Below are 72,089 nucleotides of genomic sequence, written 5' to 3'. Positions count from 1 at the left end.
TAGGGATAAAGCCACTTATTCTATTTTGCCTTAATGCATAATCATATGTCTCCTTTTACCGCGTGGTTGACATATTTCTCTTTAGGCCTCCGTATGGATAAAGCCCCACTTCTAAAGTTTTTACATCATTAATACTCCGTCTGGCTAAAGCCTTACTCAGGAGGTTTTTTACATCATAAATCATGCACATTACAGGCACATTATTATTATTATTATTATTATTATTATTATTATTATTACTGGTAAAGTTACAATGCAAAAATACATCTCCATGCTTACCCGTCTTTTTAATCAAAACGCAAAACACATTTCATGCTTACCCGGCCGTCCGGCCGTCTGAGAGTGAAGAAAGGATACAAAGGATATTTATAAAGAGGTATTTTTAATTAGAAAAAGCTAGTTACAAGAAGAGACTGAAGTGGAAAGTGTCCATTTCAGTTAAAATATGCACAGAACAAAACATCTCATCTGGTTCGGCTTGTGCCCCGTGTCTGGCAGCAGGATCTCCATCTCTCTAAAAAGTCTGATCTGGCACGGCTTGTGCCCGCAAGCAACATCTTCCTATCTCTCCAGCTCAGTGTAAAAATCTGCCTGTGATCTCGCCAGTTGGCCCTTATAAAGGGCCCCAGATCTCTTCTGCTTATTGGTCCAAATACAGCGCTGTCACCGTGATGTCATTTCCCCAGCCAGTCAATGCACGGCTCGTGGGGACTGGCTCTCCTCCCATTTTACTCCACTAGGCCGTAACTCGAAAAAGTAATTGTAACGTTTTCGCTGGAACAGACTCCCTTTGTTCTCTGCTGTGGAAAGTCCCTTCACTTTTCATCTCATTCAGACCCCACAAAGGGTTAACCAGTTTAATGCGTCTGCCGGCCGGAGAGCTCCAGGAAGAGGCCCTGTCTGTCAAGGTCTTATGGAGGGAGGGAGACAGATGCATCTGTACAGACCAAATAGTATTGAAGTGAAAGCAACTCACACCTCCAGCATGAGTACATAGTACATAGTACATAGCCCAATAAATACTACAGATATATACAGATACACTTACATGTATAATACAGTACATATATATATAGCATACAGTGTACACATATATATGCACACACTTGTACCTATCCTTGTCTACTCTACGCAGAGTGTGACAACCTGCTGTGGAAAGCACCCTGCTCAGAGATTGCATTCCGAAGGGGCCCCCCCCCCCCCCTTCGTTCTCACTCGCCCCAACTCAAGGGGATGCAGACGAGGGAGACTGCTGGCTATATTCTATGCAGACAGGACAGGGTTAAACTGTGCCGACTTGCTCTCAGCTCAGGCCTGCTCTTCACTCCGACTGCATATTAACTGTAACATAGTTTTATAAGTGTATAAAGAGTATACAGGTCATACATAGCTCCAATCATATATAATAAACATAAGAATATTATACAAAGTGTCACTCGTTGACTTGTGGCACTTTAACATGTGTTTACACATAACGTGTTTCTATTCCATTGTCCAGGAAGAATCTACAGACATTCCCCATAATCATATATAAGATCAGGATGTCATACCACCCAGTGTTACTTAGTTGGCTGTGACACTTTACACCCCCTCTGTCATCCTGGTCGGTCATTTTCCATTGTCTTAATAGCGTCTGTACTGGGGGACGAGATGGCGATTGTGGGGTCACGTGGCTGTGACACTTTACACCCCCTCTGTCATCCTGGTCGGTCATTTTCCATTGTCTTAATAGCGTCTGTACTGGGGGACGAGATGGCGATTGTGGGGTCACGTGGCTGTGACTCTCCACACCCCCTCTGCCATCTTGGTACCTTGTTACCCTGGTAGCCGGCGGGAAGACTTGCATCTGTTGTTCCCTGGCTGGACGGCTCGACAGGATAGGGGTCACGTTGTTGCTTGGTATCCGGCGGGAAGACTTGCATCTGTTGTTCCCGGCCGATGCACCCAGGTTGTTGTCGTCTTCATCATCTTGGTCATCTTGGTCATCTTGGTCATCTTGGGGTCACCCCCTCTGACCTCTTGGATCTCTCCCATAGTTTGAGGTAGGTTGATTTGTCACTTCTCGGGCGACCCCCACGGGTCCCCGAGAATTGTAGCAGCAGTCCTCTATTGACGTGTGGTTGGCCTGGTCTTGTGACCCTGTCCGTAGGCCTCGCAGGACATCACAGATACAGTCCACAGAGGACTCATTTCTTTTCTCTCTTTCAGGTCCATTCAGGGCTCTCGTCGCCCTGTAACCTGGGTCCAGGCCGATGTCTCTCTGTCCGGTCTAGGAGGTCTAGGAGGTCTGGGAGGTCTGGGAGGTCTGGGAGGTCTGGGAGGTCTAGATGAGGACCTTGAGGATGCTCTGGAGCTTGACCTATCCCGGTCTTCCTCCAGTTCCGATTTCTGACCTGAGTCAGTATATTCCTTCTTGCCATCCGCTGCGTCGTTCGCTGACTCCGGGGGACAGCCCCCCCCCCCCCCCGTCTAAGAGTGTGGCGCTGGTTCAGGTTTTGTCCCTTTACCAGCGCACCTTTACCAGCGCACATTGTTCACAGACCTTTCGGACTGTTGTTTCCGTCCACTTCCTTCTTGCACAGGGGGTCTACCCTGTGTTGTGCTTGTCTCGGTCCAGACTGGGTAGTTAGTTACTGTTTATGTCTGGTATTAGCTCCGGCTAGTTAGCCAGCTTGTAGATTCAGGCTATGTAGCCTCTTATAGACTCAGCTCCTGCTGATAACACCAGCCTGTATTATTACGCCGGTTCCACTTCCGTCACAGTAGCAGGACTTATGCAGGACTTATTCTGATTTTAAGTAAACATTAGGTTATTTCTAGTTCAGGTGACCTGGTACCTATTTTTCTACTTAGGTTTCGACTGTAAGTAAACATTACGTAACTTTTTAGTCATGAGTGATCTTTCACTGCAATCACAAAAATATACTTTAAGTGTGATTCTTTCTTTGAGTAGAACCTTCTACGTTTTTGACTGTAAGAAAACATTACGTAACTTTTTAGTCATGAGTGATCTTTCACTGCAATCACAAAAATATACTTTAAGTGTGATTCTTTCTTTGAGTAGAACCTTCTACATTTTTGACTGTAAGAAAACATTACGTAACTTTTTAGTCATGAGTGATCTTTCACTGCAATCACAAAAATATACTTTAAGTGTGATTCTTTCTTTGAGTAGAACCTTCTACGTTTTTGACTGTAAGAAAACATTACGTAACTTTTTAGTTATGAGTGATCTTTCACTGCAATCACAAAAATATACTTTAAGTGTGATTCTTTCTTTGAGTAGAACCTTCTACGTTTTTGACTGTAAGAAAACATTACGTAACTTTTTAGTCATGAGTGATCTTTCACTGCAATCACAAAAATATACTTTAAGTGTGATTCTTTCTTTGAGTAGAACCTTCTACGTTTGGTTTTTTCAAATCTGTAATTGATTCTACTCCAGAGGCACCTGACAGCAGTCATTTCGGTTCATATTCTTTCGGCTTTTGATACCTATTTAAATAGTATAAAGCCCAACTCACTTGAACTCATGTTCTTAGCCCCGGAACCTCCAATCCGTTTTGACAGACCTATAAACCAGTGACTTGGCCGCCCAAGCACCACAGCGTCCTGTATGCTGAGGCTTCCAAGTCTCCACAAATCTGATAGGCCCGTCGGATACAGAGACCCTGATGCTCGCTCTGTCCCCCCGCGTCAAGGTGCTAAGCTTGATGAGAGTTTGCAGAGTCTCAATTTGTTACCCATAGGCGCTGGTGAGTGTACATCTCATGCAGCTGATATGGTTGGTAGGGTGCTAACCTACCAAATGGTTGCTGTCAGGAAATCCCTTCTGAATGAAATAGATTACAAATTCACTTTACTTTACTCTGGGTTTAGAGCAAGGACGGACATCTTTACATATTATACTTAAAATATATACAAAATGCATGTAGTATTCTATGTCATGTTTCTTCCTAAATGACAATAACACTACATATTCTTCCTCTTGACAGATGAGCGGTATGTCAAGTGCAGTTTGCACTTGCTTGAGTGTCATGTGTCAGGGCCCCAGAAGGTAATTTCTCCCTTTGTTGCCATTATCTCTGCTTGCTGCTCGGGGGTTGGTTTCTCCACCATCTTATCCCCTGGATCTTGACCGGGGGTCCTTACTTCTCTTTCCATCATTTGGGCCATTGAAGCCCCTTTGGTGAGCTAGCGTCTCCTTGTGCTAGCTTCTCTTGAGCTATTACTCAATATGTTGAGTAATCAGAACTGTGTTCAGTTTCAGAGGTATTTAGCTCCCCATCTTGTTCAGGCTCAGACTCAGTTTCACCTGAGGGTGTCATCTGTGGCCCCGGGTTCTGATCCTTGATCTGAATGTCGCCATCCTCCTCTTCTGAGCCATAGAAAATGGAACAGTGCTCATAATTTATGTTTTTGGCCTTTAGGTACTCGTCTAGAGAGTTGAACGCCTCTATGTCAGTGGAGGGAGATACTCGTTTTGAGGTGGAGCCTGGCGCCTCATAAAGAGGAAGAATGACTACATCGTCTTCTTGGTTTTTTCCATTTCCACACTCGTCTTTGATAGTGCGTCGCAGTGTTCTTGAGCGAGACACATCACCCCTTACTGCCCCCGTTAAGCAGGTTGGCACCTTGCATGGCTGCCTCCGCCGTCTGTGTCTCTTAAGCCCTTGCAGGTTCCGGAAGCTCATGTAACACTGGTCACAGTAGTATGGTTTCTCTCGTGTGTGTACCATGTGGTGTAGTGTAAGGTTACGCTTCGCCTTGAAGCTCTTTCCACACTGGTCACAGCAGTAAGGTTTCTCTTCTGTGTGTACTGTGTGGTGAATTTTAAGCTCTCCCTTCGTCTTGAAGGCCTTCTCACACTGGACGCAACCGTAAGGTTTATTTTCTGTGTGTACCACGTGGTGACGTCTAAGGTGATCCTTCGTCTTGAAGCTCCTTCCACACTGGTCACAGCAGTAAGGTTTCTCCTCTGTGTGTACCGTGTGGTGTTGTTTAAGTTCTGCCTTCGTCTTGAAGGTCTTCCCACACTGGTCACAGCAGTAAGGTTTCTCTTCTGTGTGTACCACGTGGTGTCGTTCAAGATCTGCCTTTCTCTTGAAGCTAATGTCACACTGGTTACAGCAGTAAGGCCTCTCTCCTGTGTGTACCACGTGGTGACTTTTAAGATCCCCCTTCGTTTTGAAGGTCTTTCCACACTGGGCACAGCAGTAAGGTTTCTCTTCTGTGTGTACCATGTGGTGTATTTTAAGATGTGTCTTCGTCTTGAAGCTCATGTCACACTGGTCACAACAGTAAGGTCTCTCTCCTGTGTGTACCATGTGGTGACGTTTAAGATCCGTCTTCGTCTTGAAGCTCATGTCACACTGGGCACAACAGTAAGGTTTCTCTCCTGTGTGTAACATGTGGTGTATTTGTAGGTTTTCCTTTCTCTTGAAGCTCTTCCCACACTGGCCACAGCAGTAAGGTTTCCCTTCTGTGTGTATTAGGTGGTGATGTTTAAGGTGAGTCTTCGTCTTGAAGCTCCTTTCACACTGGCCACAGCTGTAGGGTCTCTCTCGTGTGTGTACCGTACAGTGATTTTTAAGCTCTCCCTTCGTCTTGAAGGCCTTTCCACACTGGGCACAACAGTAAGGTTTCTCTTCTGTGTGTACCAAGTGGTGTCGTTTAAGCTCTCCCTTCGTCTTGAAGGTCTTCTTACACTGGGCACAACAGTAAGGTTTCTCTCCTGTGCCAATTACTGCTTGCTGTACAGCCGGCAGCTCTGGATATTGTGATTTGCTTGGTTCTGTGAATTCCTCACTTCCCGCAAACGTTTCAGGGGACTCAGGGCGTTCCTCCCGTTCTCCTGGGTAGTCCAGACCCAGGTCGGGTATAAACACTCCCAATCCCTCCTCCGAGGGTAATTCCTCCTCTATGATGTGGGAATGATTGTGAGACATCGTGTTAGCACTGGTTTGTTAGCCGATGGTGAGCTAGTTAGCTTGCAGTTCTGTGAACGGTCTTTTTGACTGCGCTTCACATCCAGTCTCTCCTCCTTACAAACAGTGTCTCTGGGCTAGGGAGCCATCGCTTTTCTGTGAACGGTCGTTTTGACTTCGCTTCACATCCAGTCTCCCCTCCTTACAAACAGTGTCTCTGGGCTAGGGAGCCCTCGCTTTTCTGTGAACGGTCGTTTTGACTTCGCTTCACATCCAGTCTCCCCTCCTTACAAACAGTGTCTCTGGGCTAGGGAGCCCTCGCTTTTTTGTGAACGGTCGTTTTGACTTCGCTTCACATCTAGTCTCCCCTCCTTACAAACAGTGTCTCTGGGCTAGGGAGCCCTCGCTTTTCTGTGAACGGTCGTTTTGACTTCGCTTCACATCTAGTCTCCCCTCCTTACAAACAGTGTCTCTGGGCTAGGGAGCCCTCGCTTTTCTGTGAACGGTCGTTTTGACTTCGCTTCACATCTAGTCTCCCCTCCTTACAAACAGTGTCTCTGGGCTAGGGAGCCCTCGCTTTTCTGTGAACGGTCGTTTTGACTTCGCTTCACATCCAGTCTCCCCTCCTTACAAACAGTGTCTCTGGGCTAGGGAGCCCTCGCTTTTCTGTGAACGGTCGTTTTGACTTCGCTTCACATCCAGTCTCCCCTCCTTACAAACAGTGTCTCTGGGCTAGGGAGCCCTCGCTTTTCTGTGAACGGTCGTTTTGACTTCGCTTCACATCTAGTCTCCCCTCCTTACAAACGGTGTCTCTGGGCTAGGGAGCCCTCGCTTTTCTGTGAACGGTCGTTTTGACTTCGCTTCACATCTAGTCTCCCCTCCTTACAAACAGTGTCTCTGGGCTAGGGAGCCCTCGCTTTTCTGTGAACGGTCGTTTTGACTTCGCTTCACATCCAGTCTCCCCTCCTTACAAACAGTGTCTCTGGGCTAGGGAGCCCTCGCTTTTCTGTGAACGGTCATTTTGACTTCGCTTCACATCCAGTCTCCCCTCCTTACAAACAGTGTCTCTGGGCTAGGGAGCCCTCGCTTTTCTGTGAACGGTCGTTTTGACTTCGCTTCACATCTAGTCTCCCCTCCTTACAAACAGTGTCTCTGGGCTAGGGAGCCCTCGCTTTTCTGTGAACGGTCGTTTTGACTTCGCTTCACATCCAGTCTCCCCTCCTTACAAACAGTGTCTCTGGGCTAGGGAGCCCTCGTCTTGGGTAGGGCCAGTTCGCTTCCTGTGGGCAAAGCACGAAATTATGCTGCACTTGTAACTCCCCCCAGAGCTCTATAAACATTATGTTACCCTTTAGTTGTGAGTAAGCGTTGCTTTAATCACCAAGATAGAGCTTTCTATTCATTTGTGATATCCCCGAGTACAGCCTTCCACTCGAGTCGCCAGTAGAGCTTTCTACTTTAATTTTTGCCAAATCTGTAATTTAATTTTACTCCAGAGGCTTTTGACAGTAGTCCTGTCTTCTTCGGCCGTTTAGCACCTATTTTGGTTAGTATAAATGCACATCGCCAGGGACGCCATGTTGAATGCCCACGCTAGGTCTTAGGTCAGATCGATAACTTCATAACTCATTGGTCTGCTCATCTTGACATCAAACAGCGTCCTGCGAAGTGGTTGACATGCAGAACCAAACGAGTCTACAAAATGTTGTTGTTACCACTGACCGACAAGAGATAGCGAATGCACCGTTCCGACCCCCGTCAGTCATCGACCTTAGGTCGAGTGATTGAAGTTGCGGAATCTTTTATTTTATTTGCACTGGGAAGGACTCTCTTTATTCAGATGAGGTCCATTTCCCTTATCCGTTACACGTATTATCACTGTATGGCTTTACTTGATAATCCCATGATACAGTACACGTATTATCACTATATGGCTTTACTTGATAATCCCATTATAGCTAGGGATAAAGCCACTTACACATATTATCACTGTATGGCTTTAAGATAAGATAAGATAAGATAAGATATTCCTTTATTGATCCCCTTGGGGAAATTCAGGCATCATAGCAGCATGGGGGGGAGGGGGGGAGGGGTACAGGTAGTAAAACAACACAGTATACAGGTAGTAAAAGACAACACAGGCAGTGTAAACAATTTGATCAATATGGTCAATATAATTTACTATCTGACTAGCTGAGGAATATTCACATTATTCACAGTGTCACATGAGGTGCAGTATGCAAGAGGTAGTGTTATAATAATTTACTATCTACTGAGTATACATTAATCAAAGTACCAGGGTAGTCTACTTTGTCCCCCTTGGGTTCCTATAAGTCCCAGGTCAATGTCTGGTAGCAGTCGCTGTCGCTGCCCCCTGTTGTGGGGCCTGGAGGCTGCTAGTCGCTGCCCACTGTTGTGGAGCCTGATGGCCGCTGGTATGAAGGACTGTCCGAGGCGGTTAGTTGATAATCCCATGATACAGTACACGTATTATCACTATATTGCTTTACTTGATAATCCCATTATAGCTAGGGATAAAGCCACTTACACATATTATCACTGTATGGCTTTACTTGATAATCCCATGATACAGTACACGTATTATCACTATATGGCATTACTTGATATATATTTCTCTCTTTAGGCCTGAGCTAGGGATAAAGCCACTTATTCTATTTTGCCTTAATGCATAATCATATGTCTCCTTTTACCGCGTGGTTGACATATTTCTCTTTAGGCCTCCGTATGGATAAAGCCCCACTTCTAAAGTTTTTACATCATTAATACTCCGTCTGGCTAAAGCCTTACTCAGGAGGTTTTTTACATCATAAATCATGCACATTACAGGCACATTATTATTATTATTATTATTATTATTACTGGTAAAGTTACAATGCAAAAATACATCTCCATGCTTACCCGTCTTTTTAATCAAAACGCAAAGGGTGAAGTTACAAGGCAAAACACATTTCATGCTTACCCGGCCGTCCGGCCGTCTGAGAGTGAAGAAAGGATACAAAGGATATTTATAAAGAGGTATTTTTAATTAGAAAAAGCTAGTTACAAGAAGAGACTGAAGTGGAAAGTGTCCATTTCAGTTAAAATATGCACAGAACAAAACATCTCATCTGGTTCGGCTTGTGCCCCGTGTCTGGCAGCAGGATCTCCATCTCTCTAAAAAGTCTGATCTGGCACGGCTTGTGCCCGCAAGCAACATCTTCCTATCTCTCCAGCTCAGTGTAAAAATCTGCCTGTGATCTCGCCAGTTGGCCCTTATAAAGGGCCCCAGATCTCTTCTGCTTATTGGTCCAAATACAGCGCTGTCACCGTGATGTCATTTCCCCAGCCAGTCAATGCACGGCTCGTGGGGACTGGCTCTCCTCCCATTTTACTCCACTAGGCCGTAACTCGAAAAAGTAATTGTAACGTTTTCGCTGGAACAGACTCCCTTTGTTCTCTGCTGTGGAAAGTCCCTTCACTTTTCATCTCATTCAGACCCCACAAAGGGTTAACCAGTTTAATGCGTCTGCCGGCCGGAGAGCTCCAGGAAGAGGCCCTGTCTGTCAAGGTCTTATGGAGGGAGGGAGACAGATGCATCTGTACAGACCAAATAGTATTGAAGTGAAAGCAACTCACACCTCCAGCATGAGTACATAGTACATAGTACATAGCCCAATAAATACTACAGATATATACAGATACACTTACATGTATAATACAGTACATATATATATAGCATACAGTGTACACATATATATGCACACACTTGTACCTATCCTTGTCTACTCTACGCAGAGTGTGACAACCTGCTGTGGAAAGCACCCTGCTCAGAGATTGCATTCCGAAGGGCCCCCCCCCCCCCCCCCCCTTCGTTCTCACTCGCCCCAACTCAAGGGGATGCAGACGAGGGAGACTGCTGGCTATATTCTATGCAGACAGGACAGGGTTAAACTGTGCCGACTTGCTCTCAGCTCAGGCCTGCTCTTCACTCCGACTGCATATTAACTGTAACATAGTTTTATAAGTGTATAAAGAGTATACAGGTCATATACATAGCTCCAATCATATATAATAAACATAAGAATATTATACAAAGTGTCACTCGTTGACTTGTGGCACTTTAACATGTGTTTACACATAACGTGTTTCTATTCCATTGTCCAGGAAGAATCTACAGACATTCCCCATAATCATATATAAGATCAGGATGTCATACCACCCAGTGTTACTTAGTTGGCTGTGACACTTTACAATAGATCACTCTGATTAGAAAAGAAAACCCACAACTAAAGTGTACATAAATAGCCACTATTTTTAATATATACAATAAATATACATGGATTTACAGTTACACAAATGGATGTACGATATAAAATACAAACAGTGCTGGAATAGCGAACAATATCATGTGTTGTTGTGATACATCTAGGTAATTTAACATTATATTCTTGTAGCCAAATGAATGCTGTGACGAGGCTTAAAATTGATTTTGTCCCAACCCCAGACCCATAGTTCACAAATCGAATTAAAATGTTATCGCTGGATGCACATCCTCTACATTGTCAATCTCCTGACCCGTTAGTCATAGTCACAACATTTGCTGTGATTATTGATGACCCTTGTCTTGTGCTGCTGGGATGAAATGCTCGTTTGGTCGCAGCTTTCGTTACACAGTAGCAGGAGTTGGTTGGGCTTGACGTGCCGAGACAGCTTGTACACAACCCGAAACCTGTCTGGCCTCACGTGGTATGAGGCTGCAATCCATTACCTGGAAGACAATAGGCCAGGGGAGGGGACTAACAAACCAACTCCAAAACACCAGAAGCCAGAAATGGTGGAAGGTTGGGCTTGGGGCCAGCGACCCCATCCTGTAAAAAACTCATTGCTACAAAAACGTCAACAAAGAAAAACCAAGAATCTCCGGCTCTGAGAGAGGATGGACCTCAGGTAGGAAGTATGACGCAGTGTAGTGAAAGCCGGAAACATCCGGAAGCTACCCTGCCGACCACCATTCTCTCAAGCAGGGCCATTACCACCATCGGAACATGGAATGTAAGGACCATGTATGAAGCCGGAAAGACTGCGCAGGTGGCTGCCGAGATGAGGAATTACAATCTTGCCATACTCAGAATCAGTGAATCAAGGTGGATCGGATCCGGCCAGAAGAGGCTCGCCACAGGCGAGATGACACTGTACTCAGGCCATGAAGAGGACAATGCACACCATACCCAGGGAGTGGCCTTGATGCTGTCCAAGGCTGCCCAGAGAGCACTTATTGGATGGGAAGCACATGGTCCTAGGATCATTGCAGCTTCCTTTAGAACTATGAAGGCAAAAATAAACATGAACATTATCCAGTGCTATGCCCCTACAAATGACAGCAATGAAGAGAGAAAAGAAGAATACTACAGCAGACTACAGGACATCATTCAGAAATACCCAGAAAGAGACATCAACATCATAATGGGAGACTTCAATGCCAAGGTAGGAAGTGACAACAGAGGCTACGAGGAGACAATGGGAAAGCAAGGTATAGGAGAGATGAACGACAACGGGGAGAGATTCGCAAACCTATGCGCCACTAACAACCTGGTCATCGGCGGAAGCATTTTCCCCCACAAAAGGATACACAAAGCTACTTGGATCTCACCGGACCTCAACACCGAAAACCAGATAGACCATGTGTGCATCACTAAGAAGTTCAGGAGGTCCCTTCAAGATGTTTGTGTTAGGAGAGGAGCTGATGTTGCCTCAGACCACCACCTCCTGGTTGCCCGGCTGAAGCTGAAATTAAAGAAAAACTGGACAGGAGAGAAGAATCGGAGACAAACATTCAACACAGCACTTCTGAGAGACCCAACCAAGTTAGAAGAATACAAACTCACACTTAGGAACAAGTTTCAAGCCCTGCAAGAGTTGATTGAAGAAGAGGAGGAAAACATCGACAAGAAGTGGAAGTCTGTGAAGGAAGCAGTAAGTACAACGTGCAAAGAAGTACTGGGCCCGAAGAAACACAACCACAAGAAGTGGATATCAGCAGAGTCATTGAGGAAGATAGAGGAGAGGAAAGGGAAGAAGGCACTAATCAACAACAGTCGAACAAGAGCCGAAAAGGTCAAAGCACAAAACCAGTACACAGAAGCCACAAAAAGGGTTAAGAAAAGCATCAAGGCAGACAAGAAGGACTATATAGAGAGTCTTGCGGCAGAGGCTGAAGAAGCAGCTAGACATGGAAATTTGAAAGACTTATATAACACCACCAAGAAGCTGTCAGGAAAGTTTAGTAAACCAGAAAGACCAGTTAAGGACAAAGATGGACAGCCAATCATCGGAGAGGAAAGACAAAAGGAAAGATGGGTAGAACATTTTGAGGAACTGCTAAACAGACCAGCACCACAGGACCCACCAGACATCCACCAAGCTGACAGGGATCTGCTGATAGACTGCAGCGTGCCAACAAAAGAAGAGATCCGCAAAGCCATCAAGAAGCTGAGGAACGGCAAGACTGCAGGACCCAACGGTATTCCGGCAGAAGCACTGAAGGCCGATATAGAGACGATGGAAGAGATGCTCCATCCTCTCTTCAAGAAGATATGGGAAGAAGAACACATCCCATCAGAATGGAAGGAGGGCTACCTCGTCAAAATACCGAAGAAAGGAGATCTGAGCCAATGTGCAAACTACAGAGGGATCACATTACTCTCCATCCCAGGAAAAGTATTCAACAGGATTTTACTGGACCGGATGAAGGACGCAGTCGACCCACAGCTACGAGACCACCAGGCGGGCTTCCGCAAAAACAGATCCTGCACAGACCAGATTGCAACACTGCGGATAATACTGGAGCAGTCATTAGAGTGGAATTCACCCCTATTCATTAATTTCATTGACTATGAAAAGGCTTTCGACAGCGTAAATAGAGAGACCCTCTGGAAGCTACTCAGACACTACGGAGTGCCAGAGAAGTACAGAAATATCATCAGGAACTCCTATGAGGGGATGACCTGCAGGGTAATTCATGGCGGTCAACCCACCGACGCCTTCCAGATAAAAACTGGAGTGAGACAGGGCTGTTTGTTGTCACCATTTCTGTTCCTGCTGGCAATAGACTGGGTCATGAAGCAATCCACGGCAGAGAAACGAAATGGCATACAATGGACATTATGGACGCAGTTAGAAGACCTCGACTTTGCAGATGACCTGGCCCTTCTCTCTCACACCCAGCAGCAGATGCAGGAAAAGACCAGTACCATCGCTGACAACTCTACTCGGCTTGGGCTTAACATCCACAGAGGGAAGAGCAAGGTCATGAGAATCAATTCTGACAACACATCACCCATCATTCTGGAAGGAGAAGCGTTGGAAGAGGTAGACAACTTCACCTACCTGGGCAGCATGGTTAACAAGCAAGGTGGAACAGATGCTGATGTGAGAGCCAGGATTGGCAAGGCCAGAGGAGCCTTTCTCCAACTAAAAAACATCTGGAGCTCAAGAGACATTTCCATCACAACCAAGATCAGGATATTTAACACCAACGTGAAGTCAGTCCTACTCTATGGCGCTGAGACCTGGAGGACCACTGTCACAACAACCAATAAATTACAAGTTTTCCTAAACACCTGTCTGCGCCGAATCCTCCAGATTCGCTGGCCTAACACCATCAGCAATAAAGACCTGTGGCAACGAACACAACAACAGCCAGCAGAGAAAGAGATTCTCCAACGGCGTTGGAGATGGATTGGCCATACACTCCGTAAACCATCCCTGAGCATCACAAGACAATCTCTCAGGTGGAACCCCCAAGGGAAAAGAAAGCGAGGCCGACCACGAAACACCTGGCGCAGAGACTTGGAAGACGATGCCAAGAAGATGGGACACACCTGGGGCCAGCTTGAGAGGTTGGCTCAGGATCGGGATGCTTGGAGAACCCTTGTTGACGGCCTATGCCCCAAACGGGTAAAAGGCGTAAGTAAGTAAGTAAGTTGGAAGGAGAAACATGTTGATTTTGGTTACCCTGTAACCTTTCTTCTAGTACCTCCATTATGGATTAATAGCCTGGTCCGTTGACATTTGCAATATCAGCAACTGTTGTTTCCGTCATCTACCCAGTAAAATGTGAAAGTAACAGTAAAGTGGAGAGATTGTTATGCCTTGGATGCAGTCTGCACTCTACTGACTGCATTACTAATTTAAAGCCTTATTATGGAATGAAACTCTTCAAACACTATTAGCCTCACAAGTCGGCCATGATAGCAAGGACTTCAGCCTCCTGTCAGGGCTGCACTTAAATAAATGTTCTTGTATCTTGTACTTTACTTGAGTATTTTCATTATAGGGAACTTTGTACTTTCACTCCATACATTTAAAAGTAAATATTGTACATTTTACTCAACTACATTTATCTGAGCCTCCCCCCAAAAAAGATTTAGCATACAACATTCTGGAACGTGTGTGATGATGTCATGGCAGAACATTCTAGAACCTTAGGTCTGCCCGATCATTTTGGAACGTTGATGATGTCATAGTAGAACCTTCTAGAACCTCTAACATTCCTATTTAAGCATTCTGTTTAGCTTTCTAGTAATGTATTGTATCTTGTAGTTGTGCTGATGAATATTAAAGGAGTTACCTTCGACTTGAACGACTTCAGGACATCGCCTCAGACTCCCGTCTCTCAGCACTACAGTACATTCAATATCAAATAGTTCTCTACTTTTACTTAAGTAGTAGCTACAGTACCTCTACAGTACCAGCTACTGTACCATCTACAGTAGTAGCTACAGTACCAGCTACAGTAGTTTGCTGTGCTGTTTTACTGCTAGGTATATTAAACAGTAGGCTACATAGATTATTGAATTGATCATAAGTGAATCCAGTGGCATATTTGAAATAGGCTGGTACACGGCTGTGCTGCAAGACCTCTGGTGTTAATCTATTTGGTACTTGATTAAGTCTCAGAACAGCATTTATACTCGTCAGTGATTCGATTTGTGCTTGTTGATTTCTCAATCGTTCATCTCGCTCCTCTTGTCCACCTTCTTCCATTGGGCTTGGGGGAGGCTGCTCCACAGGCCGGCGCTCCCCATCTGGACAAAAGACAGTTAGCAAACGTTAAGTTAGCTAAAAACACCAGCTAACTAGTGAGGAAGAAAAGTCAGACAGCAAATGAATGACCGCAAAGTTGATGTTGATAACACTGTAGCTAGCTAGCTAGGATAACACCAGCTAGCTAGCTTGCAGCTAACGTTAGCTAACTAATAGTTTGGTCTACGTTTCTAATACATGCCGTCAAATATTATGTCTATGAATTGACCTTACCTTTGAGCAAACATAAGTGTCCTTGGTAATGGTCTTCACATTCAGTTGTGTATGTGGTCGACGACACAACAGAATCCACCGCTTGCATTTGTCGAGTTGTCTTTTGGGCTTCGGAAAAGGTATGAAATATACTCCTCCATCCAGTCTTTCAGGGTACCTGGTGTCCGAATTACAGGTACCCCACGCACAGCGTTTCACCATCAGATATTAGGTAGATAATAACATATAAACTGAACTCTTCACAGTGGTTTCGATCACAGACGTTTTGGTTTGATGCAGCCCACAAATGGCTTTTCTGGTGTTGACCGAGTTTTCTGCAGCGAGGATTTTTGCTGTGATATGATTGGACAAATTCTATTTTGGGGTGTGGTTTAGCGACAGGTCTATTGAACACTTTCTGCGCCAAAAACATCGTACAACGGGTTTCAAGTTCATGCAAATTCTGGCAGATCAGGCGTACAACGTTATTTTGATCATATTTCATATTTTCGCCATGGTATTCATATTTCACTCACGGAGCCTTGTCTGATGCTGTGGGACTCAGCACAACTCTGCAACGCTTCAATACTGCCACCTGGTGGATGATCGGCGAGTTGCCAAACCGGATATGCCGGTTGGATGTCGGTGCGTCTCCTAAATCCGTCCGGCCACTCGCATATCATCCCAGGACTCTAGCCACACACCGTGGATATGGATCGCTGCCATAACTCAATAATCGACATGATTTGGGCGTGTATTAGTATTATACAAACCGGAAATGGATCGCCTCGATCCCCATCAAATAACTGGGATCTGTATCATCGCCCAACGTTAAGAGGAGGCTGCCGTGACTTTCAGCGTGAGTGTTTATTATTATCGATGCAAACTGCTCTGATCTATATATCACCCATACTACATAAATCATTTAACGACGATCACCGAATTATAAACGACCCCCCCCCCCCCCCCTCCGTTCACCCGCGCATGATCAGTCATAACGTTTAGGACCATGTACAGTTGAAATTTTTAATATAGCGTGGATCGGTATCAAACGGCAATATATGCATTTATGCCTATATCTCACGTTCTAGGAATTACTGCAGAAAACGATAAAAACATATTTATACTCTAGACGGTATTTTCGTATGAATGTGTGAATGAAAAAGTAAAACGTTCCTATATCCTGAACGATAGATAATCGATGTTGAATGGGCCATAGTAATGTCAATTTAGCAATACAATTAAAAAAGTTATAGCCCTGCAAAGAAGGTAAACATCTCCATAGACTTAGACTGGTGGCAGTGATCAAACATTGATGGATATAAGCGTGGCAGTTAATGTGTTAAGGGGATGCAGACCAGAGAAAGACATTTGTCTTGTTTACATCAGGGTCCCCCATTTTCAATTCATATCGACATTTATGACATACACAACATACATGACATTTATGGCATAGGGACATACAGGTATTTACTACTGATACATTTGTGACATAAACGGTATTCAAATATACAGTACTGTTACCCATAGATCCTGACAGAGTATATACGTATGATGGGGAGGGGACTGTACATTAGGAGGGGGTGGGTGGGTGGGAGGGAGAGAAATATACATACGGTGGGGTGGAGACTGTACATTTGGAGGGGGTGGGTGGGTGGGAGAGAAATATACATACGGCGGGGAGAGAATATATGTAACGGATGGTATCGTGAAGCGCAGTCAAGAAGGGCTGGGGTGAGTAGCGGTGCTATGGGTTAAACTCACTCTCACATCCTCAAAAGACGCATAGACTGAGCGCTTAGGAAGGATATCCTTTCTTGGCGCAGCGGTTTGTGATGTCGGCCCCGGTGCGGGAGACCGGGGTTCAACTCCCACTCGAGGCATTGAAGTTTAAGGTGACGTTGTCACAACCGTTACAATGGTGCCGTGACCCGGATGCCTTGGGTGGAGTGGAGTGAGTTTGAGAGGGTGAGTGTAACGGATGGTATCGTGAAGCGCAGTCAAGAAGGGCTGGGGTGAGTAGCGGTGCTATGGGTTAAACTCACTCTCACATCCTCAAAAGACGCATAGACTGAGCGCTTAGGAAGGATATCCTTTCTTGGCGCAGCGGTTTGTGATGTCGGCCCCGGTGTGGGAGACCGGGGTTCAACTCCCACTCGAGGCATCGAAGTTTAAGGTGACGTTGTCACAACCGTTACATATATACATGCGGTGGGGAGGAGACTGTCTATTAGGAGGTGGTGGGGGGTTTGGGCATTTACGGTGGCCAGTTTAGAATTGCAGCCTCCCGTAGGTGCTCTTTAAGAGCGGTTTTGAATGTGGGTAGGGATTCACATTCCTTTACAGCTTTGGGTAGGGCGTTCCACATTGATGTGGCATAATTGCGAAACGTGTTTAGTCCCTTGTTTGAGCCGAATCTGGGTTTAACATGATTTGTTGAGCTTCCTCTGGTGTAGTGGTTGTGGTATTCACTGACCTTTGGGAAGTATTTTGACATGTACATGGGTACCTTAGTCGTATAGTGTATCTTGTAGACCAGGCCCATTGCAAGTTGCTGTACTCTGTCGTCTACTCTAAGCCATCCTAGGTTGTCAAAGTGGGCAGAGGTGAGGTGGGTTCTGGGGGTAAGGTCAAGTAGTAGTCTGACCAGTTTGTTTTGTGATGTTTGTAATCTTGTTTTTAGCACCTTTGAGGTGCTTTGGTACCATGAGGTGCAAGCATAGTCGTAGTACCCTTGAATGAGTGCTCCTGCCAGAGTCTTCAGGGTATTCTTGTTTACCAGAGAGGAGATCTGGTACAAGAATCTAGTTTGTTGGTTGACTTTTTTTTATTACATTGGATGCCATTTTGTCACAGGAAAGATTTGCCTCTAGGATGGAACCCAGGTAGGTAATTTCATCTTTCCTTGTGACAATATTGTCACCCACTGTAACTGAGAAGCCGTCGGTCTTGCTGAGTTTGTTATTTGAACCGAAGAGAATGGACTCTGTTTTGCCCATGTGTAATGATAGTTTGTTATCAGCGAGCCATATGCAGATTTTGCCTAGTTCCGAGCTGAGGGCTTTTTCAACCTGCAACTTGTTCTTGTCAGAGACCAGCAGGGCTCAGTCGTCCGCAAACAGGAACAAGTTGCAGTCACAGGCTGACGACATGTCATTTGCATAAATTAGGAACAGTAGCGGTCCTAGTATGCTTCCTTGTGGAACACCACAGCTCACTGTGAGGGGGGGGATAGAGTACCGTTTACCTCTACCATCTGTTCTCACCCCTCCAGGTAGGATTGCATCCAGCTCACTGATAAACTATCAAAATCAAATCAAATCAAATTGATTTATAAGGCCCGACAACACACGTTAATGTCCCCATGGGCCGTACAAGTCTTCTTTAAACAAGTCAAGAAGAAAACATAACAATAAGTCAAGAACAGAACAAGAACACCATAAGGTCCAACAAATTTTAAATAAATGCAAATAAATGAAAGAATGCAAGCACTCCCAGACATACCCCACGCGAAGGTAAGGAAAAACTCACTAAAACCTAACAATAGGGAAAAATGCTCCACAGGCAGTGTGGAGGAGAGAAACCTTAGAAGGGCCATTCAAGGGGGGATCTCCCTTCTTAGATGTCGGTGATAGTAGTGTTGCAGACTAACAGTTGGTAAGCATGCACTCAAGTGTGTAGTGAAACACAGATGAGTTCATGCAATAGCAACTGAACATTTTGAAAAATTAAAGATAGAGCTGATAGCGATAACAACTGAACATTTTGAAAGATTGAAGATAGAGCTGATAGCGAATCTATTTGAGGCACAGGGGCGGCGCAAAAAGGTCGCGTCCTCCCCGTCTTAATCACGGGACATTCAACACTCCGGTCATTGCTCAGGGACAGCCGGAGACAGGGAGATAGGGGGCGGCGCAGAGAGGGTCGCAAACTCCCCGACATCATCGCGGGACGTCTGGCACTCCGGTCACCACTACGAGACCTCCGGAAACCAATTGCTTTTAGCTTGTCAATCAGAATGGAGTGATTGACAGTGTCGAAGGCCTATTGTAGGTCCAGCATGACCATGCCGCAGTATTTTCCCGCGTCCACCTCTTGTTTGATGTGGTCGTTCAAATAGAGGAGGCATGTGTCAGTGGAGTGGGACGTTCTGAAGCCAGATTGGAATTTGTAGATTAGATTTTTTTCCGCCAGGTACTTTTCGACCTGTTCGTAGACTATTTTCTCCATGACTTTCGAGATGGAGGTAAGAATAGAAACAGGGCGGTAGTTGCCTGGGTCTAATTTGTTGCCCTTTTTGTGCAGAGGGGTCACTCTCGCAATTTTGAAGTCCTTGGGGGCGTGTCCCTGTTTTATAGAGAGGTTTATTATGTGTGTGATGACTGGGGTGATGGCGGCTGCTGAGTCTCTGAGGAATTTGGAGGGAATGTTGTCATGGCCAGTGGCCTTGTTAGGTTGGAGGGCGCTCAATTTTTTGAGTACCTCATCGGTTGTTACCATTTCAAGTTTGAAGTCGTCTTTGTGGGTTTTTGTAGTATGCTACTATGTGTTCAACCCCATAATGCCCTGAGTGGGAAGGTCGTTTTTTTACCAGTGTTGTGGCTATGTTTGTGAAGAAGATGTTTTAAGTAATTGGCTACATCCAGCTTGTCTGTGATGAGTGTGTTGTCCGTCTTTATGTTTATGTTTGAGAATCTGGTTTTAAGTTTTTTCCTGCAGCCTAGTTGATTATTGAGTAATTTCCAAAGTTCACGTGGTTTGTTAACCCTAACCTTAACCCTAACCCTAACCTGCAACACGGAACACAGAAATGCAAATGCTGTCGAGTCCTCACTGCTTGTAAAAATAAACAGCACAAACTGACTAATGCACAGTCAAACAGAGTACAAGCCCGAATTATATGATGAATTGAAAATGGGGGACCCTGATGTAAACAAGACGAAAGTCTTTCTCTGGTCTGCATCCCCTTAACAATTGTATGTAGTTTCAAGTTTCAAGTTTCTTTAATAGTTGTCATACAGAAGTACAGAATACTTTTATACAAAATGCTTCTTACTGTTACGCTCCAGAGACTGTGCTAGACAAGATAAGTATCAAATAACATAGTATAGCATGTAAATTAGAAGTAGAAAATGAGGTCACAGTGTTCAGTATAGACATATGTACAATGTTCGATGCAGAATAGACGTAACTGAGTTACCATATAATATACAATACTATGCAGTGTACTAATATACAATACTATATAGTGCAAAGCAGAAATGGGATGAGGTACACTGCTGTACTGTACCCATTCTGCAATCTGTTAATAAACTTTTCAATCAATCAATCAATCAATCAATCAATCAATCAATCAATCAATCAATCAATCAATCAATCAATCAATCAATCAATGCACAGTCAAACCGAGTACAAGCCCCGAAGTACCGCCTCAAACCGAGTACAAACCCCGAAGCCCCGCCCAGACGTTGGGCTTGCGGCTCTGCAGATATCCCCTATTGTTCCAGTGTCTCTTTACTTTTGGGGCTCGTCCTTTACACCGTGCAGAGGGGGATGGAGTAACGAGAGACAGCATGGATCCCGTTGAAGAGAAATCGAGCAAGGAGGTCGATATATATCGTGACACATGGGTTCGTTTTCTAGGTATGTAACGCAACGTTGGGTTAATATGACATTTCTGAAGGTTAGGACGTTGTTGTCTTTCAATGACAATCAAATAGATTGAAACATGTCATGAACTGGTAAGAACAGGCAGGTGGGGCTATACTACTTGCTAGCTAGTTAGCGTAGCTTACTAGCAGGTAGGTATTATTAAAGATCAATAGATAGCCTGTTTAACTTTTTGGAGGACATTGTTTTATAATATTAGTTACTCACACTTGGTATTTACAGTTAGTGGTAGAGTTATGTGTTAGCTCACAGTCTTGACTCTTTGCCCTTAGCATAGGTATTGCCCAGGAGAAGTTTCATGGTAGTGTAGCGGCTACATGTTAGAACGCCCATGGTTTACATATTGTTGCCAATCGATCATTTAATTTGAATCTGGTCAGATAAACTGCAGCACCCAGAATGAGACAATCCCAGATTACATAATTTTAATCAGACTCAGTTTACCTACTGATTGGTGACTTGTTTCAACCAAGCTAGTATTTATTTGCCATTGACCATTTGCTTGTATGCAATGTGTGGTGCATGAATTGCATAAACAAACACAACAAGGCGAGGATCAGTCAATGGGAGGATCAGTTGGATTAAGTCATATCATCTGTTGTCTTTCCAAATGTCTGCTCAGCTGTAAGCTGCTGGAAACCAAAGGACCTCATTGCATAACCATTAAGAGTGGATTTAATGGGATTTATTTGGCATTCAACGATAAAGGTACACGTCAAACATTGAAATACATGATAAAATGCACAATAAATCAATGTTTGGATAATCCATTAAACTGGCATATTTAGCTTTACATTAGAAATAAAAAACAAAACGATGTAGCAAGAAACAAAAAATACAAACTTAAGTTCATACTCAGTTTTATGAATAAATATATGTTTTGACTATTGGATATTGTAATGGAATACTGCAATTGATGAAAATAGCCTATATTGGATTAGATCATTGCTGGACATTTTTCAAATCTTGATATATAATTCACATTACACAATGTAGGTGAGCATTTCAAATAGCAAAACAATAGATTTTTAAGATTATTCAATGTTTAAAGGTGTAATATTTTATGCAAGTAGCCAACTATTTTCTCTTCTAAAAGCACAAGTAGAAGGAGACGGAAATATAATTCCTCTTCGTGTTGTTCTTTTAACGTAGTACTCCAGCAACTCTCTGCAGGGAGAGTTGGAGGCCCAGGGGTCACTTTCAAATATCCTGTAGCTAAATAAAACTGCAGAGCCGAACCAGGTGCAGACCAGAGCCATTTTGTCTCACTTGTTGTAGCCCCCCCCCCCCCTAATGATGGTACGATTATCATGGTTTCACAGTTTTCACAAGTATTATTACAAAAATAAAGATTATATGTATATCATCAAAATATCATTGCATTTTTTGATGCGGTCGCACCACAATAATAGCTGCGGATAGCTTGAACACAGACACAACATGTGCAATTCACATGTCCATTTCCTTTCCTTCTCAACCCTTCACTCATTCTTGGTCTCTGTCCTTGCCATAGGATTACACAGAAGGTCCTTGCACTCTCCCCATCTCTCATTCACTCTCTTTCTCAACACTTAAGTCCCAGCACAGCAACCTCCACAGACCAGACTCTAGCCTACTGTACCAAGTCCCAGCAACCTCCACAGACCAGGCTCTAGCCTACTGTACCAAGTCCCAGCAACCTCCACAGACCAGGCTCTAGCCTACTGTACCAAGTCCCAGCAACCTCCACAGACCAGGCTCCCTACTGTACCAAGTCCCAGCAACCTCCACAGACCAGGCTCCCTACTGTACCAAGTCCCAGCAACCTCCACAGACCAGGCTCTAGCCTACTGTACCAACTAAGTCCCAGCAACCTCCACAGACCAGACTCTAGCCTACTGTACCAAGTCCCAGCAACCTCCACAGACCAGACTCTAGCCTACTGTACCAAGTCCCAGCAACCTCCACAGACCAGGCTCTAGCCTACTGTACCAAGTCCCAGCAACCTCCAAGACCAGACTCTAGCCTACTGTACCAAGTCCCAGCAACTTCCACAGACCAGGCTCTAGCCTACTGTACCAAGTCCCAGCAGCCTCCACAGACCAGGCTCTAGCCTACTGTACCAATTCCCAGCAACCTCCACAGACCAGACTCTAGCCTACTGTACCAAGTCCCAGCAACCTCCACAGACCAGACTCTAGCCTACTGTAGTACCAAGTCCCAGCAACCTCCACAGACCAGGCTCTAGCCTACTGTACCAAGTCCCAGCACAGCAACCTCCACAGACCAGGCTCTAGCCTACTGTACCAAGTCCCAGAAGCCTCCACAGACCAGGCTCTAGCCTACTGTATAGGGATGTCCCGATCGCCTTTTTTTGCCCCCGATCCGATCCCGATCATGTGATTTTAAATATCTACCGATTCCGATCGTTCCCGATCCGATCTTTCACATTAGTAATCAATTTTGACGCATTTGTGTCAGAAACTGGCGGAGCAAGAAGCCCCTCTGTTGCCTATAGTCCGGGGCGCGAGCGCGGCGGCTCTTGTTATTTACATTCATATGTGCTTCATATGAGAAATATTAAAAGTTTCAATATATGTTTGCACATTAGTATACATTCAGTGTTCGACTTACGTAATGATTAGCTCCATTCTGGTCTGAAACGCCGACGATAATCCTCAGTCACACAGCAAATAATTGCCGTTATCTGAAAAGTTAGTCTGAAAACTCCGCCTCCTGCTGCTTCATGAGTTTTTCCTCCACGCGAAATGTCCTCCTTGCAAACATTGCAATTGCTGTTGGACTGGCTTGACTTTCTATTTTAAAATGCTTAGTTACAAACCTCTAGCAGCTGCTCAAGTCAGTGGATAACGTTTCGGGGAGCAACGTGTTGTTGTGATGTGAGCGTCTAAAATTAAAGGGAAAGTGTTTGTTGCAACGGTGTAAATTAAAGGGGATGTGTTTGTTGTGGACAATTATTCTGCTCTGTGTGACAATAAATACATTAATGATATATTATATGTAATTTAAAACCAAAACTAAGGCCTCCGTATGAGTTTAAGACGTGAACATGGTCATGTTTGTTGAAAAAAAAAAAAAAAAAAAAAAAAATCTTTTTTTGACTGCCGATTTTTATTAAAAAAGATTCCCGATCCCGATCCTCTGAAAAGCACGTGATCGGCGCCGATCACGTGATCGGATCGGGACATCCCTACTACTGTACCAAGTCCCAGCAGCCTCCACAGACCAGGCTCTAGCCTACTGTACCAAGTCCCAGCAGCCTCCACAGATCAGGCTCTAGCCTACTGTACAAAGTCCCAGCAACCTCAACATATCAGGCTCTAGCCTACTGTACCAAGTCCCAGCAACCTCAACATATCAGGCTCTAGCCTACTGTACCAAGTCCCAGCAACCTCTACAGAAGACCAGACTCTAGCCTACTGTACCAAGTCCCAGCAGCCTCCACAGACCAGGCTCTAGCCTACTGTACCAAGTCCCAGCAGCCCATATCAAGATAGCACCCACAGTACCCCAATTCTCTTCTCAAACCACTAGGATATTGCAACTGACTACCAGATTCTATTTAGATTCACCTGGTTTGATTTCGATATAGTCAGTCAGACTTGATTAATCATGCTCACGCTGGTTTTCGGGGGGCCAGCACCTGCCATTGTTGTCAAAAGATGTCGTTTGGTGAACCTGGCGCAAGGCAAACTGTAGACCTCTGCAGGACAGGATGTGCACTCGAAATAACGTTCAGCGAAGATTTTCACACATTGATCTCAGGTTTTAAGAATCGATTTGATTTAAATGAAACAATTCAACATCTATTCCATCTTGTGAAGAAGGGCTCATTGCATGGGTGGAAATGATGAATTCAATCAAAAGTGTAAAATGCAAGTCTCCTTCAAAACAATCCAAGGCACAATGTAGGGTTTGTGTGAAAGTAAAATGCCTTTATTTACATGGCAATGTGTATTTAAAATAGGGGTGGAATGGTTCATGAAAATCACGGTTCGGTTCATATCATGGTTTTGGGGTCACAGGTTTTCTGTTCAGTGGGGAGAAATAATTATTTGTATTTAATAAAGCTTTGCCTTCAATGCCTTAGCTGAAAGTATAAGGAACACATACTTGTCTGTCTATTATCAAACATTTGTTAATTCTAGGTTGCTGTCATAGGGGGTCATGTCTGAACTTGAAGAACTTCATTCTGGTGTAATGAAAAGGTTGTGGGCAGTCTGGTAACGTTGCTCTAGTCTAGAGTCTATCCCTTTGGAGCCTATAGTGGACGTGTTGGGTAATTCTTTGGCAATTCGGCTTTGTGTCTGTTCCAAGTTTGGAAATTACTTGTTGCTGAAGTGACTATGAGAGGAAATATAAACGTTATGTTAATAAACTTGGGCTGCATATAGTTTGCTATAAATAACAACATTAAAGATAGAATTTTGCATTTTTCTCTGTCAGAAATTCAGAATCTATGCAGAGGTTGTTTTGTGTAAATACTTTGCTGCTTTTGGCCTCCTGGTATAGTCAAACTAGAAACATGTGGTCTGGACTAAAAACAATCGCAGACTACAAAGGGAAAATGAACAGTTCCGTAGAGGTGTCTGCTTCCCTCCCAGAGGAGTTTAACACATTCTATGCATGGTTTTGGGGACAACACCCACTGCTGTGTAAAACCTTAAGATGCACATACTCTTTTACACAAGACACTTTCTGTAGAAATTGACTATTCTATTCTATCTTACCTCATTTTGATATTTTATTTTATTTTATTTATTTAAGTATTTATTTACTACTTATTGTTATTGGACACACACACACCCTGCACCTTATCATGCACATACACTACATGCAAGACACAATTTTATCGTACCTCTTTTTATATTTTATTTGATGTTACAGTACTTACTACTACCACCTATTGTTACCATTAGTTTCTTAATTGTGCACTGTTGAGTCTGAGCTCGAAACACAAGACTTTCATTACCTGCAATGCCCCCTGTAGTGTTGTATTTGACAAATACAGAACTTGAACTTGCTGGTAACAGACTGGGGTAGGGATGCCCCGATCACGTTTTTTGCCACCGATACCGATCACCGATCGTCGTGATCCATATCGGCCGATACCGATCCGATACCGATTGTTTTTGATTAAAAAGAAATTAAAAATTATTTTATAATTTTTTTTTATAAAATATATATATTATATAATTAGACTTGTACTTGTATTATCTGCGACTGCGAGACATCGCCACCACGCAACAAGTCAAAATGCTCACTATCTGCAAACAGCTCCACTGTCTGTGTGTACTCTAGTAGCCCAGCTCAAAAGGATTCTCCGGCGCTGCAGCGGGACCCCATTGGTAACGTTAAGTGCTTTGGTCGTTTCACATTCAGCAAGCCCTCAGCTCGAATACGCATTAAATCAATGTTATAAGACATTGATATCAAGAGCTATCTGTAGCTACTGCTAGCCGGCTAGATGACGTTAAGACAGAACTTTAGTTCAATGGGACATTTCGTTTTGAACAGTAAACGAACGTCAGCTAACGCAAGCTAACTGAGGTATGAACATGAACTACTAGACTTTCTGGATCATTTGTTGATATCAGGAGCTATCGGTAGCTAGCCGGCTAAATACCGTTAGACAATGCCTACTAAACGTGAATAGTTGACTGGGTAATTTTGTTTAAACAGTAACGATAGCTAGGTAGCTAACGTTAGCGCAGGTCGAATGCAGTGCACTACAGACTCGAGCAGAGGAGCCGCACCTCTTTGTTTACAAACTCTACACGGGGGCGGGCGGGGCTAGGGAGGAGGAGCAGCGGCAGTTTGCAGGTCGTGTGTGTCTGAGACAGACAGCGAGTGAGAGCTTCGCTTGATCGGTTTCCGCTATCGGCGAATATGACTAATTATCGGAATTCACAGATTGCATATTTATACTGAGTATCGGCCGATAACGATCGGTGGCCGATCGATCGGGGCATCCCTAGACTGGGGCAATGCGAACTGGCCCATAATGTTAAATGTATTGATGCTCGCATACACTTCACATAGCGCAATCCTCACACTCAGTCGCTGTTTAATCCATCTCTATCATAGACAAAAGTAAATCTGTAATGCGCCCAAACAGCAGACTTAAACTATGCTCAAGAATATGATGTGATATAGCTCGTCTTGTCTACTCAACGTTACCAGTAGCCTAATAGCCATTTGTGAGACTACCTGACTGACACAGCTGCACTCACCACCTCACCTGGACAAACTAAAAGGTCCCGCTCGGTTTTGGATTTAAATGCAGCGAGTAGGGGTGGACGGTATGGTCTAAAATGTATATCACGGTATAATTTGAAGCATAGACGGTAACGGTATATATCACGGTATCATCGTTTTTGATAAAAATTATTTTTATTTTATATAATTTTTTTTTTTTTATAAAATATATATATTATATAATTAGACTTGTACTTGTATTATCTGCGAGACATCGCCACCACGCAACAAGCTCCACTGTCTGTGTGTACTCTAGTAGCCTCCAGCTACGGCCAGGATTCCCCGGAGCTGCACCTGGACCTATACTCGAGTAGCCTCGAGCAGAGCTACGGCCAGGATTCTCCGGCGCTGCACCTGGACCCTATTATAACGTTAGCAAGCCCTCAGCTCGAATACGCATCGAATCAGTGTTATAAGACATTGATATCAGGAGCTATCCGGCTAAGCCGGATATATAACGTTAATACAACGCCTCAGTGAATTATTTAGTTCAATGGGACATTTCGTTTTGAACGGTGAACTAACTTGCGTTAACGTGAGCTAACGGCTAACAGGTAGCACACACACGTCTCTCTCTACTAGACTTTGTGGAGCGTTTGTTGATGTCAGGAGCTATCGGTAGCTGGCCGACTAGATACCGTTTGGTTAGACAATGCCTCATCATGTATTAAACTAAAAGTGAATAGTTGACTGGGTCATTTTGTAACGGTAGCTAAGCTAACGTTAGCTCAGGGAGACGCCGCCGACAGCTGAGCTCCCGTGTCCCGTCCCACTAGACTACTAGATCCGTGTTTACATGCGTGCGGTAGGGGCTGGCACGCCCACTGCGCGAAGCCTCCTAAATAACTTTTTCCAGTTCGCACATATCTATTATCTATGACTAATTCTATCTATTTTTAGGGGCAAATGCGAGTGAAATAGTCGCGTTGTGGTTACATGACGTCATTGGTATTTTAGAGCTGCACTACCGGTTTAGACGGTATAGTCAAAATCCATACCGTAGAGCAAATTCATACCGTTTATACCGTTTATACCGTCCACCCCTAGCAGCGAGCATGATTTACTAATGTTAACTGAACTTGGTATTCTTTATTCTTAGTGTTGACAGTAAATGGAAATAGTCGGAAGGCCAGTTAAAAAGGTACTTGACTCCATACACACCCCAGGAGTGTATTACAGCGCAGACACACCGGCCGCTCGCAAAGGGCCAAAGGCAGGCGGGCGGGCGGGCAGCCGACCAGCGCTTCACTTTCGCTCACTTTCGCTCCCATGTTAACGGACGTAGCTGTGCCCACCGGCCGCAAGCGGGCACGCGGTTCTCTGCATTTAAATCCAAAACCTGGACCTTTTAGTTTGTCCAGGTGAGGTGGTGAGTGCAGCTGTGTCAGTCAGTTAGTCTCACAAATGGCTATTAGATTCTAACCCTAACTAACCTTATACTTACTGTCAATCTGACTGTCATGCACTTGTCCTAATATACTAACCTAAACTGTAGCACTCAGCTGATAGAGTTGTGCCCTTCCTGATGACTTGTTGTACAGAACTTGTAAGTCGCTTTGGATAAAAGCGTCAGCTAAATGTAAGTGTCCTTGAGCAAGACACTTAACCCCTAAGTTCTAACTGATCCCGATGAGCAGGTTGGCACCTTGCATGGTTGCCTTCGCCGTCTGTGTGAATGTGAGGAACAAATTGTAAAGCGCTTTGGATAAAATGCAGCCATTTACCCAGGGAACAAAATAACTGGGCGCCCATCGCCAAATGCGTGTAGATTTACCGTCTGGCGTCTAACTAATAGTCTGCCCGCCAGCTGGCGGGTGTAGTTCATATCGATACTCTTATTTTGAAAATCCTGTGCGGGTCTCATTGCCGCTCCAAGCGCAGCTCCAGTCATAATATCTGGGCTCCGGCAGCTAGCAACGTTCTTTCATATGATACTCTTATTTTGAAAAACCCTTAGCAACTCCGCGAGTCATATGATATCCGCCCACTCAGTGTTGTTTCTTAAACAGAGCAGCGTTAACACAGCAGTGCGCCTACAGACGCGAAATAAGTCTGTGATGTTTTTTTTCTTCTCACGAGTCCAATGCAGCTACATGCTTTGCACCGTCGCCATTCCTTTATGCCCACATCGCCCGAAATTAACGTTTATGTACCAATCACTACAACGTTAACGTCAGCTAACAAGCTAATCCTGATGATCAGACGAGACAGAGCCATAAACAGCACTGAGGAAAGGGAATGAAATGAATGAATGAATGAGAACTTTATTTAACAGATTGCAGAATGGGTACAATACAGTACGGCTCAATACATACAATTGTTAAGTGGATGCAGACCTGAGAAAGACGTTTGTCTTGTTTCCATCAGGGTCCCCCATTTTCAATTCATATAGACATATATGACATACATGACATACAGATAGTCAGTACTGCTACATCTATACATTTATGACATACCAGATTTGCAAATACAGTACTGTTTGTGATACAGAAGGAGTCAAGAAAAGGGAGTATATACATTTGACGTAGAAACTGTACATTGGAGGAGGTTGGGTGGGGGGGGTTGGGTACATTGGGATATTGACAACCATACTGGGTAATTTACATTGGAGGTGGTTGGGGGGGGGGGGGGGGGGGCCGGGGGGCACACTGTATAAACAAGTAACACTGTACATTGAGGGGGGGGGGGGGAGGAGACACTGTACAAACAAACACAATTGTACATTGAACTATTGACAAAACCATACTAGGTAAATGACTGTACATTGGAGGGGGTTGGGTTAGGATATTTACAGGGGCCAGTGTTGAATTGCAGTCTCCCGTAGGTGTCCCTTGAGAGAGGTTTTGAAAGTGGGTAGTGATCCACATTCCTTTACAGCTTTGGGTAGGGCGTTCCACATTGATGTGGCATAATTGCGAAACGTGTTTAGTCCCTTATTTGAGCCGAATCTGGGTTTAACATGATTTGTGGAGCTCCCTCTGGTGTTGTGATCGTGGTATTCACTGACCTTTGGGAAGTATTTTGACATGTACATGGGTACCTTGGTCGTGTAGTGTATCTTGTAGACCAGGCCCATTGCAAGTTGTTGTACTCTGTCGTCTACTCTAAGCCATCCTAGGTTGTCAAAGTGGGCAGGGGTGAGGTGGGTTCTAGGAGTAAGGTCAAGCAGTAGTCTGACCAGTTTGTTTTGAGATGTTTGTAATTTTGTTTTTAGCGCCTTTGAGGTGCTTTGGTACCATGAGGTGCAAGCATAGTCGTAGTACCCCTGAATGAGTGCTCCTGCCAGAGTCTTCAGGGTGTTCTTGTTTACCAGAGAGGAGATCCGGTACAAGAATCGAGTTCGTTGGTTGACTTTTTTTATTACATTGGATGCCATTTTGTCACAGGAGAGATTAGCCTCTAGGATGGAACCCAGGTAGGTAATTTCATCTTTCCTTGTGACAATATTGTCACCCACTGTAACTGAGAAGCCGTCGGTCTTGCTGAGTTTGTTATTTGAACCGAAGAGAATGGACTCTGTTTTGCCCATGTGTAATGATAGTTTGTTATCAGCGAGCCATATGCAGATTCTGCCTAGTTCCGAGCTGAGGGTTTTTTCAACCTGTAACTTGTTCTTGTCAGAGACCAGCAGGGCTGAGTCGTCCGCAAACAGGAACAAGTTGCAGTCACAAGCTGACGACATGTCATTTGCATAAATTAGGAACAGTAGCGGTCCTAGTATGCTTCCTTGTGGAACACCACAGCTCACTGTGAGGGGGGGATAGGGTACCGTTTACCTCCACCATCTGTTCCCTCCCCTCAAGGTAGGATTGCATCCAGCTCACTGATAGACTATCAAAACCAATTGCTTTTAGCTTGTCAATCAGAATGGAGTGATTGACCGTGTCAAAGGCCTTTTGTAGGTCCAGCATGACCATGCCGCAGTATTTGCCTGCGTCCACCTCTTGTTTGATGTGGTCATTCAAATAGAGAAGGCATGTGTCAGTGGAGTGGGATGTTCTGAAGCCAGATTGGAATTCGTAGATTAGATTTTTTTCCGCTAGGTACTTTTCGACCTGTTCGTAGACTATTTTTTCCATGACTTTCGAGATGGAGGTGAGAATAGAAACAGGGCGGTAGTTGCCTGGGTCTAATTTGCTGCCCTTTTTGTGCAGAGGGGTCACCCTCGCAATTTTGAAGTCCTTGGGGACGTGTCCCTGTTTTATGGAGAGGTTTATTATGTGTGTGATGATTGGTGTGATGGCGGCTGCTGAGTCTCTGAGGAATTTGGAGGGGATGTTGTCATGGCCAGTGGCCTTGTTAGGTTGGAGGGCGCTCAGTTTATTGAGTACCTCATCTGTTGTTACCATTTCCAGCTTGAAGTCGTCCTTGCGGACCCCTAGGTTTTTGTAGTAAGCTACTATGTGTTCTACCCCATAAAGCCCTGAGTGGGAGGGTAGTTTGTTTACCAGTGTTGTGGCTATGTTTGTGAAGAAAATGTTTAAGTAATTGGTAGGGTTGGGCACCGAAAACCGGTTCTAATAGGAACCGGTTCCTAACTTCCGGTTCTGGAACCGGAAGTAACATATTTGAATTTCGATTCTAAATTTCGATTTTTTTTTTTTTTTTTTTTACATTAACCAAATTAAACTGTATCAAGTCAACTGAAAATGTGAATAGTATGATTTTCTTTTTGAAATAAATAATAAAAAAAAAATCTCCTTCGAAATAAGCTGTGACCTGTTTTGACCTGCACCTCAAAGAATCGGAATCGAGAATCGTTTAGAACAGGAATCGATATGGAGAATCGGAATCGGAACCGGAATCGTTCAAATCCAAACGATGCCCAACCCTAGTAATTGGCTACATCCAGCTTGTCTGTGATGAGCGTGTTGTCCGTTTTTATGTTTATGTTTGAGAATCTGGTTTTAAGTTTTTTTACTGCATCCTAGTTGATTATTGAGTAATTTCCAAAGTTCACGTGGTTTGTTTTTGTTTTCCTCAGTTTTGTCAGTTTTGAATGGGGGGGGGGGGGGGGGGGCACTCTCCCCTTCCCTGTGTGTGTGTGCGTGCGTTTGGAAAGACGACGGAGTCACTAGTCAGGACTCAGGACAGGAGTATATTATAGTAAACTGAGGATTACTGAGGATGGACAGATAATGTTGATATTCAAATATAAAATTTTTTGAGAGGAGTGGAAGTTTGAAGACAGACTACAATATGATGCGGGGGTGGTGAGTTGAAACACAGTGTGTGTGTGTGTGTCCCGACCCCACTTCTATGTTTCAATAAATTATTTGCATTTAAAACTATTAACGCTGACTCATTCATTCAGTCCACTCAAAATTATGCTAATATTCCTTATGTTGTTTATGATATTAATTGAAAATAGCATATGAGAGTATTATATGTAATAATAACACATGGTGATATACTAAAAAGCTATTTATAATTTTTGGCTAGTAAAAAATCTGCCCGGCTGGTACTTTTAAAAATCTACCAGCCAAATGGCTGGTAAGTCAAAAAGTTAAGTTTGTTCCCTGCATTTACCATTTACACTGTTTTGAACATATTGGGCACATCTTCAAATGCCTCAAATATTGATGAGGGGGTGCCCAAGTGGCGAACCACGTAAATCGATGCATCGCGGGCTCGATTCACAGACCCGCCGTTCTTTGCCGAATGTCTTCCCCTGCTCTGTCTCCCATTCTTCCTAACTCTCTCTTTCTCTCTACCGGACTGCCCGGTAGTAAAAACCAATAAAAATCTACCAAAAAACAAAACATAATTTTAAAATCTTGATGAGACTAAAGACATACATTTAAATTTAACTATCGGCAGGAAAGGACCATCTGTACGCAACATTGTTGTATGGCACATGGTTAGTCCACGTCAATCGATATGCCCACTTGCTCGCTGTGTGAACAATGATCTGCTTGTGTTTTGACACGGGCTCTGTTTGGCATTACGTGGATTTAGAACTTGGGTGCTGGGAGGGTATTGATTTCCCCCCCCTAATTGCTGTGTGCATTTGTGCGCGAGTGATTGGGAGAGAAATGGAGAAGAACTTGCCTCATTGTAAGCTTGCCTATTTTTTCACCTGCCATGATGACGTTGATATTGTACGATACTGTATTTTGTTATAGTCTGCGCCCTGATACATGATAAGACCAGTGTTTGTGAAGTGTTGGTGTTGTGAGTTATTGATTTCTTTAGGCAACTCGTATGTAGTCTGTTGTCTCCACTTATGTTATGCTTTTGAGTTTTGACCATAGTTTAGACATTGAGGGCTCAACACCGCAAGTTGCAAAGGAGAGTAAGGAAGAGGGGGAGAGAGAGGCGGAGTATGAGGTAAAGTACCATACAGCACAGCAAAAACACACTGTGCACGCGCCTTTGGTGTGCCCTTTATTTTTGGTTGAGCATCTGCCTCCCAAAATGTTTGAGGAATATGAGGATAAGATATTCCTTTATTGATCCCCTTGGGGAAAAAACTTCAGTGTGAGCCTACACTCACGTCTAGGGCTGACCTTCGAAGCTTTTTTTGGCAATCGAAGCTTCGGGGCCGAGCTTAGATTTTAATTAGAAGCTTCGAGAAAAAAAAATTATTATAATATTTTTTAATCTTATGTTGTAGGACTTGTACAGCACTTTGGTGAACTTTGTTGTTTTTAAATGTGCTCTATAAATAAAGTGGATTGGACTAATTAATTAAGTAGCCCCTTTCGTGACTGACGCAGCCAACAAGGTTTCACTCGGCTGCACTGCCTGGGTGCAGTGGGGCTACTCTCACAGCCAACGACATGACATTACATAATTATGTTGCAACCTTCGTCTATCAAGCAAACAATTATATTATATTTAATTTATAATTATATCAGACAATGCACCTACAAAAGCAGATGATTACAATTAAATTAGCCAACTTGGTAACACATTAGTCATAGCAGGCAGCATATCTATCTAGGTCGTCCTCGGACGGGCCCTCCATCGGTGCTTCCAGTCATCCCGATCCTCCATGCATCTGGCTAGCTCGCCGGTGCATTCTGTTCCCGCATCTCTCCTGAGTACGTCCACGTAGGTTAATGTGGGACGTCCTCGTGATCGATGCCCGTGTGTTGGTTCCCACAGCACAAGTTTGCTGGTTGGCATCTCATGATGTCTCTGGCAGTGACCTGCCAGCCTCATTCTCCTGACTGCCACTTTCTCGCTCACCCTTAGCACCCCCCCATACAAGTTTGCATTAGTGACATGCTCATCCCTGTTGATGTTGAGCACCACACGCATCATTCTGGTGTAGCACCCATCCAAGGACTTCTGCAGGGTGGGCTTCAAGGTCCAGCATTCACTGCCATACAAAAGGACAGACTCGACTGTTGCATGAAAGAAGTTGAGCTTGATTTGACAGGGGAGGTTGGATTTCCACACACTGGTCATGCCGTTCAGAGCCCTCCACGCATAGGCATAGGCATAGGCATAGCCTTATTAATGTTTTGTGTAGCGTCGCCGTCGTGTACAACGATACTTACGTTTTTTAGGTGATTTGACAAAGTTGTTGTAGAGTTGTGATATGCCATTTTCTTCTGGCATATCTGGCACTCTGCTTTTTGGGCATTGTCTTTGCATATTTTAAAGTGTAACCACACGTCTGATGACTTCTTCGTCGACATGTCTGCTGCACATGTCCTTGTTGTTTTCAACACAGATAATCTCCACGTGCTTGTTGTAGAGAGGTGGAGTCGAGGCACCGCTTACTTTCGTTTCATTGGAATGGAGGCGCAAGATTTGAGACAAAAAAAAATCTTTTTTATTTTTGTAAACTTCGATTATTTTTTTAATGTTCGAAGCTTGTGCCATCGAACGAAGCTTCGAAGTATTTAAGACAGCCCTACTCAAGTCATTACACAAAGTCCTGAGGTCACCTGTTGAGGCCTCAGGGTGAAGCAGATTTGTCACCACAATGCAAAGAGGATATCAGTGGATAAAGATCTATAATGAGATCTATAAAAGGAGAGTATGAAGGAGGGGCATTTTAAGAAGATTTGCCACTACAACGAGAATGCACTGCCTTCCTAGGGGAGGGTGAGGACTTGTTAAGCATGTATGCACATGTTTGTGTGTGTGTGTGTATCCTGACATTGGTGTGTGTGTACTATACTATGGCTGTCCCCGACTAAGGATTTGGATAGTCGACTTTGATTGGCTGAAATTTGCCGATAGTCGACTGGTAGTAATTTTTATTTATTTGTATCATTCCATTTGGGCTGTGGGGGGGGGGTGCTTAATGTCTGAAGGAGTCGACTGAAGCTTCTTGTCCTCTGCGAAAGCATGCAATTGGTCCACTGATGGATAGGATACATCTTGATATTTATCTAGTCTAGTGTGTTCATTAGATGGGTGAAATCCCCTTTCAGTGCCTCTGTTTTCCCAGTTTTCTTAGGCAGTTAGCCTCGCTGGTATGCATGCCATTAGCGTTAGCCACACTTCTAGACCTCTTGAAAGAATGATTTAAAAAAATATATATTATTATATCGTTTTTTTTGCATTCGACTAAGAGGTTGGCAGTCGACTACGGCTCCTTTCGATAGATTATTCGACTAATCGGGGTCAGCCCTAGTGTGTACCAATACTTAGTTTGTGTCAGTATAACACTATCGTGCAGTTACACAATGTTTCTATGAACCCTGAAGTACAGTTTCTATTAAGCTATGGAACACTTGATGTACAAAGTCGTTTTGGCCAATGAAAGATACTACTGAACTAATTGTATCTTTTTGAAATACAATTTTGAGTCAGTATAATTAACACATTCAATGCCAGCCACGAGAAAAGTCGGGTTAACTCGCCAACCGTTCAGCGCCAATCACGAGAAAACTCAGGTTTTAATCGTTATTTCTTTTATTAGCTATATCCATTCATTTTCATCCATCCAGCCTGATGTTATCATTGGGAATGGGTCTGAGCTCGCAAAAGGGCAAATACCGCCGCCTATGCCTTCCAGCAGGTATTGCACTCTATCAGAAATGGTGTAGTTTCTTTTCAGGGCCGATCTGAGCCGTGCGTGCAGGGTTTAAATACTCCGACGAGGCAGGCCTTTACAACGATGGCGTGGTACACTAACCCCGCCCGCCCGTTCATGTGCAACGCTTGGTAATGTGGGACGGACTAGGGCTGGGCGATATGACCAAAAACGTTATCGCGATAAAATTATAAAATTATTTTCATATAATTCGATATCGATAATTATCGTCGATATAATGTCCGTCAAGTTTAATTAACTTCTTATGCTGCTGAGAATGTCTCAAGTCGAGTTGATGTCGTCATCAGTCTGCGCACGTTAGCCGACAAGCGGAGTATCTCATGACAATAAATATGACACTAAAATACTCTCTTCCTCCACAATATATTGAAACGACGTCCACTGTATATCCCACACTACCATAAACGTGGCCTCAGAATTCAAAAAACACACATACTCGGCACGTAAATATATAAAACAGTGCCGTGCAAGCTAGTTATCCTAGCCAGCCTGTTGGTTCTAAGCTGTGTATTCCATGACAATGTGCTAAATATGACACTAAAATACTCTCTTCCGCCACAATATATTGAAACGACGTCCACTGTATATCCCACACTACCATAAACGTGGCCTCAGAATTCAAAACACACACATACTCGGCACGTAAATATATAAAACAACGCCATGCAAGCTAATTAGCCTAGCAAGCCTTGTTGTTGAGTGAGTCCTACCTCCTTCCGGGTCTCGGCCATCTCCTTCACTGATTGGTTGTTAGCTGTTGTGCGTAAGCACGTCATCACGTAACGCTGGTTGTTGTTAGTGAGTGTGAGAGCCGAGGCTGAACGGAGCCAAGCTTGGACAATCGATATATCGAAACTTTGCGACCACGTTTCATGTTTATTTCGAGGAAATAATTTATCGCGATAGTTATCGTTATCGTTTTATCGCCCAGCCCTAGGACGGACCTCCACGAGCAGTATTTGGAATGGCGATCAGATAATTGGATTATTTCTTTTGCATCACATCAGAGACAGGTAAGAACACTATATATAAAATCTTGCGTTGATCTGATATTTCTTTCTACCGTGATCAAAGCTATCTGTGTGTGTGTGTGTGTGTGTGGCTGTGTGCCAAGTGGGAGGAGGTGGCGGGAGCGTCGCGCTACGAGGGCCATTTCATTCTTGCATGAGGAAGGATAATAATGATAATCTAGCGTTGATTTCAGGAAGATTCGATAATCAGGCGAAAAATGACAACGTGTTTAGTGTATTCCACTAAAGGGCTATTATCGCGTCTTTTCCTGGGATTACTAAGAATCGCAAACTATATTGATATTCAAAACGGTATAAAACGGAAATGTACGGATGAAAAAATAATCAGTTTTTTACATGTTGACTGGAAGCAACTCACTGACAATCGACGGGTGTATTAGACCCATACCTATAATATAAGATATATTTTAAGCACTCGCAAATCTCGCAGTCCCCCCATTGATTAAAGCGATGGCGTACTAGCGCCCTCTGGCGCATTAACACATTGAGTGCCACGGACGCGTTTTTTCGTTAGTTCATGCCGACCTTTGAGTACCCCCGACGCTATATAGTGTTTGTTTGTCGTATCTTTTTGTTTGTTGGCGATTTGAATTCATATTTCATCAATCGAGCCTCGGGTTAGTGCTGCAGAGTCTCTCTGAGCTCAATTGGGAAGATACCGCCCCCGTCTCTCCCTGTGTAACTGCACCCCATTACTTTACACTGACGAAGGGGGGGCGGGCCAGTTTCCTCATTTTACTTTTCCGTCAAGGCCAACTGAAGAATCCATTGTGCTCGCCGGCCCGGAAAACGTGTGGATTATGTATTTACAGTACCCAACACTGTAATCAATAAGCGTGATCAATATTTGGAATGGCGATCAGGAATTGGAATAATCTTTTTGGATAACATCTGATCTCAGGTAAGGAATTTATTTTACCAGTCTTAGGATAATCAGAGCTGTTTTCACAGAGTTATAAGCGTTTGCCGTGTGTGTGTGCGCGATCAGGAAATGAGAGAATCGATATTTATTCAGCCCGCCTCTATAGCGTGCAAGCCGTGCATAAGTACACATATACTATCGATAATCTAGCGTTTATTTGAAAACAATTCATAAATAGGCCGAAAAATTACAACGTTTTTGTGTATGCTAGAATATTCCAGTAAATGCCTTTTATCACGGAATCTATATATTTTCCTTGAAAACGAGGGCTTTTCAAAATGCTATAAAACGGAAATGAACCGATTTATAAAAAAAAAAAAAAACAAAAAAAAAAAATCCGTTTCGACAATGTTGACTGCAAACAAGTCATTGATAAGCGATGGCCAGATTAGACACAGCCATAATTTAAGACAGAGATCATGCATTCACAACACTATCATTGAAGTGGGTGGTGGCATTTAACCATTGTTACAAAGGGTCAGATTAAACCGAATATATATATTTATTGCCTGAGATCCCATGTATAATATTTGTATATCGTTTGATATCCCTTGTATATTCTTTGTACATATACACGGAATATCCCTTTACCTGGTACAGGACAGACCATAATATTCGTTCTCCTATTGGAAGCGATCCCCTAGGCGCCAGTGACTTACCCCCTAGACCTGACTTGAAAGCTACCGACATGACTTGTCTTAACATGCCCGCTTCTGCCCATGAATACGGCTACCGAAAGCAGAGCGGCACTATTTGTCCACCGTACGTATAAATATGACCAGCGAATATAGAACTTCCTTTTCAGTTCGCCTTCAGTTCAGTCTGGTTCAGTTACCAAGTAAAGCCTTACCCACTACGCAACGTGCGGTACAGCAGGGCTCGTATTGCCTCAAATAGAGTCGTGTTATTCTACTACGTTTGTTTAACGTATCGTTCGCTATTTAATAGTAAAGCCTTCATTACGAGTCAAAGACCACGTGGAGTGAGTAATTGTGCGTCTACATAGAGCACTTATTGCCGCGTGCTAATAGGATAGTAACGTCAGGTTCAACTGTGGACTACCGCGCACCACAGAGGATACCTACACCGGTGATTGCAGAGCCACCAGGCAGGATTATTATTCTTCATTCTTCACCAAGCGGCTGGAGCAGAGAACCGTCTACCCCACTGCTGTGAGATCTACACATGCCCGTGAAGACATCACTCGAGCCCGTCTCTGTCGAAGCAGAGACTCCACGACTTCATCTGCGCGGCGCGCACATTGAGAGTACAGAGGCTGCCTTTCTCCGCTGCTCCAGGGAGTAAGATCGCCTCCGTGGACCCCTTGACTTTCATAGAGCATTGCCTCCCCCTGCTGGCTTACAACCGGTAGTACACCCCCCTTCCCAGAATATCCCCAGATCTAATTCCTAATATTCAGTATTGACTTGCCTACGCACATTCTTTGCCTTACAAGTGCATTCAAATGATAAATGTAATAATACCTTTTGATGTAATAAATATTCTAAACAAGTATTTGTGTGGAAACCGTGTTATTGTGGAGAAGTTCGCATCATATACCTGTGTACGGTATTGGCCAGTAATGTACATACACGGTAGTAGTTTAATGATACTAATACTTGATTAATACAGTCAGGGAATTGTACCCCTCAGTTACAACCATGCTTTACCATGTTAATGGCCGGTAATCAAAGTGTTAAGCGATGGCGCAGAATGAGTTAATGCTAGAAGACTGCGTCAGACCGTCAGTTTATTTTGGTCACAATATTATTACATTTTCATTAAAAAAGAAAGTCCAACTCACACATTTTGTAATAACCACCTAATATATAATAATGTATTACAAAATGGGGAAAATGTATTACATATTAATTGTGTTGAGGGCTGTTGCGGCAGATAATAACAATGTGGGTGTTATTACATAATGAAGTGAAAATGTATTACATTTTATCGGGTTATTGCATAATGCGGTTTTATTACATAATGTGTTGTTACAAGGTGCAATTTCAACATTTTGTTGATTGGTTTACCTGTTAAAGTTGTGCAAGGCACATACAATAGAAACGTTCCACGGACTTTGTTTTCCTGTGAAGAACCCAGATTATTTGGTGTTGTTTCATGTCCGACTGAGAGAGGCTGTTTGTGCCAGACGGCACATTCTTTGGTGCATTTGGTGTTGTCCCCTTCAGGCCACCGTCTGTCCCGTATTTGGTGGTGAGAAAGTTGGCAACCCTAGTTCTAATGTAACACAAGGCTACACTGCCTGTCAGCCTTGATTTAGGAAACATTGCACAGCATCTTTTCCTATGTTGTGATAATGTTCCACATTTAATAGATGCCAAAGCTCTGGCACTGATGTCCGGTTGCACCAGCAGCACATAATCACAGCAGCTTGTTTGGGTTGGCTGTAGTCTATAAACCAGTGGCTGTGTTAGGGGCAGTGCGGCCGTTTGCCAGACTGTGAGACTATTCTTGTTATGATACCATCATTAATTAGCCTGTATTTTATTAAATCTTTCTTTATTCAGTAACCAAAAAAGATGTGTTGGAAATTCCATGAGAATAGACCTGTTTGAATAAAAGCTGCATTGTGACATCAGTGTCATTGGTATTAATGTAATATATACTTTTTTATATATACAATATATACATGTATGCTTTTCTTTTTATTTATTTATAAATATTAAGTCAAATACCATCAGATATCATCATACTGTGAAAAATACTTTATATAATAAAGTTTGCCCATATTGCCCAGCCGGAGTTGATGAGCATGAATCCATTAGTTAGCCTAAAACCCCTGTACAAATGAGAGAGCCCTGTGATATTTAGCCTAACTGTAACGTGATATGGTTCCTTATGTGCACATTGTGCAGGCTGCCCAGTGTGGAGCCCTGCTGTGCACACTGCCCAGTGGTGCAGTCGCGGTCACACCCGGTTACACGCCGCGTTACCAGATCACTGAGGCAGAAGTACGCGCGATCGCGCACGGATGTGTACTCGCGTGTACGCGCACACAAAAATGCGCTGTATCCATTCGTTGTGATAAGTACCCGGCCACCGTTTTACATAACAAAAAGCGCAGGTAGACTAAGTGTCTGGGTGTTGGCTATCTGAATGCATCTCCCCCTTCATTCTGTGTGACACAGGCAGTGGAGGTGAATACTAATGTGGCTCGGAATTCGTGATGGGGCCGGGTCTACCTGCTTATGATATTGAATCAAGCGTCTGTGCTGCGCACCAGCTTTCCACGCGCACATTCACACAAATAGAGAGCAAGAAGAGCTTGTATGATAGAAAGATTGCACTTGCGTATATGCGCTTGTGTGTGTGTGCGTGCGTGTGTGTATAAATCAGTTCTGAGCGCATGCACGTACCCGCGCGTGCACGTGGCGTGGCGTGTTACCAGTTCCCATATTACGACTGCATCACTGACACTGCCCACTATCCCCCATACAGAGATAAAGATCCACTGAGGTGGCAGAAATGTGACTCCTTTGCACCTGAGCGGACAAATGCAGAGCACTTTGGCTCCCCGCGCCATGCTTTCAGCTGCACCATATGCTGCTGTCACAGTCCCCATTATTTATGCCTGGCCTCATTCCTAAACAAACATTTGATTAAATTAGGATCGATGGTGAATTTACAAGAGTAATTGATTGGTACCAATGGACTGGGCTTAACCCCCGGCCTGCATCGGCTAGACTCTCTCTGGCCCAAGCATAGATATATATACTCGTGTTTTGAGGTCATTTTCCAAATGCTTATTTGTACTTTACATGTGCTATGATTTATTGCCACATGGAGGCGCCAGTAGCCCCAGAGATGCTATAATGACAGACCAAGGACATATTAGTCATTCAACGCTGCTGGAATGAACAGTGTGTATTACTGCAAAATAAAGGTCACCAGCCATTCTCACCCATAGAGGTGGCTGCTGCGGTGAACAACAGCTTGTGAGAACAGGATGAGTAAATGAAGTCCCTCCAATAAGCTGGCAGGGCTCCAACACTCAAATTGGAATTATTATACTAATACATAATGCTTTCCCCCCAGGCCTGAAGTCTTGGCTCCTATGGGGGGAGGGGGGGTTACTGCTAAAGCAATGATGTGTTAGTGGGCTCTCACAGCGGCCAAGGCTGTTAAAAGTCTTAATTGTGCTCATATCTTAACCTGGCATGACGTGTGTGTGCCCCCAGGCTATGCCAACGAGGTGGGCGAGGCCTTCCGTGCCCTGGTGCCGGTGAGCATGGTATGGGCCAGCTACGCAGTGGCTACCGCCTACGTTACTGCTGACGCCGTGGACAAAGGGAAGAAGGCTGCCGTGGTGAGAGAGAGAGAGAGAGAGATCATTTTGTCTGCAGAGAGCAAATAAGAGCCATGTTTATAGCTTTTATATCAAGTTAGATGTAGACTTTAGTGGTATGTTAGCTGTTATCTTTATATACACAAAATATACCTCTTTTGTTGGTGGTACAGACATTGCTTTGGTTTATTATTTTGCACATTTCTAAATAGAAAAGTTACAGGAAGTACATAGTAGCCTCCAGGGGCTTTCTGTTAGATGACAGCATTAGTAACCATGGAGTACAGTATCAAACAGATGGTCGTGATTACACAGTATAAAAACACGCCATTCACTAACCCTCCTGCCACACCCCAACTCAACCCTTACCATCCCCCAATAATTTCTCATTTACATCATGTTCACACACTCGCACACAAATACACATTTAACTACAGAAGAAACTCACCTATAGGATATTAACCACAAATTCACCTATAGGATATATTAACCACAAACTCACCTATAGAATATTAACCACAAACTCACCTATATGATATATTAACCACAAACTCACCTATAGAATATTAACCACAAACTCACCTATAGGATATTAACCACAAACTCACCTATAGGATAATAACATGTAAAACTCACCTATAGAATATTAACCACAAACTCACCTATAGGATATTAACCACAAACTCACCTATATGATATTAACAACAAACTCACCTATAGGATATTAACACTTTGAGTGCCAGCCACGGCATAATTCATTATTTCATGCCAACCGTTCAGTGCCAGAAACGAGATATGCCGTTTTTTTATTTATATTTCATCAATCTAGCCTCACGTTACCAGTGGGGATCTGTCTGAACTCGAACAGGGAAAATACCGCCCCCTATCGTCTCTCCGGATGGTACTGCACCCCATTGGATTGAATGAAACGCATGGAGAAAAAAAAGTCCTGCTTCCACATTTTACTTGTCAGACAAGTAACCGGAGACGATCGAAGTCATTGCCCACCACCAGAACAGCGGAGAATGTGTGTTTCCAGTACCCAGCGTTGGATCAATAAACGCGATCGATATTTGGAATGGCGATCAGGAATTGGAATAATCTTTTTGGAGAACATCTGATCTGAGGTAAGGAATCTATTTTACCAGTCTTGGGATAATCAGAGCTATTTTCACCTATATATCAGCGTGTGCCATATGTGTGTGCGATCAGGAAATAAGATAATCGATTTTCAGCCCGCTTCTATAGCGTGCATAAGTATACATAATACTATCGATAATCTAGCGTTTATTTGAAAACGATTCATAAATAGGCAGAAAAATTACAACGTGTTTTGTGTATTCCAGTGTATTCCAGTAAAGGGCGATTATCACAGAATCTTCTGAAATGTTCTGAAACTTTCAAAAAAAGAGCGTTTTTCAAAATGGTATAAAACGGAAATGAACCAATTAAAATGTTGACTGCAAACAAGTCATTGATAAGCGACGGCCATATTAGACACATAATTTAAGATATAGTTTATGCGTTCGCTAATATGAGAGCTCTGTCATTGAAGTGGGTGGTGGCTTTCAACGGGGTAAATAGGACACGGAGGCCGGCACTCAAAGTGTTAACAACAAAAACAAGGGGGAAATAAAAGTGAGTAAAATCAAGATGCAACAAGAACAAAGAAATGAGCAAAAAAACATGTAAACTCACTGATTCTGATCATTTTAAACAGCCCAATGAGATCTATTAGTCAGTTCTATTACAATAACAAAAAAGAAGCACTAATTTGGCATGTCTTTTTTAATCTTTTGTTTTTAGATTTATATATTTTTGGTTATACCGTCAAACTTAATTTCAAAGCCAAGACCCAATTAAACGCAGAGTCCCTGTTATTGGCCGGGTACGGCTACACATTTTGACAGATAAAGGCCTATTAGAACCTAATTGTTTACGCTGTTGCAATCATAAGTCATTGCTGAGAAAAACTTGGGAAACGCACAATAACCAGACATTTATCCATTCTTTCTCGCCCACAATAGAAAATAAATAGCCTACAGACACCATCTACCAGACACAACACACACGGCGATCATCCATGATTTAACATTGCGCCTCATCACAACACAATGCACTTAATGTTAACTACGATACAGTGGGTCTGCATGACAGCTGTAATTCTGCTCCGCATTAGCAGCCTAGAACAGAAGGTAACAGTCCTGTTCTGCATGGAGCACACGGCCCCAGGCTTGTGTTGTGATATTTGTGAAAGTTGAAATAAGGAATTCCAAGGCCAAGTGCTTACAACAACAGCTGTTGTCTTACAGTGCTGTCTTTCATACTGACCGCCTGTTGTCTGTGACTGTATTATCAACCCCAGGCCCACGGCGACAACCCCGGCAAGACGACGAGGGTGGCGGTAGCCGTGGTGGACACCTTCGTGTGGCAGGCCCTGGCCTCGGTGGCCATCCCCGGTTTCACCATCAACCGTGTGTGTGCCGGCTCCCTCTACCTGCTGGGCAGAGCCACCCACTGGCCCCTCCCTGTCCGCAAGTGGACCACGACCGCCATCGGCCTGTCCACCATCCCCTTCATCATCAAGCCCATCGACAGGTCTGCATACAGGGATGATGTGTGTGTACTTGTGTTGGTGTGTGTACTTGTGTTGATGTGTGTTCTTGTTGATGTCTGTATTTGTGTGTTTGTGTTTGTTGATGATGGGTTTGGATCAGGGTTCCTGTTAGCCAGTATTTACAGGCCAATGACTCATCGTGGCCTGAAAAAAAAATTTAATTAAAAATGTAAAGTGAATTTTTACATTTACATTGAGTGTAGCAAGTAAATGGTGCATTTATATAGCTATTTTATCCAAAGCACTTTACGATTTTGTTCCTCACATTCACACACCGATGGCGGAGGCAACCATGCAAGGTGCCAACCTGCTCATCGGGAGCAGTTAGGGGTTAAGTGTCTTGCTCAAGGAAACTTTGACACACAGGAGGAGTGGGAATCTAACCGGGAACCTACCAGACGACCGCTATACCTCCTGAGCCACTGTCGCCCCTAACGCAAGTGAATATGCGTTAGTGTGAGGCAGCTGTGGCTTCAAGTTTCAAGTTTGTTTATTAGTTGTCACAATAAAATACATGTACTTTACGGTGAAATGCTTAGTTCTGTATGAGCCCCTGAGAATGTGCTTCATACAGTAAAAAAAGTAAGTAAAAGAGGAATATACAATATACAATCTAAAGTACAGCCTAAGTACAATCTAAGTACAGTGAGTAAAAATGAGTAAACAGTGAGGTACAAATTTGACTGGATGCATAGTAGTATACTGCCCTGTCCTGCGACGAGAGGGCAAGTGCATGTTCTGGCAGTGACAAAGGCAAGTTCAAAGGCAAAAGACACTGAAAGGAAACTGGCTGCCTGGCGCTCAGCGGCACTTTGGGGCTGTTCGCGTGTGTCCAGTGTGCCAGCCCTGTTAATACGAAATTCCCCCACTACTAACTTTAATGATGAAGAGGAACATGCAGGAAACAGTGAGGCAGTAATGATGGAACAGAAAACAAACCGATTTTTCAGCAAGGCAACAAGTATGAAGTAAACAGGACGAGCTACATTGCTATGCTTTGCTAATTATGTTAAGATAACGTTAGCAGTATAGATAGATGGATAGAATAGTTTATTGATTTAGAATGGAAATCACACATATACATTTGATCCCAATATGAACAGGTATACATTTCTCCATTTATCAATAGGATTCAAATAAACACAATAAAGCCATAGGCTTGTTTCCATTGTGGTCCTTCATCATTGGTGTCAGTGGATTTATGCACTGGTGTGTGGACGTGGGTGTTTGTAGTGTCTGTATGTCAGGATGTGTGGTATAAAAAAAAATACATACAATAATATTCCATTTTATAGACAATAAAAGAATAAAAAGGAATAACACATTAAAAACCCTTTGGTCACTACTCCCAGCTTCTGCTACTTATGATCCACCTCTTTAAGGGCTTGTGTCGATAGCGGATGTTTTATGAGTTGTCAGCTCCTTTCTGTCATTAATTTCTATGCTGGAGAAGTGACAGGCGCGCTCCTCTTCCCAGAGCCGCGCCTCGCGTTTTATGAGCTCTCGGCGGCAGCGTTTTTGGTCGGAGCGCTCCCAGCTCATAAAGTTGAAACTAGTTCAACTTTTTGGAAAGGAGCGTGCTCATCAAGGTAACTCATCGAGGAAGGGGCAGAGCCGCGGCTGGCGCAGTATTCCCGAGTATCCTGTGTGTCATGTTGAGTTTAACTCATTTAGTGTCGAGTGTGTCATGTTGAGTATTAACTCATTGGACGCCAGACCCGAGATATGTCGTGTTAACTCTCCAACGCTTGGGCGCCAAACCCGAGAAAAGTCGGATTTTCTATCGTTATTTCTTTTATTCGATATTCCCATTCATAATCCATCGAGGGAGCCTGTGTTATCATTGAGAATGAGTCTGAGATTGCGATCTCAAACGTCCAATACTGCCGCCTTGCGGCCAGTATTGCACTTCCTTTGAAACCCTCTGGCTTGGGCTGTGTGTCGATCTAAAAAGTCCGGTCCGGGTTTTCCTTGTCGGGCAGGACAAGCGTTTATAACACATGGATTGAGGAGAATCAAGCACTCCCGGTTCATGTTCTTTGGTGGATTATGTTGGCAACACGATCGACATCAATAATTGGAATATTCTTTTTGGAGTACATCCTAGTCAAGGTAAGGGCTATATGGTATCAATCTTGCGTTGATCGAAGAATCCCTTTCCCGCGATCCGAATGTATGTGTAACGTATTCCGTTGGTGACGATCGAAGCATAGAAAAACTACCCCCCCCCCCACCCTTTCATGCATTCATGATGAAACATAATACCGATAATATAGCGTTGATTTCAGATTGATTGTTGATACAGGCGAGAAATGCCACATTTTTTTGTGAAATGCACTAAACGCTGCATAGCGGCGTTTTCTGGGATTAGACAGGAATACTCTATAAAACTATACTCATATTCACCACGGTATAAAACGGGAATGTATGGATGAAAAAATTATTTCTTTTTCACAAATTGAACAATAGATACTCGATGTCAAATGGGCAATAGTTTTATATCCATAGCTATGATGTAAAATATAATTTGAGCCCTGCAAACACCGCCATGTATCCCTATTCTTTAAAGTGGTGGCCTTCTTACCACATGGTAAACAGCGACCTCTGGCACTGATTGAGTTAACGTGAGATTGTCTGAAGCCAAGGAGTCGTCTGTCAACACAGTTAGATCAGAGAACGAATATATTCACAAAATGGATCAAGACTCCTGTGCTGTGACCGATGAGGACTCATGATTACTTCCCTTAATCATGTTTTCATGCACTTCTTTATGACTGCATGTGTATTGCATGACATGGCCGTTAAAGTTTACATGTTGTAAAATTAGATAAATTAGGTCAATTAGAATCTTATTGGCCACGTTGGTCGGCCAAATAAATTGCTAGCAGAAACCCTGGTTTGGATCCGTCTGTGGGGTATTTATGCATGCATGTACTGCACGTGGAAGAATGATGGGGGAAAGTATGAGTGAGTGTACAAAGTGTGTATTTATATTTGATGAGGTAATAGAATAAATTAGTAATGGAATAAAATATGATACAATGAAATGTTGTACTAGAATTAATAGCGGTGTGCGTTGAGTGTATAATATAATTTGGAACATTTCCCAATCAATATCACTGGAGTTTGTGTGCCAAGCGTTTAGTTTGCAGTGCAGCATCCCAGCCTGCCGCTGGCTATTTTCTCTAAAACCATTACCCAGCATGGAATATGAGGACATGAGTATTACTGTTGTGTGACTGCATCGTATCTATTCTGATGTTGAACCATTTGCAAGCACGACATTGACGGCACATGTTATGATTGATTTTTACGACGCTGGTGTGTGGGAATTTACCTATCTCAAGCCCTGCCCCACTTCTCCTGATCCTCCTATCAGAACTCCTGCTTCCCTCTGACAAGTTGTGATTGGAGGATCAACAAAAGTGGGCAGGGCTTGAGGTAGGTAAATTCTATCAGTGATCTGAAGTAAATGAAAAGGAAGGAAGAAGGTCTCGATGCTACAAGATTTGAACGGACGCCCATAATTTCATATCAATCAAATCATAGTGTTGTGCTGCGTTCATGTCATTGAAAGATCATGGTAGGAACAACTGGTGAGGTCGTAGCTACAAGAACCGGTGTAAAAACCTGAGTGCAAAAGTGAGGTTTCTCCCAGACTTTGCTTTATGCTTGTGATAATTATTTTACGATTTTTCAATGGATCCCTAATCATCAAATCTGTGCTAAATGCTAAGTCCAGAATTCTGGACCCCTAGCCCCATTTCCTACTTCAAGTAGAACGGCGGCATATTCCATCAATGATAATAATAGTATACATGGTGTATATATAGTAATAATACCAATTATGTTGTCGATCTGTAGAGTCCTTTCTCAGCATAGTCCATGCTGTTCTTCATACAGGATAACCTGCAGCTATTGTTAGCCATACGATGAATGCAAAGTCAAAGGGGCCGTGCTCCAGTCTGTACAAACCCTGAAATAAACCTGGGTGCACCGTGGAGTAGGTCTTAGTGTCTGTTTCAGATTGGAGCACGACCCCTTTGACTTCACTTTGCATTACTTCTGTAATGCTACAGTAGCTGCAGCTGTGTTTATCCAGTATGAAGACCAGCATGAGCATGGACTCAACAGCATCATTGGTAAGTAGGAAACAGGACTAGAGTTTATACTGATCAACAGCATCATTGGTAAGTAGGAAACAGGACTAGGGGTTCTACTGATCAACAGCATCATTGGTAAGTAGGAAACGGGACTAGGGGTTCTACTGATCAACAGCATCATTGGTAAGTAGGAAACAGGACTAGGGGTTCTACTGATCAACAGCATCATTGGTAAGTAGGAAACAGGACTAGGGGTTCTACTGATCAACAGCATCATTTTTATTTATTTTTTTTGTTTCGTTTTGGGCGGGATAATGCAAAATGAATGAACACTGGAGTGTAAAAATTGCAGGACACATAAAAACAGTAAAAAATTTACAAATACATAACAGCAATACACAGAAATACTAGTGGCTAGAGATATGTCACATGTGTTCACATGACTGGTTGGTCTTCAGCCATTTTTTTAGTTGCCCTCTAAAAGAAGCAAGGGTGGGGCCTTCCCTTATGGAAATGGTGAGACTGTTCCATGTTTGACTGCCTTTTTTGGCCAAGCGTGGTCCGTCTACGTTAGACCATGCAGTCACCTCTGGTGTCTGACCTGGTGCAGAGTTCAGTGTTTCTTTTTTTGTAGATGAATTCCTGTACAGGAGGGGGAGCTAGTCCATGTAGGCATTTGTAGATGAAACGAGCGCTTTTTAAGACTTTGAAATGTTCAAAGCTCAAAAAACGATGTTGTTTCAGAATATTGCAATGGTGGTATGCCAATGGTTTCCTGGCAAATACCTTGATGGCTCTATGATAAAGCTGTTCGATGGGTTTCATTTACATTTACATTTAGTCATTTAGCTGACGCTTTTATCCAAAGCGACTTACATGTTCTGTACGACAAGCCATCAGGAAGAGCACAACTCTATCAGCTGAGCAACAATGTTCATCAAAGTGTTGAGTGCTACAGTGTAGGTTCGTTTATTAGGACAAGTGCATGACAGTACGGTTAGTTAGGGTTAGATTCTTTTTTTTTTTTTAATTCCGATAATGTTTGAAGAAGTGCGTTTTTAGTCGACGGCGAAAGATTGGACGTGTTTCGGCTGTCCTAACTGGGATGGGTAGTTCATTCCACCATTGTGGGGCAAGGACTGAGAATAGGCGACTTCTCTTTGATGACCCTCCCGGAGCTTGGATAGGAGTAGGTCTGAGGCGGCCAGAAGATGCAGAGCGTAGGGGTCTTGAGGGTGTGTAGTTAGAGACCATTGACCGGAGGTAGGCGGGAGCAGTTCACTTTGCCGCACGGTATGCTAGGTCGAGGGCCTTGAAGCGGATTCGTGCAGCAATGGGGAGCCAGTGCAGGTCCCTAAGAAGTGGGGTGACATGGGCCGACGTCGGTAAGTTTGAGATCAGGCGGGCCGCTGCGTTCTGAATGAGTTGAAGAGGCTTAGTGGCAGTGGCCGGGAGGCCAGCGAGCAGTGCGTTGCAGTAGTCGAGGCGGGAGATGACTGTTGATTGGACAAGGAGTTGGGTGGCTTCTTTTGTCAGGAAGGGGCGGATCCTTCTGACGTTGCTCAGGAGGAATCGGCAGGTTCTGGTTGTCGCTGCGATGTGAGCAGAGAAGTTCAACTGGTCGTCGAGGACAACACCAAGGTTCTTGGCGGTCGGGGACGCGGTCACAGCTGCATTCTCGACTGTGATGGAAAGGTCGGTCAGGGCGGAGGATTTGGCCGGCAGGTGGAGCAATTCTGTTTTGCTTAGGTTCAGTTTGAGGTGGTTGGTCGTCATCCAGGCGGAGATGTCGGACAGACAGGCCGAGATCCGCTCAGAGACGTGGATATCTGAGGGAGGGAAGGAGAGGAAGAGTTGAGTATCGTCGGCATAACAATGGTAGGAGAAGCCATGAGACGTGATAATGTTACCCAGTGATTTAGTGTAGAGGGAGAAGAGAAGGGGTCCTAAAACAGAGCCCTGGGGGACACCCGTCCGCAGGGGGCGGGTGGCCGACAGGGTCCCTCTCCATGACACTTGGTAGGAGCGGTCATTGAGGTATGATGACAGCCATGTCAGCGCAGAGCCAGCCACTCCCATTCCTGCGAGGGCTGCGAGGAGGATCTGGTGGTTGACTGTGTCGAACGCTGCAGATAGATCTAGGAGAATCAGGACAGAGGAGAGGCCTTTCGCTTTTGCTAAGTGAAGTGCCTCTGTGACCGCAATGAGGGCTGTCTCTGTGGAGTGACCAGTCCTGAAGCCTGACTGATTAGGGTCTAGAAGGTCCCTAAGAGATAAGCAGTAAGTTGGTTGGATACAGCACGTTCAAGTGTTTTAGAAAGGAAGGAGAGAAGAGAGACAGGACGGTAGTTGCCTATGACGGTAGGGTTCAGGGATGTTTTTTTTATGAGGGGCGTGACTGGCTTGTTTTAGGGAGGTGGGGACCACCCCCGAGTTGAGTGAGGAGTTGATGGTTGCAGTTAGGAATGGGAGGATGTCTGGTGCTATGGTCTGGAGGAGTGGGGAGGGTAGCCGGTCCAGCTGGCATGTAGTTGGACGGTTCGATGTTACCAGTGTCAGGGTCTCGGCTTCTGTAATGGGAGAGAAAGATGACAGAGTGAAGGATGAGGTTCTCGATTCAGCATTTGGAATGGGTGGGGGTTGGGAGAAGGAGCTGCGGATGTTCTCCACTTTTTCCTCAAAGAAGATCGCAAAGTCTTCGGCAGAGAAAGATGAGGGAGGGGGGGGTGGGGGAGGAGGGAGGACATGGTAGCATGCAGTTTGCGTAGATTCTTTGCAGAGGCCTCGATCCTATGGTGAAAGAAAGAAGCTTTGGCATTAGTAATGGTTTTGGAGAATGTTAACAAGAGGTTGTGATATGTATCGATGTCAGCAGTGAGGCGTGACTTTCTATACTTCCTTTCAGCTGCTCTCAGAACCTGTCTTTGTTCTCTCACTGGATCTGTCAGCCATGGACTGGGTGGGGAACGGCGGGCAGGTTTCTCAACGAGGGGACAGAGCTTGTCGAAGGAGGTTGTAAGGGCTGAGAGGAGGGTGGAGGTTGCCATCTCTGCGGAGAGAGCAGAGAAGGTGTCACTCAAAGGTAGAGCGGATAGTATGTCAGAGGAGAGGGTGGAGGGGGATAGGGAGGCCAGGTTGCGTCTGAGTGAGACATCTGTGAAGTGATCGAGCGGACCTGGAGGGCGGTAGAGTGTAACAATGGTGAGATTGAAAGGATTAGAGACGGATACTGCATGATATTCGAAAGAGGAGAGTGACAGTTCTGGGAGTGGTGTTAAGTTTGTAGCCCATGAAGGAGATGTCTCATGAGGCCAGTGCCTCCACCCCGTCTGGAAGGTCAAGGTGTGTGAGTGAAGTTATAGTTTGTAGATAATGCTGCAGGTGTTGATGAGTTATTGGGGGTTATCCAGGTCTCAGTTAGAGCCAGGAGCTGCAGATTTTGACTATGGGCGTAGGCAGTAATGAAGTCAGCTTTCTTGACTGCTGATTGACAGTTCCATAAGCGGCAAGTGACACCAGCAAATGACCAGTTTGTGAAGCCGTATTCAATGTGTGAGAATATCATGCAATGAAGATATGTTTTTGCACCATCAACTGTTAAAAAAGGCCAGATTTGTCTAAAATTAACTAAATACAAATTAATTGTGTGTTTAACTTTTTTGACATTTCTTAACACTTTGGTTGCCACTGGTTAACATGGTAAAACATGGTTGAATGCCAGCACCCACTTCAATGATAGCGTTGTGAACGCATAATCTATGTCTTAAATTATGGCTATGTGTCTAATCTGCCCGTCGCTTATCAATGACTTGTTTGCAGTCAACATTGTCAAAACGGATTGTTTTTTAATCTGTTCATTTCCGTTTTATAGCATTTTGAAAATCCCTTGTCTTCTTGAAAGTTTCAGGAAAATATAACTTTTCCGTGATAAACGGCATTTACTGGAATATTCTGGAATACACAAAAAACGTTTTCAAATAAACGCTAGATTATCGATAGTATATGTGTATTTATGCACGCTAGAGAAGCAATCTGAAAAATCTATTCTCATTTCCTGATCAGAAACACACACACACGCTGATATATAGGTGAAAACAGATCCGATTACCCTAAGACTGGTCAAATAGATTCCTTACCTCAGATCAGATGTTCTCCAAAAAGATTATTCCAATTCCTGATCGCCATTCCAAATATCGATCGTGTTTATTGATTCAGCGCTGGGTACTGTAAATATGTATTCCACGTTGTTTTCCGGCTCGGCAATCACTTCGATCCTTCAGATGGCTTGGCCGGAAAAGTAAAATGAGGAAACTGGACCCCCCCCCCCCCACCAGTCTAATCCAATGGGGTGCAGTTACACAGGGAGAGACGATAGGGGGCGGTATTTTCCCAATGGAGCTCAGAGAGAGTTTGGAGCACTAGCGTGAGGCTCGATTGATGAAATATGAATTCAAATCGCTAATAAAAAAAAAACTACAAACAAACGCGTTGCTGGCATTCAACTGGCGGCATGAACTAACGACATAAAGCGTCCGTGGCACTCAGTGTTAAAGGATAGGTTCGAGTCCAAGATGATTCCGAGGTACTTGAAATGGGAAATCAATTCCAGTTCCTCCCCCCTCCAGAAACAGCTGAACATCATGCATACAGTTTTTTTGTATTTAGCAGTAGGCATGAGTTTTGCAACCAGTGTTGGACCTTATTCATTGCATTTGTGAGGTTACATGAGATCAGGTCAGTTTTTTTTTACCATGTACAAAAATGACTGCATCGTCAGCATACATCTGTACATTGAAGTCAGGGCATATGTCAGGCAGGTCATTGATGTACAGGGAAAACAGTAATGGCCCAAGGATCGATCCCTGCGGCACACCGACTGGATTGTCAAGATAAGGAGATTTGACACCATCAACCATGACGCACTGTTTTCTGTTTGTTAGGTTAGGTAAGTAGGAAACAGGACTAGGGGTAAAACAAATCAAATTAAATATAAATCTCAACTTATCCTGTGCAAACATCCTGTTTCCTTTTGAAACACGTAAAATAACAGAAACAAAACATGTTCTCCGCACCATTTCACAGGGAATTTAAACGGCAAAAAATAAAACCTTTTTCTCCTCTCCAGGTCAGTGGATTACCTGCTGGACTCCAGCCTTCGGAAGGCCTACGGAGGGGGAGAGAAAGAGGAATAAGGGGGCTAGCATGTATGACAGGTTAGCCCCCCCTCCCACCCCAGCTATACCTGTGCTGCTTAACCCTCACTGTGAAGCACAAAACCAACACAGCAGGCATCAACTCCAAACCCTGAGGTCAACCTGGAGACTAGTGTTCAGCAGTCAAACATGGTTTCAAATGTAAAATTGTATTTACTTTAACAGGAATGTTATAATGTCTAACATATTCCTATATACTCAAGTAGGTGGCAGGGCATTCTCTCCAGCTCGAGGAGATTCTGGGTTGAATGTTTTTTATGAGGTCTGTCTGATTCTGAGAATTTTCAGTTAATCCCAAAAACCACTTGTACTTTTCTGATACTGGAGGGAGGCATTATTTTGTTATTTTAAACACAAACCGAGTATAATATAAGAAGTTATTAGCATTTTTAGCAATGATATTGCTATACAGTGGACATTTAAGTCATTTTGTATTGTAAACTGTGTGGTGAATCAGTTAGATGGTTTCGAATCCACCGCATGTGATATGTAGAAATGTTTTTTTTTCTTCATATTGACTTTTGCTGCCATTACACCACCTGCTGCCTCCTGAATGAGACAACACAGGGCTTTTTGGATGAACTAAACTGACTATCACATAGGCTTTAAAGAAAGAAAAAAAACTCAATTGTCACTTTAATGGGTTGGACATTCAGTGTTTTAGGGCTGTCCCCTCTGAGTCGATTATTGTTCTATTTGGTCTTAGTCGATGTGTATTAATTGGTCAGTTTGATCTTAGTCGATGAGTGTATTAATTGGTCAGTTTGGTCTTAGTCGATGAGTGGATTAATTGGTCAGCTTGATCTTAGTGGAGTGGATTAATTGGTCAGTATGATCTTAGTCGATGAGTGGATTAATTGGTCAGTTTAATCTTAGTCGACCAAGACTTTGTTAGTCGATTAGTTGTTTGTTTATGCTTTTTTCCATGCTGAAGGAGTTCGGTCTTGATAAATGAGGAGCACACATCTCTGGTGAGCTCTAGCTTTAAAGAGCTCCTTCATGATTGCATGTAGGAAACCAAATTAAAAAAATGTATAAAGTCTTGATTAGATGAACTAATCAATTAGTCGACAAATTCCTACAACTGTTGGTCAACTAAGAATGTATTTGAAGTGGAGGACAGTCCTAGAATGTTGTCTGGAGAACCTGTGAGAATGTCTCCAGTGTTGCACTCTCGCCAGCGACCCAGTCCTCACATCCAGACCACCTCCACTGAGACAAGAGATTCAGTGGTACACACACACTCTCACTGTACCGTAACCATAACATATAGACTGTTTCACTCGGACTTTATTGCTAGAGAACAGTTTGGACCCAAATGTAATTCCTGTCAACTATTGCATTAGCAAACAGGAAATAAACGTGGGTCCTTTTTAAGAATGTTGTCACTTTGAAACCGTCTATACTGAGGTACTGTAATGACAGCCCAACACGGTCAGTCTGCTGTTTAGGCCCACTCCTTCAATACCTTTTCTTTTTTTAACTTTTGTGTTTTCTCTGTTTTAGTTCTTGCCTCAAAACAAAAAAAGGGTGTCGCTTGGTGTCACTTAGATTTTTTTATGCACTTTTTATTTTTAATCAATTGTTTAGTTCTACCTTAGTGTCGGTCTCTCTGGGATCCTTTTGAGTTTTGCACTAAGAGCATCTTTATGCCACGTCACTGAAATACTGTAGTATCATCACATTCTGTTCTAAGACGGATAGACGTCGTAAGTGAGGGTTAGCTTCATACTGTTGTTTTACCTATGCAGGAGATGCTGGAAGGGATCAGGAATATTTAAATATGAATATTGTTGCCATGGCTTTAAGATATTTCGAGGAACCCAGGAGTATACTATGTACTGTGCTGCACTATGCAAGGGAAATAAGTCATCTTTGACATAAATGGGACTCACAATTTTCTAAAGGGATTGTTCGCTCTTTTTTCAACATCACATCAATTGTTTCATACATTTAAAGTAGCCTAAAGACAAAGGGAAATAAATAATACATGGTTTTGAATTTTGGATGAACTCTCTGGAAGATCAGGTTGAGCTGAGATCACTTGGCATTGCCAATATTTTTACACCCAAACATTAACGTAGCAATAAGTAATTAAGTATTGTACAATTGTGTCAGTTTTAAGTCATATTATCTTAGCATTTTTTTTTTTACAATGTATATTGTTTACTTTTTCATGACGAGAGACATGCTTAAAAGATGTAAAACAACTGTCTTTCAAACAGTGCTAACATTTCAAATTTGAATTGTAAAATTAAATGTTTTAGATTTGCATGCTGGATAGAAGGGAATGTTTTAGTTTCATCACTTACAAGTTCAGAAGACCCAATGTGTTCTTGCAGCAGTGTTTTAATGTATGTTTTCATCCTTTAAAAAAGAAAAGTCTAACCAGCTACCCGATTGTCTTATGCTGTTCCCATAGAAATGGAAAACATTTTTTAAATGTGATAGTACATAATTGAAAGTCAAAGATCTATTGGAGTGGGCAGCTAGAACTCAGCTGCCTTCTCACCATGTAGCCAAACTGTTTTTAAAACACTGTAGAGGAAAAAGGAAAATATGTTATATACTGATACTCTGAAATCTATAATTGAATAAATTAATGATACCAACAAATGTCTGTTTCCAATTCAATTTAAATATAAATTGAGCAAACACTTCACTTACTAATGATGAAGCATTCATTCTTGATTTGTATAGAGACTACTAAAACTATTTCTACATCAGATCACTCAAATGTGGTGGGGGAAACCCCATGTCCTAATTGAAATTGAATTGAAACCGTTCCTGTAAGGGGCCACGACGAGCCCCCTGGTACCTGATGATACTAGGTGGCAACAACAAGTATAGGCTAAGCTGAGCAGTGCTGGGGGGACATGATTGACAGCCCTTTCACAGAAACCAACTGCTGAAGCAACGTGTCATTGTGAAGCAAGCCACACCAATCTACAGCTCTGGTTTTGAATGGCAGCACACGCGCACCGGGGGGAGAAAAATCCCAGCTTGCTCTTTGTTGCCGTCCGTGTCCCATCTTTTATTCACTGTGTTGCGAATGCGATCCACACCAGAGAGGATCCAGCACCCGGCCGGCGCCACAGACAGATGGGGGCGAGATAGCGCTCTGGCAACGCGCGAGGGCTCGGTTTTTAACCAATGGAACGCCCCCCCCCCCGCAGTCGAAGCCAATCAGATCGGGGGGAGATGTAAAGTCAAGTGGCAGTAATTGATCTTGATTGAGTCAGTGGGCCACAGCTGACACCACTTCTGTTGATGAAGTGCATCAGCCCACATAAAAAGAGCAAGGTGGCTGGGCCTGAGAGGTTGGTTAGACGCTGTCATGCTTCTTGCTCACAGTCTTGTGTTTGTGACGGGCCTAGTTGTGGCTGCATTTGCGCCACAGTCAGGTAAGGAGCCTTCTCCAACTACCTATTTTCCTCCGTGTTGATCAAGATGCCTCCTTTGAATGTTGAATATTAGTCACAGCTGGAAATACCCTCTTGATGCCTCTTAAACAAACACTCTCTCTGTCAAAAGGGGTTCCACGCTTTGTCCTTGGCCAATGGATCATCACTGATGAGGGCCCTCAAGATGAAGCGCCTGGAATGTGGTCTATGGAGCTGGATTATCCAGACTGGCCCAACAGTCCGCCCCCACTGCCAGCGCTAGTTGAACTGACCCCGGAGTTTGAGGCCTGGTCAGCTGCCCCTCTGGAACCATATATTGTAGAGGAGCAAGGTGAAGCACTCTCTAACATATTCCCTCTAATTGCAATAGTTTATATTCCCCTCTAGGGAGAAGTGGTGATTGGGATTGTCCATCCATACTATGATGTGGACTATGGATTCCACCCCACCCCACCTACCCAACCTCCTAAAAATATAATATAAAAAAAAAAATACTCTTTGTATCACAAACGGTACTGTATTTGTAAATCTGGTATGTCATAAATGTATAGATGTAGCAGTACTGTCTATCTATGTCATGTATGTCATATATGTTATGATGAATTGAAAATGGGGGACCCTGATGTAAACAAGATGACAGTCTTTCTCTGGTCTGCATCCCCTTAACAATTGTGTGTATTGAGCTGTACTGTATTGTACCCATTCTGCAATAATACAATTTTCAATCAAACCCTTGAGCTTTTGACTTATGTTTTCTCAGATATGGAGGAGTGGTCGGTGTGGCTCCTCGTGTTGGTGGTGTTTGCGGTACTGCTGATGGCTACGGGAGCTGTGGGTATGAGCTACTACCTGTGCGTGTGGAGAGGAGGCCGCATCCATTACCGACCCCAGAGGGATTTCCTCTACAAAAGTTGATCTGCTCCCTCTTAACTTAAATAAAACATACTTTGCATTAAGTGGTTTTTATTGGGATTTGGTTCTTTGGTATAGAAGGTAGCCCACATTTGTGTATTGTGGATGGCCTGCACATGTGGGCTTTCCTGGGCATACTGTCCATACCGTGACTGCAGGGGGGGCTTTTTTCTTAAAAAAAAAAAAATCTAAATCCTGACATCTAAAATTTGTGTGCAAAGGTGGGTGTTTAGAGGACTTAACTGTCCTCTAAATGTAATGATGCTTTCTGGTATTTTAAGTGGAAACGGCATCTTGGCAAACTTCCAGTGTTATAAAATAGAGTAAATCTGGAGTAGTTTAATCCAAAATAAATGTAGTAATATTATTTCAGTGCAGGTTAAAGGGGACATTATTGAATGCATAGGAGCCATGCGACCTGCTGAAGGCTATGATCCAAATGGTGGATGCAGTTATGTTGATTCTGATTACTTGGCTCCTTAATGGTGTACGTTTTGTATATATATACATTTCTTTCAAGAAAATGTGTAAATTTTTGTCTTCAGCATCTGTTTCTCCTTGTATTGAGTAAGCTGGTTGGTGTAACACACACCACGTTTTAAATGATCCGATTCCCTGCTTGGCTGCCCCACACTCTATTCCCAACACTCTAAACAATAGTTTACATACTGGGCAGTAGATTAGGTAGGCAGAGTTCCTGGCTCCATGAGGACTGTTCTCACAGGATCCCTTGGCACGGAATGTCTAGTTATTTCTTCCAACATGGCTGCGCTGTGCTCATTGAACACTTTCAAAAGAAAATTGCACATTTCTGTGCAGTGGTTGAGTTGGTAAAACATTGGAAAAGCCTTATTGTAACTGAAGTATACATTATTTTTTAAATACAAGTGCCCAACTTCAGTTACTTTAACTCCTTATGCGACTTTACCCCAATTTATTTCATGGTACTACCTCTTCAGAATCAATATACTTAAATTCCTTCGTACTTACTCTTCTGAATTTCAGTATGTACTTTAATTTCATGGTATTACCTCTTCTGAACTGCCATGTACAGTACTCTAATCCCTGATATGATTTGTCTTCAAAGGTAGTGTTATCTTATTTGTTAAAGAACCACCTCTAGAAACTGTCCCTCAACCACCATTTTACAGATGAGTCTTTGCATTGTTTTCTTAGATTGTGGGGGTGGTCCTTTGTTCAGATAGCATATGGCCTGAACAAGATGACGATAACCTATGACATGTTTAGAGTGAATATTGCTTCAATAAAAAATAAGACTGCCCACTATACTTTTAAATGGGCAAACAAATACTATATTCAGTTACACGTAACAGCCACTAGAGGGCCTCACTAGCATTACTAATGCGGGCCAGCTGAGGGGCTGCCGGCGGCCTGCATTCCCAACATGATGAATCTGCGATGACTCAAGTCTACAGACACGAGGCTTTGGGCCAGTCGTTTTTGGAGGGCTTTCAGGCCTTTCCTGGAAGGGGGCGACATGCAGAGACCGAATGATGTTTGGGTGAATGTAGTAGTAAATGGCTCTGTGGTCATCTGCTCAGTAACAAGCACTAGACTTATGGTGGTGTAGATGTGGGAAAGCAACTGCACTTCTGATTGTATTTCTGCTATTTTTGGACGTCACGTGAGGGAGCACACTTACCGTCTGACAGTGATTACAGAGTGTAGACGGTGAGCATTGAATGACCATTTGAAAGAAGGGGTTGGGGCCGGGGGGGCGCTGCCCTCTCAACTACACCCCTGGTCACAAGGGTCAAAGCCCTGTTTGAATGTTGTCCAATGTGATGGCTACTTTCGAAGGCCTATATTGTTTTTTGGAACTGAATGTATTGATTGAAGCGCCAGGTGCTGTTGCCCCAAAAAGCCAAAGATGGCCTTGTGACACCATTCTACTAAAGCCAGGATCCCAATGTAACCCTGTTACCCCAGTGACCAAACCAATTTAGTAAGACAAGTGTTCACTTTCGCCTGGAAAAGACCGTGGGACCTGTTTTTTCCCTCCATAACGGCCAAGCCCACTCCATCACCAAACCTCATCTCACTTTCCAAGCCACTGTTTATGTACTTGTTCTTCGCCTTGGGCAAACCCCCCCCCCCCCCCCCCCCTCCCTCCCCAGAATCCATCTTGATCGGAACAATGTTGGAATTGGCGGGAATATACCATGTTATTGGCGAGACCCGAGCTGTAAATGTGTAAAAGAGTAATGTTTTAATTCGGTGTCTAGGACGAGCGCACAGGCCCCCGATCAGATCCACAAACATTTATTATGAGTCTCCCCCAAGCAATATCAGGTGGCATTAGGGGCCCAGAGGAGACAAAGAGCTGATGAATTGAATTAATCTCCCCTCCCGTGATGGATGGCTCTGTTCACAGGGGCTGGGGAAAATGGGAGCATTGTTCATCTGTCACGCCGATCGCCACGACCCTCTTTGATTTGTGCCTGGGTTTCTGAAGGCCACAAGTGGCCAAGAGAAGCCCCCCCCTTCTCTCCACCCCTCTCCCTCCCTGCCTCCTCTCCAAGAATTCCCAGATCATCTAAAGCCTGCCCCACACCCACACAGCCCACACTAATAACAATACCACCAGCCAGACGCAGGGAGAGGGGAAACGGTCCCTCACACACAGACAAGCAAGACAAAACAATTTGTCAAGTTTTTTTTTCTTTTGCTGTGTATGCACCATGTGTGATTGAAATGTAGTTATATTTCAGTGTGTGCGTATTTGAAGTGTAGTTATATTTCAGTGCGTTCAGTGCATATTTCAGATCCAGTGCAATGTGGATGTCAATGTGATGTGATGAAGTTGGTATGAATCTTTTATTTATTTTACCCACTGGTAGGTGTCTATATAATTCCTTGGATATGAGAGAACTGTATGTGTGCGTGTGTGCGTGTTGGTGTTGAGGAGATCAGTATTTGAATGAAAACAGTTGTATATTTTTACCATTACTGGATAATGTCGCTATGGGTTCCCCTGGGAAAGTGGGTGCTATGTCCTCCGTCCCCCATGGGACATATGTAACTTGGGGGCCTGGGGACATGCTCACCCAGGAAGAAAGATAAAACAAAAAACTCTTCTGGAGCCTTTTGATAAAGCATATCTGACAAAATTGGGGCCCTTGTACTAAACAGTATGCTGGGAACAATTGAAATTAGTGTGATAATGCAGTTAATATACACATGAATCCTGGGCCTCTTGGGGACCTTTTGTTGTTGGGGCCCATGGTGGTCAGGCCCAAGGGCATTTTCCCAGTGTGCCCAGTTGTCAATCTTGTATGTGTGTGTGTGTGTGTGTGTGTGTGTGTGTGTGTGTGTGTGTGTGTGTGTTGATCCAGGGGTTATTTAGTCAGAAATCAGAATCACACACACGCACGCACGCACGCACGCACGCACGCACGCACACACGCACGCACACACGCACGCACGCACGCACGCACGCACACACACACACACACACACACACACACACACACACACACACACACACACACACACACACACACACACACACACACACACACACACACACACACACACACACACACACACACAGTATTCCTCTCATCTCAACCTGCAAGGAACATATACTGTACATACGCACTCTCAAGACATTGAGAGAGAGAGAGAGAGAGAGAGAGAGAGAGAGAGAGAGAGAGAGAGGGAGAGAGAGAGACAACACAGAGAGACCTCTTGAGTAAATGACTTGAGTTTGTGGACGGGTCACAGTCGGGGCAATAATTGAGGTGTTTTATGCTCAGCACTCGATTTATTGAGGTCAGTGTAAGGCTAGGTTCTGGGGGTAAATGATTGTGATTTTCCCCGGGACCCTAAAGTGAAAATAAAAGGGAAACAGAGCATATCAAATCAGACCACAAAAGGAAGAAAGGAGGAAGAAGGAAAAAAGAAGGAGGGTGGAGCTGTTTCACCAGAACTAATAAACGAATAAACTTCCATTTCGGTCTCCGACACGCAGAGCCGTACTTGAGAGGGCAAAGGAGACATTTACCAGATTAGGCTGCTTTGATGCTACTAACTACACCAGGGGTGGCCAACCCGCGGCTCGCATGCGGCTCTTTGGCCGTCAATGTGCGGCTCTTCCACCCATATTTTTTTTTTTTTTTTTTTTTACTTTTTTTTTCTTTTTATGTCACTCATTCCATAAGGACGTAGAATAAACATTTACAATTTTTTTTTAAATGGTCCATTTGCATGTTCTTGGTATCTGAATCTAGGGACATATATGGATCAGTGTCAGAAATAGTGTGTCTGTTACTAGGCTTGAGTAAATTGTAATGAACCAAAGGAGAATATCAATTCTATTTAAAAAAAAAATTATCTTTGACTGTAAATAACACCATGCTAAAATTGACCAGACCTGAAAAATCTAAGCAAATGAATAAAGGGAAGATGATTAAACAGAAGGTTTTGTAGATACAGTACTGAATTCTGCCATCTTTTTTATAATGTAAATTTCTCCACCATTTTTCATCATATTGCAACACCGTTTTTTGCAAGACGTTCACAGAAAGGTAGAGAAACTAACTGCGTTCTGTTTTATGGCAATAACGTTCAGGTTTGTGGGAGATAATCCCAAAAAATAAGAGAAATTAAAAAGTAAATCCAGAAGTCAGATGATTGACAGGGGCTGGTGTGAGCTGGGTAGGGTAGTTTTTCGAAATTTGAAAGCCCTGAGTCTCTTCCTTCAAAAGACTACACTCACTTTTGGCTGTGCCACTTCCTCCTGTCAATATGCGCCGGTTTCCGACTCAATGCCCTGAGATTTCTATAATCTTATATTTCACTAATAACAGTTAAAATAATTGGTAAACAAACATAATGCTGAAAATATACACTTTTACTGTATATCTCGGGCTTAAGAGGCTAACCCTGTGAGGCCCAAATTAAAAAGAAATTAGCAACTTCAGAGGCCAGAGGGTGGGACATATAAACACATTTACTATCAAATAGCATTGTGAGGCTGAACAACAGGACCAATTGACTATACATGTGCTTAAAGGGGAACTATCTTATAAATGGCTTTTTTCAGTGTTTACCATTGTTTCTTAGCTATGTGGACTTATATTAATAGGATATATGTCTCTAATTCTCATATTGGCGAATTCTTCCAATTCTCCTCTCACAATATTCACCCTCACTGAACTGAGTCATCTGAAAATGTGCATATCTGTGATGTCAGAGATTTCTCAGCTGCATAATAATGTGGCAGTTGATGTGGCAGTTGGCACCAGGCCACACAGTGGTTGGAGCCCAGCCTCAAAACGGCTTAAGATCTTGAGGTAGAAAAATGCGGTTTTTAGTACTTGATTAGAAATACAAAACAATGCATTTTTTTTGAAAAAAATCTAGGTGTTCCATAGACTCACAGGAATTCTGTAAAAGTGCCCAAATAGTGAAAGAAATAGTAAAATAGTTCCCCTTTAACATTTTTTAAATAAACATTATTTTTTTAAATGGCTAAAAGTGATTTTGTAATTTTGCAACCGTGGGTCTCACAGGGTACTTTTAACCCTGTGAGGCCCAAATAAAAAAGACATTAGCAACTTCAGAGGCCAGAGGGTGAGACCTATAAACACATGAAGGGTGCCGTGACTGAAAAAAAAGGTTGAGAAACGCTGGTATATGGTGTGGCTCTTTGTGGTACCACAGTAATTTTTTTGTGGCTCTTAGTCTCTGACTGGTTGGCCACCCCTGAACTACACTGACCTCACTGTACGCACTGTCGCACTGCACACACCGACTACACTACACACTGTCGCACCGCACGCACCGACTACACTACACACTGTCAAGTTTCAAGTTTCTTTATTAGTTGTCATACAGAAGTACAGAATACTTTTATACAAAATGCTTCTTTCTGTTACGCTCCAGAGACTGTGCTAGACAAAAATAGATAAGTATAAAATAAAATAAGTATAGCAAGTATAAAATAGAAGTCACGTACGTTCAGTATGTACATATGTACAATGTTCAATGCAGAGTAGAAGTAACTGAGTTACCATACAATATACTAGTATACAATATACTAATATACAATATACTATACAGTGCAAAGCAGAAATGGGATGAGGTACAAGGGTACATGGAGGGTACATGGAGAAGGAGAGGATGAGGAGGAGTGTGCAGTGGATGGAGAGGGGGATAAAGAGGAGCGTGTGGAGGACGTGAGGGGAAAAGGAGGGGGAGTGAAGTATGCCCGTGCTGTGATTATGACAGGACCCCCCCCTCTACGGGCGCCTCCCGGCGGCCCAGGCTTGTCAGGGTGAGACCGATGAAAGTCCCGGATGAGATCCGGGTCCAGGATCATCGGCCGGGAGATCCAGTTCCGCTCCTCCGGGCCGTAGCCCTCCCAGTCGACCAGGTACTGGAAGCCGCGGCCGCGTCGCCGCACGGCCAGCAACTCCCGGACCACGTAGGCCGGGTGGTTGTCTATCACCAGCGGAGGAGGGGGCTCTGGAGCAGGGGGAGACAGGGGACTGGAGACCACCGGTTTGAGCTGGGAGACATGGAAGGAAGGGTGAATGCGCATAGCTGGAGCTTGACAACAGAGGGATTTATGAGGGACAGGATTTTGTAGGGCCCCACGAAACGGGGGGTTAGTTTCCGTGAGACGGATTTGAGTGGCAGGTCCCGAGATGAGAGCCATACCATCTGACCTGGTACATAGGCGGGAGCCGGGGTCCGGTGGCGGTCGGCGAAACGCCGGTTCTGGTCCGTAGTGCGGAGCAGCGCAGCCCTCGTCTCCTCCCAGATCGTCCTGCAGCGACGGAGATGGTCTTGCACCGACGGCACGGCGATCTCCTCTTCCTGGGCAGGGAACAGCGGGGGTTGGTAGCCCAAAGATGACTCGAAGGGGGACTGACCTATGGCCGCCGAAGACAGGGAATTCTGGGTATTCGACCCATGGCAGGAAGGCGCTCCAGCCGGAGGGGTCCCGGGCTGTCACGCAGCAGAGTCTGGATCCCAGGTCCTGGTTGGCCCGCTTTGACTGGCCGTTGGTCTGTGGGTGGAACCCGGAGGAGAGGCTGACCGTGGCCCCCAGAGCCCGACAGAAGGCCCTCCAGACCTTGGATATGAACTGAGGGCCCCTGTCGGAGACGATGTCTGCCGGGATCCCATGGAGTCGGAAGACGTGGAGTACCATCAGGTCATCAGTCTCTGCAGCAGAGGGGAGTTTGGGAAGAGCAACGAAGTGCACAGCCTTTGAGAAACGGTCAACAATGGTGAGGATGGCTGTGTTACCGTGTGAGAGGGGAAGGCCGGTGACGAAGTCCAGGGCGACGTGCGACCAGGGCCGACCGGGGACAGGGAGCGGACGAAGGAGCCCGGCGGGCGGTCGATGGGAGGCCTTCGCACGAGCACAGACGGTGCACGCCAGGACGAAAGCGCGGGTGTCCTCTCTCATGGTGACCCACCAGAAGTGCCTCTTCAGCAGGGATAGTGTCCGGTCGATCCACGGGTGGCACGCGAACCGGGAAGCGTGAACCCACTCGAGCACCTGGGAGCGGACAAGGTCAGGGACAAAAAGCCGGTTAGGTGGACCGTTACCTGGGTCCGGCTGGGCACGCTGTGCCTCCCTGACGATGGACTGGATCGCCCAGGTGGCGGTGGCCACCAGACAGGAAGTGGAGAGGATGGTGTCGGTGGGACCCTCCTCGGGGACGAACTGCCGGGAGAGGGCGTCTGGCTTGGTGTTCTTGGAACCAGGCCGGTAGGTCAGGGTAAAATTAAACCTAGCGAAGAACAGCGCCCAGCGAGCCTGGCGAGAGTTCAGGCGCTTGGCCGTTGAGACGTAGGCGAGGTTCTTGTGGTCCGTCCAAACCAGGAAGGGGACCTCCGATCCCTCCAGCCAGTGCCTCCATTCCTCCAGGGCTAGCTTGACCGCAAGGAGCTCCAGGTTCCCGATGTCGTAGTTGACCTCGGCTGGGGTTAGGAGGCGTGAGAAGAAGGCGCAGGGGTGCAGCTTCTGGTCAGTGGCCGAGCGTTGGGAAAGAACCGCCCCCACTCCGGTGCAGGAGGCGTCCACCTCCACCACGAACTGGCGGGACGTGTCCGGCTGGACGAGGATGGGAGCGGTGGTGAAGCGCCGGCGCAGCTCGGCGAAGGCGGAGTCCACTGCGTCGGACCAGACGAAGGGCACGGAAGGCGAGGTGAGTTGGGTGAGGGGCGCCGCGACCAGGCTGTAGTCCCTGATGAAGCGCCGATAAAAGTTGGCAAACCCCAGGAAGCGTTGGAGCTGTTTGACCTTGGTGGGACGGGGCCAGTCGGACACCGCTCTGATCTTCTCGGGGTCCGCCCGGATCTTGCCGCCCTCAATGATGTAGCCGAGGAAGCCGATGGAGGAGACGTGGAACTCACACTTCTCTGCCTTGACGAACAGCTTGTTCTCCAGAAGACGCTGGAGGACCCGGCGGACGTGCTGGACATGCTCCTCCATGGAGCGGGAGAAGATCAGTATGTCGTCTAAGTAGACGAAAACGGAGCGGTGGAGTACGTCACGGAGAACCTCTTTGACGAGGGCGTGGAAGACAGCAGGGGCGTTGGTCAGTCCAAAGGGCATTACCTTGTACTCGAAGTGGCCGAGTGGTGTCTTGAAGGCCGTCTTCCACTCGTCTCCCTCCCGCATGCGGACAAGGTAATAGGCGTTCCTGAGGTCCAGTTTTGTGAAGATGGTGGCACGTTGCAGGGGCTCAAAAGCAGAGTCGATTAAAGGCAGGGGGTACTTGTTTTTTACCGTGATGTTGTTGAGACCCCGGTAGTCGATACAGGAGCGAAGGGAACGATCCTTCTTGGAAACGAAGAAGAATCCTGCGCCGACAGGAGAGGAGGAGGGGGTGATTATGCCCGAGGCCAAGGATTCGTGGACGTACTTCTCCATTGATTCTCTCTCTGGGCGCGAGAGGTTGAACAGGCGACTAGCGGGGAGTGGCGCTCCGGGGAGTAAATCAATGGCACAGTCATATTGGCGATGAGGAGGCAGGGAGAGAGCCTGTTGTTTGCTGAAAACCGCTTTTAAATCATGGTAGGCCGGCGGAATTTCAGACAGATCAATGTTCTCATTGGGGGGGTGCGAACCGGCGCCCTCTAGTGGCGGCCGAGCCGACTGCAGACAAGCGACGTGACAGTGGGCGCTCCAGCTGGTCACCAGGCCAATTGATAACGGGATTGTGTAACTTGAGCCAAGGCATGCCCAGGACAATGGGATTGTGGCGAGTAATCCGCGTGAGAAGTTTCCCGTTTAACCCCCGGGCGTCACGGGGTATCGGCAAGGCGTCAGTAGCGATGTTGTAACGGGAGACTACTCCGGCGTCGATGAGGTTCTCGTCGGCCCCTGAGTCAACCAGGGCGGATAACGGGAGTGATTGGTTATTCAGACACAGCGTGGCGCGGAATAGCATGTTTGGGCCAGAGCTGGGAGCGATATCAAGACTCGAACAGACGCCCAGCGCTACTGTCGAGCCCCATCGTTTGGGCGAAGCGAGCATGAGGCAACGGAGTGACCTGTTTGACCGCAGTACAGGCATGCTCCTGTAGCGAGCCTGTGTCGGCGTTCGCTGGGGGGGAGATGTGAGCGGTCGAGATCCATGGGCTCGGAGGAACTATTTTCTTCAGCGCGGGCGGCGCGACGAGGCGGACCGGGTATAGGCGAACGAGCGGTGCTAGCTTTCTCTCTACGACGTTCCCGAAGACGCAGGTCCAGTTCCCTGGCCAAATGGATTAGCTCGCTCAGGGAGGTGGGTCTTTCTTTGGACGCAAGCTCGTCTTTTATAGCGTCGCTCAAGCCCTGGCGGAATGCGCCTCGCAACGGTGTGTCCCCCCAGTCGGAGCCGGCGGCGAGGATGTGGAACTCGATAGCGTATTCGCTTACGCTGAGGCTTCCCTGGCGGATCGAAAACAAGCCGGAGGCCCCCTCTGAGCCATCTGGAGGGTGGTCAAACACTTTACGCATGTCGTCGACGTACTCGGAGTACGAATTGCAGAGGAAGGAATTGTTATAGTGGAGAGCGGTGGCCCATTTCAACGCCGCGCCTGTGAGCAGAGCCGACAGGTAAGCTACCTTAGACCTATCGCTGTGAAACGTGTGAGGTTGTTGTTCAAACACTAACGAGCACTGGAATAAAAACACACGGCATTTGGAGACGCTTCCGTCGTAACGCTCTGGTGCGGGGACAGGGGGTTCTCTATGCGGGGGGCTTGGTGCAGCGGGGGTAGCGGCTGGTAGGCCCTGCTGTGCCAAGTGTGCCTCGATACGGAGATATTGTGTTTCTCGCTCAACGGAGTCGAGGGCGAGAGCGGCCAGCTGCGCCGTGACGGTGTCTAGGGAGTGAGCGAGTTGGTCGACCCGGGCGGTCTGGCCGTTGATGATACTCACAGACTGCTTCTGAAACTTCTTCCATTCCTCGGTCTCGTGTACAGCTGGTGCTGTCATCGTTAGGTCGTGGTATTCTGTGAGAACTTGGGTCTGGAGCACAGCCCAATTGCTGAATACACGAGAGGAGATAGGAGCGGTTTCAAGGGTGTTTAATTGTCAAATGAGCAACACAGGAATTGGGGGGAATAGAACGGGGTTATGTTCTGTCTTGTGGCTGCCGTGGCGGCAGCGAGCGAGCAAGCGGTCCTTGTGCTTGTCTTGGAAGCTGCTGGGCTGCAGCGGGAGAACAAGTGTTCCTCTTCGGGGACAGGAGACGTCTAGGCAGGGACGGCGGTCCTTTGGGGCACAGGAGAGAAACAGGTTAGAGTAGGCAAATACAAGGTTGGAATCCAGCAGAGCTTTAGGCAGAGACGTCGTACCTGGGTAGTGGTAATTAATACCACGACAGCTTCTGGTCAGCGTCGAGGGGTAGAAGTAGTCCCCCCATCAGGGAAGGATTGAGTGCAGCTGTGGAGAGTGGGGTGCCTGACCGCGTGCGAATTAGGGGGATGGAGTACAGCTGGGCGTATGAGGGTAAAGGGAGGGGTGGATGGAGAAGGAGAGGATGAGGAGGAGTGTGCAGTGGATGGAGAGGGGGATGAAGAGGAGCGTGTGGAGGACGTGAGGGGAAAAGGAGGGGGAGTGAAGTATGCCCGTGCTGTGATTATGACAGTAGCCTGGTATCGACCTAACATCCTTCATCAGTATCTGTAGCCTGGTATCGACCTGACATCCTGCATCAGTATCTGTAGCCTGGTATCGACCTGACATCCTGCACCATTATCTGTAGCCGGTATCGACCTGACATCCTGCATCAGTATCTGTAGCCTGGTATCGACCTGACATCCTGCACCAGTATCTGTTTCGCTGCATCCCTCATTTCATGGATACTCATAATTAAACATAATGCAATATGTGTGGTGACACATAATGACTCAAATCAATAACCAGACAGAATTACATCCATGATGGTGCAATTTCCAATATGCAGCATAAAAAGACATAACATGTCATCGGTCTGTTATTAAATCTTCTAACAGCTCTTTAATCATCAAGAGACATAACATGCCATTAGCCTGTTATAAAAGCCTCTAACAACTCTTTAATCATCAAGAGACATAACATGCCATTAGCCTGTTATAAAAGCCTCTAACAGCTCTTTAATCATCAAGAGACATAACATGCCATTAGCCTGTTATAAAAGCCTCTAACAGCTCTTTAATCATCAAGAGACATAACATTCCATTAGCCTGTTATAAAAGCCTCTAACAGCTCTTTAATCATCAAGAGACATAACATGCCATTAGCCTGTTATAAAAACTAAACAGCGCTTTATCAACACATTACGATTAGGGATGTCCGATATTATTGGCCTACCGATATTATCGGCCGATATCGGCATTAAAATGTGATATCGGAAAATATATATATATTTTTTTACATTTCTATAACCTTTATTTACCCAGGCAAGCAAGTAAGAACAAATTCTGATTTTATTTATTGTCAAAAGTATGCATAATGTTGTGTTAATTCCACAACAAGAGATATGTAATGTTAATTACCTGATATTATAAAAAAAAATTGGGGGGGGGGGGGGGGGAACCCTGCATATATCGGTTGATATCGGTATCGGAAATTAAGAGTTGGACAATATCGGTATATCGGTATCGGTAAAAAAGCCAATATCGAGCATCCACACTACTGGCACCACACAGTCCTAACATCCATCCAACCTACTGGCACCACACAGTCCTGACATCCATCCACACCAGGAAACATTGCACAGAAGATTCCATCTGAAAATGGATTGCTTCATTAACTATTCTGAAACATCAGCTCCAAGCCAGAGAGCTGGGCCTAAATATAGACAGAGTGCTACTAGTAATAATTCAGATGCATGGAAGCAGGGATCAATATGTGTTTAGCTTAATACATGTCCACTGAGGTTACCACACAAAACAGCTGAACGGGAGGCAGGTCAATACACTGGGTTTTTGGTTGATGGTTTACCACACGCAGTCCAATACAGTGTTAACAGTGATTTTCACTGCTGCAAGGTCGTGATTCTTGATTTGACACTGTAATGGTGTGATGGAAGCTTTGTGCTCTGTATGCAGGCCGTGTGTGTTCTTTCTTTCTCTCTCCCTCTCCCTCTCTCTCTCTCTCTTTTTGTGAAATGAGTTAGGGAGAGCATGAAAACTGAGCAGACCATCAGTGATCCATTATGTATGAGGAGCTGCAAGGCTCCCGCTGAATCCATGTGCAGGTGGCATGGGAGGGTGCAGCCATGTGGAAATGCTGCCTGGTCACTTAGGGCACACTATCTGTGGTAATCTCTCTACATGAAAGTGCAGCACACACACACACACACACACACACACACACACACACACACACACACACACACACACACACACACACACACACACACACACACACACACACACGCACACACACACACGCCAGGCCATATCATTGTTCCTGCAGGTTGAAATGGATGCTCGCTCACCTTCTTGTGTATGATTATGAAGCGAGGGCTGGACTGGTGGTAGCTTCTGATCACCATTTTTGGGGCTTTGAAGCCTCGGAAATAATTATCAAGATTCAAGAGGTTTATTTGTCACATACATACCAGGGCATACAGTGAAATGCGGGTGGCCATGCCAGCTTCGATTGTGCAATTTTGAATCACAAGTGTTTCAGAAAATGTGTGAACTACTTGGAATAGAGAAGACGCGCACCACTTCTTTCAGGCCACAGTCTGATGGGCAGGTTGAACGTTTCAATGCCACGGTGTGGGTCAGCTACGCAAGGAGTGTATAGATGAGACAGACTGTGTGTACACAGGAACAACAGAAGCAGGTAGCTTGTTGTGACATATGTAACGTTAATCAACAGCATGATATGAAGAATACAATGGAAATAAATGCACAGTCCTGAAGATAACGGTTTCCAGTGGT

The 72,089-nt window shown here is 44.6% G+C and overlaps 1 protein-coding gene across 1 annotated transcript; it reads left to right on the top strand.

The window, feature by feature from the left end:
* Positions 1 to 20,768: 20,768 nt before the first annotated feature.
* Positions 20,769 to 56,973, top strand: mtfp1 (mitochondrial fission process 1). Its single transcript, XM_084324204.1, has 4 exons — positions 20,769 to 20,867; positions 42,324 to 42,451; positions 44,796 to 45,028; positions 54,276 to 56,973. Exons 1-4 carry the CDS (start codon positions 20,798 to 20,800, stop codon positions 54,340 to 54,342), a joined length of 498 nt encoding a protein of 165 aa, XP_084180330.1. The 5' UTR covers positions 20,769 to 20,797; the 3' UTR covers positions 54,343 to 56,973.
* The last annotated feature ends 15,116 nt before the right edge of the window (positions 56,974 to 72,089 follow it).

The sequence above is a fragment of the Notolepis coatsorum genome (genome assembly GCF_963971535.1).
Source record: "Notolepis coatsorum genome assembly, chromosome: 11".
Classification (NCBI taxonomy): Eukaryota; Metazoa; Chordata; class Actinopteri; order Aulopiformes; family Paralepididae; genus Notolepis; species Notolepis coatsorum.
The sequence above is the reverse complement of the archived record's forward strand: the minus strand, read 5'-3'. Positions and strand labels throughout refer to the sequence as shown.

Coding starts and splice junctions, on each gene's coding strand:
- mtfp1 (XM_084324204.1), top strand. CDS start 20,798: ATGGATCCCGTTGAAGAGAAATCGAGCAAGGAGGTCGATATATATCGT. Junction 20,868..42,323: donor CACATGGGTTCGTTTTCTAG/GTATGTAACGCA, acceptor GTGTGCCCCCAG/GCTATGCCAACGAGGTGGGC. Junction 45,029..54,275: donor ATCATCAAGCCCATCGACAG/GTCTGCATACAG, acceptor TCTCCTCTCCAG/GTCAGTGGATTACCTGCTGG.